Below are 72,089 nucleotides of genomic sequence, written 5' to 3'. Positions count from 1 at the left end.
GAATCTGCCCATTTTGCTTAGTGCCACTAATCTCATCCCAGGTCAGGCTCTTTCTGTTATCAGTTCCCTAACTCCTCTCTCTTGCTTGACCCCATCTCTCTGCTGCAGCTGAAGGGAACTTATTTTAGTTTCTCCATAGCTGCCAACCTCTCTTTCACCTCTGGGCTTTCATACATGTTATTTCCTCTATGATTCTTTCCACAAGGCTCAGCATCATTACTAATAATCTTTCCATTCTCAATTTAAGCATTAGTTCCCTGGTACCCAAGGCTGCAGTGAATGCTTCTGCTGTGTATTGCTATAACATATAAGACTCCCACTATCAATGTTTCTGTTTTGTTCCACAAGGATACTTTTCATCTTTAGTAACCAGTCTCTTCCAATAGACTTTTCAATTCGATTATAATGCTAGGCTTTTAATTTTATTTGCACCAAGCCAACAACTATCTATATATGATTGGCACTCATCAAAGGTTGTGGATCAACTTCATGGAATATGAAAGATTTCCATTTATGTTTAAGAACCACTTACTGTAAAATGAAAAAGAAACAAAAATGCTGGAATACATAGTCGTTAAAATGACTTTGGTCTCATTAAAAATGGTTATATTCCACTTACTGGAATGGATATATCCAATGTTTAAAAGCAAAGAGTGATCCTCCATTATCACTGAAGTATATAAATTAGTTATTTCCTATCACAATACAAATTTCTAGAAAGAATAACTATACAGAATATGTATATTTCATTATATCTATAGACATTGTTCAAGTAGAAAAATGTATAAAATGTACTCAAGAGCCTTGACATGACATATAAATATAAAATCTAATTAAATCATATAGTTATTAATAATCATCAGAGAAACAGAGGCCAACAAGACTTAAAACAATGTAAAAATAAAACCCTTATGTAACAGTGTTACAAGTAAATTCAGAAAAAACAATGTGACATTATTGAAACATCCAGATTATTTCCAGGATTTACTGTAATTAGTTTTCTCTACTTAATATGCATGTGCTTCAGATTATTAAACTAAGAAGCACATTTGTATGATGAACCAAAGGCTGAAACTTTGATCAGCTGAAACTTTTCACACATTTTCAACAATCTAATTGCCAACAAAGTATAACTTAGTGTGCAAAATGCTACTAAAGTACAGATATATTTTAGGGTGCACTACCTTTTTTTTTATTTCAAGGAGTAAATATATTTTTTCCTGTTATACAAGCTATGTTGATAAAGCATAAGACCAAAAGGCTATATTGTCATATTTATTGCTAAAGCAAAACATATTCCAGTACAGTAATGTAACTTGCCAAAGGAAGAGGCTCTCTAAATACCAACACAGTCAACATCCAAAAAAAAAAAAGATAAAAAAGCAAAAAGTTCAAGGAAAAAAAATCAATTTTAGATTTTACCTGTGATCTTTTAAGTCAAATACGAGTTGGCTTAGGAATATGACTTGGGGCAAAATCCTTGGCAAAAAAAAAAAAAAAAGCCAGTCTCTTCCTTCAAGTTCCATATTCATCTGCTTTAGGATTCAGATCATTCCCTAAAAACATTATTACATAGTTTATTTGCAGATAAGACTCCATACTGTGTTTGCTTTTATCTATAGAATTCGATTTATGCTCCCTGAATGCAGGTTGCAAAGATGTCTCATTGCCCATTAAGCCCCACACAACATTATTATACATAATAACGGCCTGAAAACAAATTAATAAACCCCACATTACATATCGTGGAACACTACGTTTTGGAATCTGCATTGGTCACTGATTGAGGTGGCTGACCGCCTCAAAACACTTCTCTGGTAGCCTGCCTTTCTCTAGTTAAAGACTCCACTCCCTGACCACAGGACTGGGCACACAAACCAAGCTTAGCTAAGCGTCCTTCTGAACCTTAGAAACTGATTCAGAGAAAGAGGAGCTCTTTTCCTCTCTGACCTCAGAGCTATTTGGATATGAGCCTTAGTACCATAAGCAGCTGCTTCTCCAGCTTCAAGGACAAGCTGGTTTCTATAGTCCACACACAGAGAAAGCAGAGAGTGGAGGCAGGCCAGATGGGCCAGACACCCCTAAAGCCAGCTTCACCCCTGATCTTCCACAGTTAGGTTAGGAGAGCCAATAAATTCTACTTACTTAATTTCACAGGGTCATGTAAGGATTCCATCACTAGAAGCCAGAATTCTAACTACTACAGACCCAGAATTGTATTACGGTAAGAACTCTTGGAATTCATGGGGTCCAAATCCTCATGTTACGTATTAGGAACATGGATTAGTTAGAGAGGTTAAATATCTTGCCCCAAGTCCCACAGTGAACTGTAAGGAAGCAAGACACTGTGGCAGATTCTGTAGGCTGGCTTACTCTGCACTCATTCTAACTCTTCTGTTGCTGCCTTACTGTACTATAGAGGCTGGGAACTGAAAACATTTCCCCATCTTCCTGAAGCTAGAGTGCAGGCATGTGGCCTAAGCTTCTGACAAACAGAGGTGTCTGCCCAGGACTCGGATGAGAAATAAGCATCAAGATGGAATTTTTATCTTCTGGGGAGCATGGAGGTGGAGCCACGTGGTTCTGAGAAAACTGAGGTGGACTCTCTGGCATGCTGTGTCCTACCTGCCGAGGGCAGCAGTAGCTCCCTAGAACCCTCGGTATTTTCAGTTTTTGTTTTGACTGAATAGTATCCAAAATGGTTGATACGGCATTCCCACAATTCTGTGAGCCACCTAATAACTTCCAATAAACCCCTTTCGGGTTAAATTAGAATGCTGTTTGAGACCAAGAACTTTGACTTATATAGAATTTAGTGCCTGGAAATGGCGTGCAGCCACCTGAAATGTAGAACTGGATTACTGAAGGAGGTGGGGATTAGAGAAAAGATACAAATATTGGAAACCAGAAAGCTGTAACTCTTGTGATGCAGTAACATCAAAGTGTGTCAAACTGTCCCACCCTGCCCCTCGGAAAGCAGACAATGTGCTGCAAATGTTCTGTTAGAAGAAAGAGTAGGAAAATTTGGTACAGCATGAAAATGTTTAATAGGATTTGGAAAATAATTCTTTGTATGCAGAGTTCCCAAATTCCTTCCCCAAATCAGTATCATTTAGATTATTTTTAACTACGTCAAAAACTGAAAAACCAACCAACCAACCACATAAAACCCACAGTGACTTAAACAAAGTGGGGGTTTATTTTTCTCAGACCTGCAGAATAATCGACATTAAAGGGAGAATTAATCTATCCATTTCATGTGCTCAACAGAGCAATCCTAAATCATCAGTTAAAAAGTAAAACGATGGGTAATACGCTAAGAAGAGACAGGAGGAGGTCACATGCTGCAGAAATATTTCATTAAGATCACTTTGTATTTTGCTCATGTATATTGCTTTGCAGCTCAAAACATACTTTCACATTCTCTCCCCTGTCCCTTTCCATCCTTCTTCCTTTCTCTTGTCCCCTTCTCCCTGCTGTCTTTCTTTTACAACCCCACAAACCTACATGCATCTGAGCAAGCATGATTATTATTCTTCTCATTTCAGACACAAAGAAACTGAGACTTTAAAAAGTTTGGTAACTTCCTCAACATTAAAAATTATGTTAACTAGACTCAATATTAACCATAAATAGAATGGATCCAGGTTTTTGTGAGGCCTGAAGCTAATACCAGTTATGGAAGCTTTGTTAAAAACTGCAGATAAGATATCTTATTCTTAGAAAACTTACAAAAACATCTTGACTGTGTGGGCACAATGGTAAGGCCTTGGAAGGGGACCACACCAATGAGGGGCCTGGAGTTTAAATTTCACTAGCTTTACAGTTCATATGCCTCTGCTCTTTCTATAACCTGGTTCTTGTTTTAATTTTAAAATGTAATATTATTTTGTATTTTAACTATATTTTAGCCAACATTCGATTTCTCTCTCCATTTTTAATCATTGGGAGAGGAAGAGGGAAGTGGAAACAGAATAGAAATTTTCCCCATGGCACCAGTATTTCTAGGAAATTTTACTGCTCTTTATAGGAGTCAGAGTAGGGTTCCTGCCTTCTCCCATCCCCCACTTCACCTCTCTAAGCCTCAGCCTCTCCATATGTAAACATGGAAGCTTGAGGTATATTGAATGTTATGGTCCAGTGAAAAATTAGTTCATTGGATAAACTGAACTGAAGCCTTGAGAGGCCTGGTCCTTTAATGATCAGATCCAAATTAAGTCCATTTCAGTTGCAGTGTGGGGAAAGCAAGGGCACTGTGGTAAAAGGCCCAATGTGCCTAGGGCTGCACAGCCCAGGACACATGAGACCTCTTTAGAGGGCACTAGGAAGGAAAAGAGGCTTGTGGGGACGTGGGATCCTAATGTAGAGGAAACTGGAACATAGGATGGGGATGGAGGTGGGGCAGAGGAAACCAAAGTGAACTTTACCAGGCTTTTTTTCTGTCTGGGATCATCACCCTAAATTCACAACTCAGCTTACACACAATCTACAAATACATACTGCCATAATTAATGTCAGGACTGTTTTAATGCTGATAAACTTGAAATAATATTACAAAAATGGGTATATTCTTGACAAATGCTTAAAGGTATTAACATGCTCACAGGCAGCAGGTTATAAGTATTGCATAACCCATGTATTTAGCACACATTGCCAAGTTCAGAAGGGCTAACTAATGAGTATCATAACTGATGATGGTGAGAAAAAGTAGAGATTCTTAGAATTGTAACTGTAAAAATATGTGTAGTTACCCATTCCAGTCCCTGCTAGTGCAGTTTCTCTAGAAAATATTTCCACTGCCATCTTCTGTTTATGATGGACTGAAAGACAAAAGGCACCTTCTAAAGGACCGTAATAACAAAGAATAGAAATTAATAAGAGCATACCTCAAAATAAGGCACAAATTTGTATTTGCATACCATGAAAGAGCATTTTTTTCTGGGTCATCTGGTTTGTATGATTACTACGAGAAAGTTATAAATTTTTGTAATCATGCCACACATGTACACACAAGATAAACAACTTATTGAAAACCGAGGATAACCCTTTTGGTCCCTCATAAATTAATAGTAATTAGTTTTATCTTAGGAATACAACTTGACACACAATAATGAAAGCTAGAAAAAAATCATATAAATTATATTTGTAAAATGCCTTTGTTTTTTACTCTTTTATTTAACTGATACCCATTGCTTTGTTTCATATGACTGCTGATTTTAAATGATATGTATGTAACGGAGACAGCTCAATTTCCTCTATAGAGTATCTGTAACAAAGATGGTCTGTAGTAAATAGTATCTTATTATAGAATAAATCAATTCTCCTAGTTTGAAACAGACTTATGCTATAAATATGTACATTAAAGTATCTAATTTGAAAATTTTAAGAACTTGTCAATCACCTTTGAAATGTGTAGTCATTTGGAAAGTCTCTGGAAAGGAGTGGAAGTCTAAGGTCTAGTTCTGCTTCTTATTCTAAATACCTGCTTGTCCTTAATTCAGTTCATTTCTTCATAACTTAATTTGCCCTTTCGGCAAAACACAGATCATATCAGCTTCCTAAGTGCTTCTTAGAGCTATTATGATGAAAAAAAAAGTTCCATCAGATGTGAAACGATTCTTCAAGTACAAATATGATATAATTATTTTAATCAGACCAATAATCAAAGTAAATTTCTACCTTTCCCATCATGTTTATTGTCACTCACTCTCTCTCAAAATCCAACTTAAAGAATCCATTTGACAATTTAATTATGTGACTAAATTGGAGTTTATAGTCAGACCATGAAAAATAGACATAGGTATTGTTTTCAAGCATGTTTAATAAAGAGAAACTTCTAAACAAGATACTGTAAGTTGCTTTCATAATAAATAACCTTTCATTTTAAGTTCAATATTTACTAAATTTAATTTAGTGAATTAAAATATGGCAATTACACTGCCAGGCAACTAATAGAGCACATATTCCTGTGTATAGAGAAATATCTGCACTATGACACCTGGTTTCTGTTTCTGGATTTTATCAAGTATCTAAAGTTTCCCATATAATTCTAAATAGTCCCTAAGTTTATGTCTTGACCTTACCACACACTAGTCTACAAAATAAAACACAAGAAGTTCTTGTCATTTTTAGAGCTTGATAAAATAAAATTAATAACAGATTGCAAAAATTATGAAAACAAGAAGCCTTTCTCCAAAAAGTGTTTTGAAGTAAAATATTTAGCCAATACTTTGTTGAGTTTATTTTTATATAGAAGAGTAAATTTTCTAAATAGAAAAAAGTCTCAATAAAGATACTTGAGTTATTTTTACTTTAATGTATGTAGGACTCTAAAATACATTATTTTAATTTTATTCTCTTCTAAAATTTAATAAATGATCTTTTCATGTTATTCAAGCTTTCATAATTCAGCTACGACAATTTTATATATTTTTAATTGATTCTTTACACTAAATGAATCTTGCAATAAATGGAACTAGACTGTAGGGGATTCAATATTTGGCCCTGTCCCTCGTTAGCTGCAACATCTTAAGTATGACTTATGTATAACCTCATGTATATATGTAGGACTCAATCTCTCTACGCCTGTTTTCTCATCTTTAAAAGGAACTACGAACGGAACCTACATAAAAGAAACTTGTCAGGAGCACTAAATGACTTAACACAAGTAAAGCACTTAACAATAGTGCCTGCCACATACTAATCCCTCAATTAGTGTTAATTCGTTTTTAATAATAATATTTGTTATTATGCTATAAGAGCATAATTATTATTATTTTTTTTACAGAAATCACTTCTGGATTTTGATACCTGAAACTAGTACAAAGTGATCTTCCCTCTTTCTAACCCTTTCCCTTTTAACATTCACCCATTTTTGTCTAGTGTAAATCATATACTAATGTAAACTGCTTCACAAAAGCCATAAAAATTACTTTAGTAAAATGTTATTCAAATTAACTTTTGTTTAGAACTTACTTAAATTATATGCATTGATACCAGTTTAGTTTTGAGAAATACCAGTCAGATATTTGTAGAATGTCCCCTACCTACATTTTAAAAATATGAACTTCCATAGGATAAACAATAGAAGATCATTTGTACAATTGGCAGTTTCTGGTGTTTAATAAACAAGGCTTTATGCTTCAATCCAGTGATTTAGGAGATATGATGTTGAAGGCTTAGAGAAAATAATAAAAATTAATAACATTCTATATCCATCACATCAGGAACACGAAAGTCTCTTTTCATTCCATTAAAACAGAGAACACAATCAACCAGGTAAAGGGTAATTAACTGCACTGCAAGTATTTCTGTTTATGCAATTTAAGGAAAAGTCATCACATACTGTACCTCAAATCAAGAAAACAATGGCTTTAGTTAACACCTGTTTCTAGGAATTGAGCTAATGGTTTATTTTAAAAGCAAATTTCTCCCTCTGTTACTTTCAGCAATTTAAGCTGGTATTCAATACATATAAATTTTAAGTGTTGTTATTGTTACTGTTGTCATTGTTGTTTACAAACATTTTCCTATCTTTGATTAACATTTATTAAATGAAAATAATCACTATAGACCAAAATGTCTATAAATAATCCCAGAATTAGTAAGAGGACCAAACCTTCATGAATATGATTACTGGCATTAAAAGTTCTAAAAAATCATTCAAACAGATAAAAGATGTGAATAGAAAGCTTATAAATAATACAAGACACGTGTAATAATGCTGCTAGGAATAAATATATGGATAGAGGAAAGAAAATACCTAGACAAGGTCAAATTTATTATCCATAATTTAATAAGATATTGATTATACTTTGTTTAATTCTCTTATTTATATTTTTAAAGTAATCTCAAAAAGCCTCAAATTAAATTAGATTAATGAAATTAATTTTTAATGGGTAGTCACAATAGATTAAGACATGCTTTATATTTTAAAATTTTTTTTAAGGTAAGCAAAAAAAATCTAATTCTGAATATTTGATCCCTTTTCTAGTGAAAAGCTAGAAAACTTTCAGCAAGAATAGAATAAATATTACTTCTGTTTTTACTGATAAAGAACAGCATATATTAAGAAGTAGAAGTTGAAAATTTAAAGATTCACAGTTCCTTAAGAATTTTTTAAGAAAATCACATACGTGACACCCCAGTGCTTGAACATAGCACAAATATAAAGGTGGAGCAAGAAAGGAAGAGAATAGAATGAAAGGAGACTTTCTTGTTCCTGATGTGATGGATATAGAATGGTATTAATTTTTATTATTTTCTCTAAGCCTTCAACATCATATCTCCTAAATCACTGAATTGAAGCATAAACCCTTGTTTATTAAACACCAGAAACTGCCAATTGTACAAATGATCTTCTATTGTTCATCCTATGGAAGTTCATATTTTTAAAATGTAGGTAGGGGACACTCTACAAAATATGGTTTGCCATAGACAAATATAAAATTCAAACTTGTCATAGAAATATAGATCTTTTAAAACATACACACTGTATATATATATATATATATATAATAAACTTGTCATAGAAATATAGACCTTTTAAAAAATACACACTGTGAAACAGAAGTAGTCCAAAATGTATAACCCATTAAACCTTAACTGGGTTGGCCTGTACAATAAGTATTTTTATACATATGTGATTAACAATATGCCAACACATTCATTTACACTGGAATAAGAAATCTGTTCTGCTTACTCCATTTAAATTTATTGTAGCTTATGCCACATATGTTTTTTCAGATCCTAAAATCTGAATGTGAACCTCACTATAACCTAACCAGCTTCTTGAAACATAACACTAGTTCTGCACCAAAGTGTATGTAATAAAATATATCCATGAATGTGCGGTAGATCAATTCTAATATTCCCTTAGTTTGGGTTCCTGATAGAGTTTACCCATTTTGGATCTCAATAACAATTACAGTTAAAGCAACAGGGCAATCTAAATTATTTAAAGCTTATAAGTTATATTCTAGTATAGTTTTAGCTTCAAACCACATTTGATATGTCATAGACTCAATATCCTTATTTTGTCATTAGTCTAAAATTGAACATTTCCCCTTTGATCCAATAGTTACATATGCCAGCGCTTTTTATATCTATAAAGGATTAGAATTTATGTTTGTTGTTGCTTAAGGTTTAATTATTAATTTGTTGTACTACACATGGCCAAAAAAGTGGTCTATAAAATACCTGCTTTCTGAAAAGAATTAAGGTAGTTTTGAGGATACTTGGAAACAAGGTGTATGCTTGGTTTGATGGGGGAATGTTCTATCTGCAGCTATGGATTCAATACTATTATATTATATTATTCTAATATTTTGTGTCCTGTTAAAAATCAACTTGATAAAATATTAAGATCTGTTAAAAATCTTCCACAGTAATTGTATTTCTCTTCGTTTCTCTTTAGGTATCTAATAGATCTGACTTAAGTGCCTCTGTGCTATGTTATTTGGCACATGAAAATGCATGACCACGTTACCTTCATTGTGAATATTTTATGCCACTTGAATCCAGCTTAACTATTGTTAACGCAAAATATCTGAGACAAGTCTCAGCCAGTTTAGGAAGTTTATGTTGCCAAAATTAAGGATATGCCTGTGACACAGCCCGATTGTCCTAAGCAGTTCCCAGCTTGACTTTTCCCTTTAGCTTAGTGATTTTGGGTTCCCAAAATTTATTTTCCCTTCACACTATTAATACCATCTCCATCTCCCCTATTTTTCCCCCTCTCATTCTCCTCCTCCTCTTCTTGCCCCTCTGCCTTTTTCTTCTTGTTCCGTGCCCATTCTGGTTTTTTTTTCAACTTTCCTGCACTTTTTTGTTTCAATGTGCTTCCCAGCACTTAGTTGGGCTCTGATTTTAATCAACTGCAAGATACTGTCTTGCAGTATTATAGTATTCGTTTATTTCCACTATTCTAATTTTGATTTAACTTGAGAAATCTTGTTTTATGCTTTCTCTTTTAACACTTACTTTGTTTTCTCATGTTTTGGAAGAGGCATTTATTGATTCAACAATATTTACTCAAAATAAATGTCATATATTGTGACATATAACTATGTTTTCATTGCTTTTATGTTATTTTAAGTGCCTAAGAAGGTAACTCATACTCATCTTTCAGGTTTCTCTGTTTGTAAAAAAAATCACTTAGGTAAAGCCTTACTTAGCTGCCAAATTAAATTATGTTCCCCTATTATTCTTTTTCACAGTATCCTTTAATTTTTACTCAAAGTATTTTGCAATTCTTTGTTTGTGAGGTTATTAGCATAATTTCTATCCACTCACTACTTCCCAAGAGGTTAGGTACCTTGTGCATCCTGCTCACAACTATATACCAAGGGCCTAGAAGGGATTGCCATGTAGCAAGGGACTCAATAATGTTAGTTAAAAGAATAAATGACTGAATGTATGAATTAACGATATAGATAGTCTTAAAAATTCAACCGTGATTATCTTGAATTTAAAAACACTTTGATTCTCTACTGAGTGATGAGATCAAAGACTGTTTTCATTTATTTTCCTGTTTACATTTTTTTGTATTATTAAATGTTTTATGATGTTCATTTTTGAAAAAATATGACATGATTTGATATGAGTCTCTTTTCATATAAAGAAAAAATAGAATTTTTAAAATATCTCTCACCAACACTTATTTTTATTAATATGACTTGCCTTTTTAAACCTAGCTTTTCTTGATTAACTATATAACATACTTTAAATACATGATATAATTCAATTTGATTACAGAAATAATACAAAATTTCTTTATCTGGATATTTTTAAGAAAAAGAGAAGTGTCTAAAACAAATGAAATGCTCTCCAGACACCAAACAGTTGGATGTAACATGTAAGTGAGAAATAGGTCTGTTAGTTCTGATTCTACCACCTGTGTACATTATGTTACCTTTCTGAACATAATCTCTAAGTCAAGACAAAAAATGTACAGGTTTTTCTGGTAAAACTTGGCATCTATAAAACTTTCCTAATACTTAACTTTTTTCTAGGTCTGTGCGTTACTAAACTGTAAAGTTGTTAGTACAGGGCTCATTTGTATTGCCAATAGTACCTGTTGCTTAATATATAATGTGCTGAGTGAATACATAAATAATCTGGGAGAAAACATTGACTGTAATAATGACTTTTGTCAAATAATTTGATCACTATGGCACTTTAAATTTAGTTAGTCCCAGCTACTCAGAAGGCTTAGATGGGAGGATCATTTGAGCCCAGGAGTTTCAGTGCAACCTGGGCAACACAGCAAGACCCTGTCCATAAAAAAAACAATTAACTAGACTGGACATTCAGTCTTTTTGCTTCACATACAAACCTTTAAAAAATACTTTCAGCTGTTCTCATTTCCTTCTCAGTTGCTTTGGGGCTCTCCTATCATGCAGACTGCAGTTGCTCTGAAACCATCACGGTAACAAGCATTCACCTGAACCATTTTTGAGTCAAAACTAACTTTAATAAACAATTTAAAATTGTCAAAGCTTACAAATATAAAGAAGGAGATTACATAGGAATAACATGCCCTAGAATGGATCATACTACTGTACATGAGAAGCTTTTTTAAATAAACAAAAACTATTCTAAATATATAAATCAATAATTATGTTTTCTTAAATAATGAAATAATAATGATATTTATAGAGATAAAATAGAGGTTTGAAAAAATTGTGGGGAGATTATAATAGAAACAATTTCATTGTAGAAAATTAGAAAAATACAAAAAATTAAAAACTGTTTTAATCTTATGTGGCTTTATTTTTTAATAAAGGCATATATAGAGAATAGGTCTACAGCAAAATTTCAAGTAACTCATGGCTCTAAAAGTGTAACTGCAAACTTTAGCATAAATGTTATCGATACTGGTTAAAATTATATGCAGAAAATTTGAAAGGCTGGCACAATGCAAACTGACAAAAGCCCAAAACAAACAAAAGACCAAAAGTAAATTGAGACTTAAAGTTCATCATAAGAAATGCGTTCTTTAAAAACTATTTTTGAGTCCCACTGAATTTAATAAAAAATGAAAAATATTCACTAGTGGCCGGGTGCAGTGGCTCATGCTTGTAATCTCAGCACTTTGGGAGGCCGAGGCAGGCGGATCATGAAGTCAGGAGATCAAAACCATCCTGGCTAACACGGTGAAACCCCGTCTCTACTTAAAATACAAAACATTAGCTGGGCATGGTGGCAGGCGCCTGTAGTCCCAGTTACTTGGGAGGCTGAGGCGGGAGAACCAGGAAGGCAGAGGTTGCCGTGAGCCGAGATCATGCCACTGTACTCCAGTCTGGCAACAGAGTGAGGCTCTGTCCCAAGGAAAAAAAAAAAAATTCACTAGCTAAATACTAAATAACTAATTACAGCTGCCTTTGAGTGTTATTTCTGAATTCAGACAAATATTTTGTGGCTTTAAATTTCATTGCTGTTTAAGTTTCCAATCACGCTTTTTGTTCTGCTCGGGCAGAGAATTTGGAAACAGCATATTGGAAGCAATCTAAATGTCTAACAAGAGTAGGATGGTTACATACACTTTGATATATGTGAATAATGAAATGCTATGAAGCGCTTTTGAAATAATGTTAAAGAGTATGTAATCATGAAGAAATACTCCTAATGTTAAAATTTTTAAAAAGATGCAAAAATGGTATACAATATGATCCAAATATTATGTGTATTTATGTTCACGTGACTACCACCCTTTTTTGTTTATGCTAGTTTAAGCTTCTGTCACTTGAAATAAAAAAGTCCAAATTAGCATATTTTTAGATTATTAATAGAAAATTAATAAAATTTTATTTTAACTTTCTATTAACAGTCAGCTTTTTTTAGCTGACACTTTACTATTTGAAACAATATTGCTTTGTAGCTTTCAAAAGCCTGTGTTAAAGTAAAAGGACAAAAGAAAAAATTTCATTACAGTGTTAAAAAATGCTTAAATTTGATGTTTTCTGCCATTTGCATATCATGTCTAAAAAATACATCATCTTGAGTATCATGCAGATATGTTCCTGTATTAACATTTCAAATCCAAACTAAACTTCCCCTCTATGATGCTTTATAATTGTAGTGCCAAAGTATACACCTGGAATTTAACATAAACAATGAAAACCTCAAATTTAAGAAATTGCCATCTTGGAAGAGTAAGTAACTATATACATATATATGTATACCAATTAATCTTAATCAATGTCATGAAACCAAAGATAGTCTGTGGACTTATCCCCCAACTAAGGCTTCTCCCTACTTTCTATGGTAAATATTTTACCCCTAAGTCTCCCCATGTATTGTACATAGGGAAATTAGTGTGCTCCTCCCTCAACTCTTAACAGGTAACAAAATAAAACAGGAGAGAAGATCTTATTAACAAAAGACTGAGCTAGGTACAATAGTGCATGCCTGTAGTACCAACTACCTGGGCAGCTAAGGCCAGAGCCTAGGAGTTCAAGTCCAACCTGCACAACAAAGAGAGATCACATCTCTAGGAAACAAAACATAAGGAAGAAAGAATACACCTCTTTGCTCTTTCAGCCTACACTTCTCTACCTTCCAAAGCTAAACATTGGAGAGAAAAACAGCATCACCTTATTTTAACATAAAATCTGTTCCTACTTTTAATGAAAAAATTATTTTTAAAAATAAATGAAAAAATGCAAAAATTAAAGAACGAAGGATATTAGAAAGTCCCTTAAAAGGAATAATAACTTATTTTAACTTCTTATACATTTAAATTACATCACTGACAGGATCACAGTGGTCTTTTTTTTTTATTATAAGTTTCAGGGTACATGTGCACAACGTGCAGGTTTGTTACATATGTATACATGTGCCATGTTGGTTTGCTGCACCCATTACTCTTCATTTAACATTAGGTATATCTCCTAATGCTATTCCTCCCCCCTCCCCACTCCCCCCACCCCACAACAGGCCCCGGTGTGTGATGTTCCCCTTCCTGTGTCCATGTGTTCTCATTGTTCAATTCCTACCTATGAGTGAGAACATGCGGTGTTTGGTTTTCTGTCCTTGCGATAGTTTGCTGAGAATGATGGTTTTCAGCTTCATCCATGTCCCTACAAAGGACATGAACTCATCCTTTTTTATGGCTGCATAGCATTCCATGGTGTATATGTGCCACATTTTCTTAATCTAGTCTATCATTGTTGGACATTTGGGTTGGTTCCAAGTCTTTGCTATTGTAAATAATGCCTCAATAAACATACGTGTGCATGTGTCTTTATAGCAGCATGATTTATAATCCTTTGGGTATATACCCAGTAATGGGATGGATGGGCAAATGGTATTTCTAGTTCTAGATCCCTGAGGAATCGCCACACTGCCTTCCACAATGGTTGAAGTAGTTTACAGTCCTACCAACAGTGTAAAAGTGTTCCTATTTCTCCACATCCTCTCCAGCACCTATTGTTTCCTGATTTTTTTAATGATCGCCATTCTAACTGGTGTGAGATGGTATCTCACTGTGGTTTTGATTTGCATTTGTCTGATGGCCAGTGCTGATGAGCATTTTTTCATGTGTCTGTTGGCTGCATAAATGTCTTCTTTTGAGAAGTGTCTGTTCATATCCTTTACCCACTTGTTGATGGGGTTGTTTTTTTCTTGTAAATTTGTTTGAATTCATTGTAGATTCTGGATATTAGCCCTTTGTCAGATGAGTAGATTGCAAAAATTTTCTCCTATTCTGTAGGTTGCCTGTTCACTCTGATGGTAGTTTCTTTTGCTGTGCAGAAGTTCTTTAGTTTAATTAGATCCCATTTGTCAATTTTGGCTTTTGTTGCCATTGCTTTTGGTGTTTTAGACATGAAGTCCTTGCCCATGCCTATGTCCTGAATGGTATTGCCTAGGTTTTCTTCTAGGGTTTTTATGGTTTCAGGTCTAACATTTAAGTTTTTAATCCATCTTGAATTAATTTTTGTATAAGGTGTAAGGAAGGGATCCAGTTTCTGCTTTCTACATATGGCTAGCCAGTTTTCCCAGCACTATTTATTAAATAGGGAATCCTTTCCCCATTTCTTGTTTTTGTCAGGTTTGTCAAAGATCAGATAGTTGTAGATATGTGGCATTATTTCTGAGGGCTCTGTTCTGTTCCCTTGGTCTATATCTCTGTTTTGGTACCAGTACCATGCTGTTTTGGTTACTGTAGCCTTGTAGTATAGTTTGAAGTCAGGTAGCGTGACGCCTCCAGCTATGTTCTTTTGGCTTAGGATTGACTTGGCAACGTGGGCTCTTTTTTGGTTCCATATGAACTTTAAAGTAGTTTTTTCCAATTCTGTGAAGAAAGTCATTGGTAGCTTGATGGGGATGACACTGAATCTATAAATTACCTTCTGAGCACATCCTTGTACAATGGAAAGATATTTATCTGCCTGACCAATGATACTACCATTACTAAGTCAAATGTCAAAAAAGCTGGGCTAATGATAGCTTAACACAGTTCACATTCTGATCTTATAAATGCAGTTATGTGCCATTTCACACATCTATGTCCATTAAATATAATCTCTCTCAACTAAATAACATCTAAAACACTGCTTAGAATGAATAAATTATGATCTGAGAATAAAGTGGGTGTTAAAAAGTATTGATTCTAAGGAAAGAGATGCATATCAGAAGATAAATAGTATATACGACTACATTTTTTGGTAAATTTAATAGATGTATAGTTTTTTTTATCAAGAGAAGCAGAAATCTTAGCTACTATCTTCAAACCACTGAGAGCTTTCTGAAATAATTTATTCAATCTAAGTTATTTAAAGATATTGTGGAATAAAGAAACTCTTTAAATTCTCAAAATGAAGATTATAAAAGTCTTACAGTTTTATCACACTTTGATCTTTAGCAGTTATTTGATCAAACAAAATATTTTGTTTCTGGGAGCATGAAATTGTTCAAGGAGCAAGGGTTTGAGGGTCTGAGAGAACTAAAGTTGAATACTAGTTAGCTGTGTTTTCTTGGGCAAGTTACTCAAACTTTGTCTCTCTTCTCTGTAAAATGAGCATGATTTTGTCTTCTGTAAAATGAACTACATTGGAAGAAAGTTGTCAGGATTAAGTAACTCTAAGGAGCCTATCTCACACCATAGCAATAATAGTAGACTAGTCAGTGCTCAGTTAATTCTCTTCTTTTCCCAAGTGACCTTTCAGAAACCACATACATCTTGACCTGAATTTCTAGCTGAAAACTATTCAAAGTCAAAGACGTTATAGCTGATTCATATTCTAAAATCTGAAATGAACTTTTAAAACCCCCTAATATTTAAATGATTAGAAACAATATTATTTCAATTGATTCAATAAAGTTCTCTTAGAATTAATTTGTTGTATTTTATGACCCAATTAGTTTTGTCTTTCTTTTTTTTTTTTTTTTTTTTTTTTTGAGATAGAATCTCACTCTGTCACCCAGGCTGGAGTGCAGTGGTGCGATCTTGGCTCGCTGCAACCTCTGCCCCCTGGGTTCAAGCAGTTCTCCTGCCTCAGCCTCCCCAGTAGCTGTGACAACAGGTGCCTGCCACCACACCTGGCTAATTTTTGTATTTTTAGTAGAGACAGGGTTTCACCATCTTGGCCAGGCTGGTCTTGAACTCCTCACCTCATGATCCACCCGCCTCGGCCACCGAAAGTTAATTTTGTCTTTAAATATATACACAAGAGCTGGTTTAAAATCAAGGTGTCAGTCAAACACAAATATAACTGAAACTCTCTGTTCAGGCATATAATGTAACCAAACAGCCTGCAGTGCAACAAAGCCAGCAAAGTAAACACTGCCAAGAGATAACCGGCCTTGTTGCCTCTGTTGAGCATGTCAAAGTCCTGCTTCTGAAAATATTTGAAAAATCTGCCTATTTTCCATCTGCTATATTTCTCAGAGGATAACTGGAAGTTCATGTGTAAGTTCACTGCAAGTTCAAATGTGTCGTATCAGGTCATTTATAGGGTAAAAGTTCACTGGGAGTTTATTATTCGTTTTTAAAGACTGCAGTGGAGAAAGAATAAATATACTAATTGAAGCTATTTTATATTATGACCACCACATTTTTAAGCATCATAAATAAAAATTACAAGTTTTAAAAGGCCATGTGCTATGCATAATTACAATTAAAAGGACCCTACAGAAGATGATAAAGATACTATTCCTTGGGACTATCCTTAGAGAAAAAATTATAGATAAATCTTGGTTGTTCTAGATATTATTTAAAGTAAAACAGTTGTCATATTTTACATTTTGTATTGCATATTTTATTTAAACCACACATTTAAATGCAGAAATACAGAGACACAGAAAAAAGAGGAAACATCAGAAATAATAAGTGGATATCATCTTACTATTTAGCTGAATAGAGATGATTTTTAATTCGCAGTTGCTAAGAATGCTATTTAAGGTACAATATTTGTGAGATGTTTATAGTAGAAGTAGGCAGCCAGGAGAAATATGTCTTATTTGGAATAAATCACTGAACCATTAAGAAAAAACCTAAACCACACAGCATTCGTCAATATGATTTGAATCACTGAGGCAAAAATTAAGATTTTTCTTTTGGATAAAACCATAATATTTTTTAAGATGTAGAAGAATACTTTTCAAGGAAAATAATAGTGAACACATATATACATTTACGGGATAATTTCTGGCTTCAAAGATTAAAAATATTTTCTTTCTATAAAGTACTGGTACATCACAGGGGGTATTTGAAAGCTGAGGCTAAGTCCTGCCAGCTTGAGTTCATAACAATCTTCCTTTTACTGCAAGCAGTAAGAGGAGAGTGGGGATCAATCTGACCACCAATGCAGTAAGCCCTGGAATCAGTCTGAAGTCACCACGGACCAGAGGAATTTTGTCACTGATAGAGGGTCGTGACTGCAAGTTGTCCAGATTCTTGGCGTTTTGAACAAAGAATTGAACAAAACTCCCAGCCAAGCAAAGAAAGAATGAAGCAACAAAAGAAGGAACACAGGGATTTATTGAAAAACGAAAGTACACTCCACAGCGTGGGAGCTGACCTGAGCAGCAGCTCAAGGGCCCGGATACAGAATCTTCTTGGGTTCAAATACCCCCTAGAAATTTCCCATTGGCCACTTCATGCTCACTTCATGTAAATGAAGCGGTAGCCGGCAGTCAGTCTGATTGGTTGCAGAAAGCAGCCAATCAGAGGCTGAAGTGAAGTTACAAAGGTCACACTCCTGTGCAAGCATCTGATTGGTTGCACAAAGCAACCAATCAGACGCTAGGGTGAAGTTACAAAGTTATACTTCTATGCAAATGAAGACTCGGCAGGCAACCAGTCTGATTGGTTGTGGACAGCAACCATTCAGAGGCTGGAGTGAAGTTACAAAGTTGCAAATGAAGACTCCACCAGCAATCAGTCGGCTTTGCTGTGGACAGCCAATTTCCCATCTGCCAGTGCAGAAAAGGTGGGGGGTTTACAAAGTGAGTAGCCTCTGGTCCTTTTGTTACTTAGGCTTGGAAAGTTAGGGTTTTCCTTTCAATTAGTTATGGGAAGTCGGTGTGAAACATCCTTAGGTTCCCAGCCTCCAGACTGTATTCTCCTGCTTCAATTTGACTGGGCAGGAACCAATCATGCATAGCGCTTGCCAGGCATCACAGCTCATGCAGTCCTATTTCTCTGACTTCTTTCCCTTGAATCCCTGCTCCATCCAGCTAGGATTCTCATCGCAAGGAGCCAGACGCCGTTTCCGCACCTTTAGAAAAACATTAACTGAATTTCTATACGAAATACATCCATTCCTCTCCGTATGCTTTCTTTCTCTTTGGCTCCCAGGCATCATCTGAATTTAGTCCTTATCACACACTGATAAGTCATCATGTGATTTTAAGAGGTGTAATATTAAATATAGAAATTGAATATGTAAAATACACAGTTTGGATAATTGTTATTCATCAAATGTATCATTTGGTATAATGTAGCCACTTTTCCTCGGGTTTTCCTCCTGGCTGCTCTGAACCATAGTTTTCCCCGTTTTTCACCTATGCACAATATATGATTTCCCATACTGGAAAGCTTTCCCATGGACAGTTCCTCATACCCAAGCCCCCCGCTTGGGGGGGATTTTCTCCTTTGGTACAGTGGCTGAACAGCTATCGTATGAAGTTGGTGATCCTCAGCAGATGTAACTTGTGACTCTTCCCAAGTGTCTCCTACTGAAATTCCAGGTCAGTGAATAATACGGTTTTGTTCTTAAATGCTACATCTACACACACACACACACACACACATGCACGCACACACTCCAGTCTTTATCATACAAAACTGCAATTGTTTCCAACTTCATACCATCCTTTCTAAGCAAAGTGTGGAAGTAAGTTGACAATTCTGTGATATGATCCATGGCACATATTTCTAAAATGTATTGAAGAAAAATAAAACAAGATCTATAAAAATGGAAAAAAAAACCATTTTCTTAGATGGAAAGACATTATAATAAAATGTCAGTTCTACCAAGTTAATTATACACTCAAAACAAATCCAGTTAGAATTTCCTCCTTTGGACAAGATAATCTTAAGGCTCATGTGAAAGAACAAATGCCAAACAATAGCAAAAAATATATATATTTTTTGAGACGGAGTTTTGCTCTTGTTGCCCAGGCTGGAGTGCAATGGCGCGATCTCAGCTCACCGCAACCTCCGTCTCCCAGGTTCAAGTGATTCTCCTGCCTCCACCTCCCAAGCAGCTGGGATTACAGGCATGCACCACTATGTCTGGCTAATTTTTTTTGTATTTTTAATAGAGACGCGGTTTCTCCATGTTGGTCAGGCTGGTCTTGAACTCCCGATCTCAGGTGATCCACCCACCTTGGCCTCCCAAAGTGCTGGGATTACAGGCACAAGCCACCGTGCCCGGCCGCAAAAAAATATTTTTTAAGAAAAGGGGATGAGGAAGGGCTTGGCTTATCAGATATGAGAACATTTTACTTTTATTTTTATTTTTTTGTTGTTGTATTTTTAGTAGAGATGGGGTTTCACCATGTTAGCCAGGATGGTCTCCATCTCCTGACCTCGTGATCCGCCCACCTCTGCCTCCCAAAGTGCTGGGATTATAGGTGTGAGCCACCGCGCCCGGCCGAGAATATTTTATTATACACCAATATGTTAATATGTGTATATGCATTCACATCCGTATATGATTATCTGAGGGTAAATACAAAGTACAAAAGAATACGTGTTTGGTCTATAGCATGATTACATAGGCAGAAGCGATGCTAATAAGCAGGAGAGAGGAGCAGTGGGAAAAGAAGAGGCAAACAAAAAATAATAAGAGAACTGCATTAAAGAAAGCAGATGGAATATGACCAGATTTATTCATTTATGATAAATCTTTTAGATGGGTATACAGATAAAGAAATTAATTCTTTAAATGTTAAGAAGGAAAGGAGACAAAGTCAGAGAAAGGTGGAAAGATGAGAACATGGTTGAGAAATGACTGGAGATACAGGCTGGGCAGGCACTATAGCACAGCCTACCAGCTCTCTTCCTTAACTCTCTTATCACAGCTGCCCCTCTTAGAACTTATGTGCTTCCTCCCACTACCTCTGAATAAGATGGACAAGAACTTACTAAAACCCAACCCTCGACTTCCCAATACACTCAACTTTCCCCTTGTCCTTCCCTTCCCTTGATTCCTTGATTCTCCCCTTGTGGTCCTCTACATTCCCAAGCCACCTCATCCACTTCCGTGGCTTCAACTATCAATGCTCACCCAATCTCAAGTAAATCTTGATGTCTTTTCCTCACATTCCCCCAAGCTACTCTCAATTTCTTATATGTCCCACAGTTATAAGAAACTAAATGAAATACCGCTGCCCGCTCCATTACTACTATTATTGCTACCGTTAAAACCACCACCATCACTGCTACCACTGCTTTACTACCAATAGTACTGCCATTATTTCTATTTCTACTGGGTGCCATTTATTTAGTGTTTACTATATGTCAGGCACTGGACTCAGTCCTTACCAATGGCAGCTCATTTATTTTCCTCTTTAAACAACCCTGTGAGTAGGTATTATCCTAATTTTATGCTTGAGGAACTCAAAAACCTCAAGACTACATCACCACAATTAAGATAGGCAACATATGTTCAGATGCAGTCAAAGCACATGTCTGTTCTTGTGTTAATATAATATCAGTTTGATTCATTTACAAATATTTGATGAACATCTAAGTGCAAAACAGTAAAATAGAGGTGAACATTTTACTGAAAACTTACTACATATCTTTGGCACTGTCCTAAGTGCTTTACATTTATTATTTGATTCACACCACCTTCCGATTCTACAACCTAACTAGCATAGATTATTCTTATTCTACAGATAGATGAATTGAGGCAAACAGAAGTTAAGTAGCTTGACCCATCTCACAGAGCTAATAAGTGGTAAAACTAGGATTCCAGGTAATGTCTGTAGAATTTATGGTTTTTAATTGCTATTTTGGGTGAGACAATGCTATTATGATAAATTCCTACATATGCAAAGATTCATCTCTTCAAAGAGTTTACAATCTGGTTGAATAGATAAGACTATCAACTACTTCAGAGTTGGAAAGCTCTGGCACTAGAAACAAGAGACAGGGAAACCAATTAAAAGGCTATTATAATAGCCTGCAGAATCTAGATGAGGAAACTGGCAAGTGTGAGTGAATATGAAAGAAACAAAGTGAGAAATATTATGGATTGAAACACTGACCTCATTTGGTGATTGATGAGATAAAGAAGACCATGGAAGAGAACAAAGATTGCCTGAGTCTGAATTAGTGGCCGACTGACCATGTCACTGTCAGAAATGGACATGTCTTCAACAGGGGTGGATGATTTTAAGGTAAGAATAAAATTATAAATAAAGTCAAATCTATTCAGATCTTTCTAGTGGAGTTGTGATTCAGAAGCTCCCGTGAGAGGCCAGGGCAGTAGCTATAACGTGTGGGAGCCACCTGCTCTCCACACTGAGACCGCAGATGCTCCCCCTGAGGGAGACAACGCAGAGCCCTAACAGCAAAGGGCCTCAGCCACATTCCCATCAGTGCTCTGACACTCGTGTTTTCACTGCTTCCTGCCAATCTGGCACCACATGACAGCCAAGGAGGAGGAAAAAGAAATGATAGAGAGAAGAGTGAGCAGTGCCTGTCTGGCTATAGACAAGGCTCACAGAGTAAAAGTGGAGACAAGACTGGAAAGATCTACTGTCTAGACTGACAGCGCTTTGGAATGTCATCTAAAGGCTCCTGTTGTCCACTAAAGCAGAGGCCTGAGTATTGTAAGCTTCATATTGGTAAGTGAAGCCGACTTTGCTGGTGCATATTGCAGGAGCTTCTGAGAGCAAGGAGCTTCTAGGACCAAGGGCCTTCTGCTACTTCTAACAATGGAGCCTTGGATGGAATAGGGTGAGAGAAAAAGTAAGTCATGAGCATGTCCTGGCATTTAAGTCTCAGTATATTCAGTGTATTCAGTCCTTAAAGGGAGAGGTTCTATTTCTATTTCAGGTACTATATTACTTTCCTAGGGCAGCCATAACAAAGTACCAAAAACTGGGTGACTTAAAACAACAGGAATTTATAGGCTCCCAGTTCTGGAGGCTAGAAATTCAAAATCAAGGTATCAGCAGGCAGGGCCATGCTCTCTCTGACAGTTCTAGGTGAGAATCCTTCCTTGCCCCTTCCCAGCTTCTGGTGTTTGCCACCAATCTCTGGTGTTCCGTGGTTTTAAATGCATCACTCCCATCTTCTGTCTGTCCAAATATCCCTTCTAACAAGGACACCATTCATATTGGTTGATCGCTCTCCCTAATGACTTCATTTTAACTTGATTACCTCTTTGAAGACCCTATCTCCAAATAAGGTCATATTCTTAGGCACTGGGGGTTAGGACTTCAACATACTGTATCTTTTTGGGGGGATACAATTCAACCCATAACAGATATAATAATGGTTTAATAACAACAAACATTGATAATAAGTTGGACATCATAATATTATAATAAGAGTACAAAAATATTGCATATTATTTTGAGGAAGTATGATCTTTAAGATGCCTTAAAGAATTCTCCTACGGCCAGGGGCAGTGGCTCATGCCTATAATCCCAGTACTTTGAGAGTCCAAGGCAGGCAGATCACGAGGTCAGAAGATCAAGATCATCCTGGCCAACATGGCAAAACCCCATCTCTACTAAAAATATAAACATTAGCTAGGTGTGGTGGTACGTGCCTGTAATCCCAGCTACTCGGGAGGCTGAGGCAGGAGAATCGCTTGAACCAGAGAGTCGGAGGTTGCCGTGAGCCAAGATCACACCACTGCACTCCAGCCTGGGCGACAGAGCGAGACTCCGTCTCGAAGAAAAAAAAAAACAGAACTCTCCTACAACTTAGTTCTGGATCCTAATAAGATAATAATGACTAGGATATAACATTTGCTGTGTTTCACAATACAAAGATATTTTTAAATGGGCACTACTTAAATACAGTTTAATAAACGAACAATAAAATTTATAAAATGTAGATACTATATGCCATGCTATAACCTATTCATTGCTTCCTGTCAGTCTGGCACCAAATGATAATCGGTGAATATTCCACCAGTACTCTGAGTACCACATTCAGTGAGATTGCCTGCAAGACTGCAAAGCAAATAAAAAACTAGCATTACTATAGCGAGAAAAATGTTTTAATACATGTTCAAATATAAAAAGAATATATTACAAATAAAACTTTATTTTTAAAGGTATTATGATAAAAGCGGGGAAAATGATTTGATTTTATATCAGTGTCATTTTGGTTTTGCTTATTTGTCTTAATAAAATAAGTTAATGACAGAAAAAGGCTAGCTTGGAATCAGAAAAAACACTCATCTAAGAATCATGGGAACCTAGACCAGGTGGTAAAGTTTGAGCAAAATGAGGTTAATGTCATACCCATGTGGCTATGAGAATTAATAGATAAAACCATGTGGAAGCACCATGGAAGCTGCAAACTGTTTCAAAATGTGAGTTATAACCAGACCTGAGGTGTGACATCAAATTATCATTACATTACAGGAGAGAAAATTTATAAAATCTTATTCTCCTACTTGGTATGTTAATAAGCTAAAACTAACCAAAAAATTCATTACCAAACACATTCTTAAAAATCTTAATAATTGCAAGTTCTTTATAGAGTTGAGAATTTTGACCAGCACGGCATAATAAAATACTTTGGGTTTTAGTTATCTGACCTGTTTAAATCCAGGCTCTACCATTTAACTTACTCTGTAACTTTGGCAAATTATATAACCCTATTAGATATCAGTTTCCTCATTTCTAAAATGAGGATAATGATATCTACCTAATAAATACATTATGAGAATAAAAAATAATTTTATGAAGTACCTGCCACAAAGTACACACTCAGTAAGTGATAGTTACTTTGTTTCAGAAAATTTCTTTATTATTATTATTATTATTATTATTATTATTATACTTTAAGTTTTAGGGTACATGTGCACAATGTGCAGGTTAGTTAAATATGTATACATGTGCCATGCTGGTGCACTGCACCCACTAACTCGTCATCTAGCATTAGGTATATCTCCCAATGCTATCCCTCCCCCCTCCCCCCACCCCTTAAGTCTTTGCATAAGGCTTATTTATTCAGCTTTAATAATCTGCAGCATTAAAAACTATAAATATATTCAGTTTAAAATGTATTTGGCATGACCTCCAGACATATGTATTTTAATTTCAAAAAAAAACTTACTGTAATATAGTTAAAAGTGTAAAATTACTGCTACTATTATTATTAGACTTACCTTACAGCTGCTAATAAATCAAAATAATTACTTTTCCAACCAAACTATGAAAAAACACAAAAGTTAATTATTTTATTTACAATACACCTTTTGTATGTAGAATATTTCTTTACATAAATATGTATTTGACATAAAGTAATTCATTCCTTTCTTAATCTAAAGTACAATTTAGACTACTGCCTAAATTCAAATAGAAAATTATATGGCAAAACTAACAAAAACCTTTTCATAAACACTTGAAGTAGAAATTTCACTCCAGAAAAGATGGAGTAACATGGACCAAATTTATATTCCTGATTGAAATAACCAAGAAAACAGACAAAATATATAAAACAACAGTTTTCAAGATACTGGATATCAAGCAACAAAGAACAGTGATCCCTAAGAGATATAAAACAAATGAAATGTGTGTATGATTGAGTTTCCAGGTCATGCACCAGGAGGAGGAACTCAGATGGGGAATGGCAGATTCCCCGAGTTGAGGAACTAAGAGTCCAAGAAGAACATAAACCGATTACCAGGAAGTCCAGGGAGTTCACAGGACAGATTGCAGGAGAGAGACAGACATCTGCTATACAGATAGACAACTCTGGACATCTACAGAGGGTCCCTCTGAAGTATTCCGCAGAGAACTAGCAGTGCATGGGTATGAAGAAGTTACCTAAGTCTGACAGTAGTGCCTATTCTCACTAGCTAGACTGGAAAACCTCACAATTCACAGGAAAATAGGTAGAATGTTCAGAAGGCTTTGCCTCAAAAGTGGAGAATTTAGTCCTAGACTAAATGCTGCTCTGGTCCCACCTAACATATCTTAAAAGCATGACCAAAATGGACCAGTTTCAAAGTAATTTAATCACAATCCAGAACAAAGCTCAAGATATGAACATAACTTGCAACTAACAAGGTAAAATTCACAATGTCTGTCTTCCTAACCAAAATTAGCAGGTATGCAAAAAAGCAGGAAAATAGGCTCACATTGAGGGAAAAGAAATCCGTCAATTAAAACAGACTCATATCTGACACAGATGTTAGAATTAGTAGACAAGGTCATTAAAAGCATTACTATAACTATATTCCCTAAGTTGAAAACATGCCTATAAAACAGATCCAAAACAAAATCTCATTTCAAAAATCCACATGTGAACTGCTAAAGATGAAACCTACAGTTCTGAGAGGAAAAAAACATGGAATGTGATAATAGCAGATTAGACATAGACAATAGCAGAAGAAAAGATCAGTTAACTTGAACACATAGCAATAGAGACTATTCAAAAGGAAACATTGGGAGAAAAAAGTATTTTTAAAATGAAAAGAGAATCAGTGAGCTGTCAAACAACTTTAAGTGACATAAATATGTGTAATTAGAGTCCCAGGAAAGGACGAGGAAAAGAAAACATATTTGAAGGAATAAAAGCTAATTTTTTTCAAATTTGATGAAAACCATAAATTCAGATTCAAAGAGATTCACAAACACCAACAAGAATAAACATGAAGAAAAGGCACATACAATAAAATGTTCAATACCAGTGATAAAGACAAAATCTCAAAAGCAGCCCAAACAAAAGAAGATATGTACAAAGATGGGGTACAAAGATAAGAATGACAGTAGATTTATCATCAGAAGCAATGCAAGTGAAAAGGCAGCAGAGCAAAAATTTTAAAGTACTGAAAGAAAAAAGAAACCTATCAACCTAGAATTCTATACCCAGTGAAAGTATCTTTCACAAACAATGATGGAATAAAAACTTTTCCAGGGATACAAAGCTGAAAGAATTAATAACCAGCAGATATATATTACATAAATACTATGTATAATACTTCCTTTATATTATATGTTAAAGGAAGTTCTTTAGGCAGAAGGAAAATGATAGCAAATGGAAATATTCATCCACAGGAAACCCTGAAGAACACTATAAATGTTCATTACAAGGGTAAATATACAAGATTTTTTCTTAGTATTTAAGTCATTTAAAAAGATAATTTATTATAATAATACTAGTAAACTATAACAATACTAAATAAAAACAACCTATTGTTGGGTTTATAACATATTTAGAGGCAAAATGTATGAAAACAAAGGCACAAAAGATGAGAAGGGAGAAACAGAATTATACAATTATAAAGTTCTTATACTCTATGTGAAGTATTGTAGTATCACTTGAAAGTAGACTATTACATTGAAGAGATAGACAACAAATGCTAAAGTCACAACTAAAAGAACATAAAGAGTTACAGTTCATAAGCCAACAATGGAGATAAAATGAAATCATCTTTAAAAAACCCAAACAAGGCAGAAAAAGGGGAACAAAGAATAGATAGGGTAAATAGAAAACAAACAAGAAGATGACATTTAAACCTAACAATATCAGTAGTCACATTAAAGCAAATGGTCTAAATATCCCAGTTGAAAGGTTATCAGATTAGATAAAAAACTAAGCTCATAAGAAAGTTAACATGGCTACATTAGTATCAAACAGGGTCGATTTCAGAGAAAAGACAATTACCAGGAATACAGAAGGTAATTTCATATTGATAAAGAAGTCATTTAATCAGAAAACACAAAATAATTGTAAATATAACTGTGCAAATCTAAAACTATAATCAGAGATTTTAATAGCCCTCTCTCTCTCTCAATAAATGATACCAGTAGACAGAAAATAAGTAAGAATGTAGATTTGAGCAACACAATTCAGCCAACTTGACATGTGTAGAATATTCCACCCAACAACAATAGAATACACTTTCAAGTGTACTTGATGTTTTACCAAGACAAACTATATTCTGGGTCATAAAACAAGTCCCAATAAGTTTAAAAGGATTCAAGTCATACAAAATATGTGCTCTGACCACAATGGAATTGGATAAGAAATCACTAACAGAAAGATATCTGGAAAATCTACAGAATCCCTCAAACTACCCACTACTAAATAATCAATGGGTCCAGATGAAATCAAATAGGAAATTTAAAAGTGTATAGGAAATTTAAAAGTGTTTTGAACTGACTGAAGACAAAAACACAACATACCAAAACTTGGGGGATGCCACATGTATGCGTTTCCTATTGCTGCTCTAAGACATTATCACAAATGTAGTGGCTTAAAACTACATGAGTTTATTATCATACATTTCTAGAAATTAGGAGTCTCGCTGGGTTAAAATCAAAGTGTGAAGTGGGCTGTGTCCCTTCCAGGGGCACTAGGTGAGAATCATTTCCTTGTCTTTTCCAGCTTCTACAGGCTGCCCACATGTCTCGTCTTGGGGCTCTCTTCCATCTTGAAAACCAGCAGTTGCATCACTCCAACCTCTGCTTCCCTCATCACATCTCCTCTGACTCTGACCCTTCTGCCTCCCAATGAGAAGAACTTTTGTGATTAAATTGGCATCACCTAGAGAATCCAGAATACTCTCCTCATTTCAAAATCCTCAACTTAATCATTTCTGCAAAATCCCTTTTGCCATGTAAGGTAATATATTCACAGCTTCTGGGAATTATAATATGGACACCTCTGGGTAGGGGCATTATTCTGCCTCCACACCACTAAGGTAAAATTTAGAGGTAAACAGCATGTAAAGGCCTCTATTATAAAAGAAGGAAAATCTCAAGTCAGTGACCTCCAGTTTTCATTCTAAGACACTAGAAAAAGAAAAGTAAATGAAACCCAAAGTAAGCAGAAAAAAGGAAATATAAAAACCACAGCAGAGATCAATGAAGTTGAAAAAAGCAAAATATAAGAGAAAATTAGTGAAACCCAAAGCTGATTTCCTAAGAAGATCAATAAAATTGATAAACCTCTAGCCAAACTGAGTAGGAAAAAAGAGAGCAAACACAAATTACCAATATTGGGGGTGACAGAAATAACATAACTAAGATTCCACAGATGGTGAAAAATAAGGAAATATATATGATCTCATGCAATAAATTTGACAACCTAGAGATGCAATATACACATTTCCTTAAAAGACAGAAGTAACCAAAGTTTACTAAAAAGGAAATAGATAATCTGAATAGCCATGACTTTATTTTAAAAATTAAATTTGTAGCTAGAAACCTTCCCACAAAGAAATCTCCAGGCTAAGGTGGCTTCACTGTAAATACTACCAAACACTTATGGAAGAAATAATACCAATTCTACAAAACTCTCCCAGAAAATCAAAGAGGAGGGAATACTTCACAAGTCTTTGATATAAGCATTACCATGAGACCAAAATCTTGACAAAGATATTTCAATAAAAATGTAGACCAGTATCCCTCATGAACATAGATACAAAAATTATAATACAAATTTCTGAAAAGTAAATCAAACAACATATATAAAGGATACTATATCATGGCCAAGTGAGATTTATCCTAGGCATGAAGATTAGTTTAATATTAAAAAATCAATGACAGTCCAGGCATGGTGGCTCATGCCTGTAATCCCAACACTTTGGGTGACCGAGGTGGGAGGATCTCTTGAGGCCAACCTGCACAATATAGGGAGATGTTGTCTCTACAAAAAAGAAAAAAATTCAATGACTACACAAATAAATGGTAAAGATGTGAGTAATGCGTATGTTAATTATCTTGATTTATCCATTTCACAAAGCATATATATTTTGAAACATCATTTGTATACCACAAATTTATACAATTTTAATTTGTCAATTAAAATAATTTAAAATTTTAAAATAAGATAAAAGATGAAAAATCAATTAATATTAATCATTATATTAACAGATTGAAAAAGAAAAAAATACATACTCATCTTAACAGACATTTTAAAAGATTTCACAAAATCCAAACATCCATTCAAGATAAAAATTCTTAGCAAACTAGGAATAGAAAGGAGCTTTCTCGACCTGATAAAAACTCTACAGCTAGCATTATACTTAATAATGAAACATGAGAATGCTTTTGCTTAAGATCATAAACAAGAAAAGCATACTTGTTAGCATAACTGCTTTAACTATTTGTATTAAACATTGTACTGGAGGTTCTAACCAGGTCACAAGTCAAGGCAGAAAATAAAAGGCATTCAGATAGGAAAGAAAGAAATAACACTTTTTTGCAGACAACATGATCATCTATGCAGAAAATCCCACGAAATCTTCAAAAATACTACTAAACTAACCAGTGAGTTGAGCAATGATTCAGGCCTGATACAAGGTCAATATTCAGAAAGCAACTGTATTGCTATATAGTAGCAATAAATAATCAGATATTGAAATCATAAAGCAACATAATTAACAATAGCATAAAAATATGAAATGGTGAAAAATCTGTTAAAAGATGTGCAAGCCCTGTACACTGAAAACTACAAAACATTTCTGAGGGAAATTAAAGATCTAAATAAATGGAGAGGTACACACTGTTCAAGGGCCCAAACAATCAATATTGTTAAGATGTCAATTCTTTAAAAATTCATCTGCAGATTCCAGGCAATCTCAAACAAAATATCAACATTTTTCGTAGAAATTAACAAGTCAATTTTAAAATTCATATTGAAATGCAAAGACCAAAAACAATGTCAAAAAAGGGCAAAGATGACTTATGTGATTTCAGGACTTATTATAAAGCTGCATTAATCAAGACAGTGTAATATTTGCATTGCAATGATGAATAAATCAATGGAACACAAAAAAGAATCCATGGTCAACTGATTTTGCCCAAAGATGTAAAGGCAATTTAGTAGAGAAAGGATTTTTTTTTTCTAAAAATACTGCTAGAACAATTGAATATCCACATGAAAAAAAAAGAACTTTTATCCATACCTTGCACTTTATGCAAAAATTAATAAAAATGGACCATAGACCCAAATGTAAAAGCTAAAACTATTACATTTCCAGAAGAAAACACAGGATAAAGTCTTTGTGATTTTGAGTTAGGCAATGATTTTTTAACTACAACACTAAAAGCATGATCTACGAAAGAAAGAACTAATAAATTGAACCTCTTATCAAAATTTAAAACTTTATTTTTAAAAGTCACTAGAGGAAATAAATAGTGTATACATCTGTCCAAACTTTTCAAACTGTACACTTTAAATATGTATAGTTTACTGCATGTCAGTTATACCTCAGTAATGCTGGGGAGTTTTTTGTTTGTTTGTTTTTTGAGACAAGGTCTCTCTCAGTCACTGAGGCTGAAGTGCAGTGGCACAATCAGAGCTCACTGCAGCCTCGACCTCCCAGGTCCAAACAGTTCTCCTGACTCAGCCTCCCAAGTAGCTGGGACCAATGGTGTGAGCCCCCACGCTAAGATAATGTTTTACTTCTATTTTTGTAGAGACAGAGTCTCCCTATGTTGTCCAGGCTAGTCTTGAACTCCTGGCCTCAAGAAATCCTCCTGCCTCAGCCTCCCAAAGTGTTGGGATTGCAGGTGTAAGCCACCACACCCAGCCAATAATACTGTTTTTAAAAAAGACAATCATGAAAAAATATTACATGCACTAACCTAAAATCATCCCTCCAATAATATAACCATTCAGTGGAATTCATTAACTTAAAGCACAATGAATATTTTCTTGGCATATTTTTTTCTTATAATGAAGGAAATGTAAAGTACAGAATAATGAATTAACAAATTTATATCTAAAGACATTTAAAATTAATCCTTGACGATGGACTAATAAAACATCTAGATTAAAACCACTTTAGAAATATTTATTTCTTTTAAGCAAAGGAAGAATTTATAATCCAATTCTATTTCAAGAATTTATGTCTATGTATACCATCAATTATTTTATTTTAAAAATATTTTTAATTTTTTTAACTAGTTTTTTAATATTAGTTTATAAAATATCATAACTGTTTAAAGTAATCACTTAAAATGATTTTCAAAAGATATATCTAAAAAAGATCGCGTTTAGCCTTTTTTTTCATCCAGGCACACCGGAGAGGACACTTCCTGTCAACAGGCGCTCCCCTAAACCAGTGATTGCCCAGGAGGGAAGGAAATGCCAACAGGGGCATTATCAGAATGTTCACGGGTGGGAAGAAGCTAGTATAGAGTACACTTCCCGAATCTTCCCTGTCCCCACAATTTTAATGGGGCATAAGAGAGCCAGAATGGACTACCGAGGATCCTTAATTTAAGGAAATATTAAAGCAGGTGTGGTGGTAAGCACTTGAAGTCCAAGCCACTCAAGAAGCTAAGGCCAGAGGAGTGCTTTCAGGCCAGCCTGGGCAACATACCCAGACCCCAGTCTCTTTTTTGAAAAAAAAAATTAATTTAATTTTAGGTTCCGAGATACAAGTGCAGGACATGCAGGTTTGTTACATAGGTAAACATGGGCCATGGTGGTTTGCTACACCTATCAACCTAACACTTAGGTATTTAAGCCCAGCATGCATTAGCTATTTTTCCCGATGCTCTGCCCCACCCCAAAACAGGTCCCAGTGTGTGTTGTTCCCCTCCCTGTGTCCATGTATTCTCACTGTTCACCTCCCACTTATAAGTGAGAACATCCAGTGTTTGATTTCCTGTTTCTGCATTAGTTTGCTGAAGATAATGGCTTCCAGCTCCATCCATGTCCCTGCAAAGGGCATGATCTCATTCCTTTTTATGGATGCATAGTATTCCATGGTGTATATGTACCACATTTTCTTTATCAAGCCTATCATTGATGGGCATTTGAGTTGATTCCATGTCTTTGCTATTGTGAATAGTGCTGCAATGAACATAGGCATGCATGTATCTTTATAATAGAATGATTTATATTCCTTTGGGTATATACCCAGTAATGGGATTCCTGGGTCAAATGGTATTTCTGGTCCTAGGTCTTTGAGGAATCACCACACTGTCTTCCACAATGGTTGAACTAATTTACATTCCCACCAACAGTGTAAAAGCATTTCTATTTCTCCACAGCCTTGCCAGCATCTATTGTTTCTTGACTTTTTAATAATTGCCATTCTGACTGGCATGAGATGGTATCTCATTGTGGTTTTGATTTGCATTTCTCTAATGATCAGTGATGTTGCGCTTTTTTTCACATTTGTTGGCCACATAAATGTCTTCTTTTGAAAAGTGTCTGTTCATGTCCTTTGCCCACTTTTTAATGGTTTTTTTTTCTTGTAAATTTGTTTAAGTATTTTGTAGACTCTTAATATTAGACCTTTGTCAGACGGATAGATTGCAAAAAATTTCTCCCATTCTATAGGTTGTTTGTTCACTCAGATGATAGTTTCTTTTGCTGTGCAGAAGTTCTTCAGTTTTAATTAGACCCCACTTGTCAATTTTTGCTTTTGTTGCAATTGTTTTTGACGTTTTTTTCATGAAATCTTTGCCTGTGCCTATGTCCTAAATGGTATTGCCTAGATTTTCTTCTAGGGTTTTTATAGTTTTGGGTTTTACATTTAAGCCTTTAATCTATTTTGAGTTAATTTTTGTATAAGGTGTAAGGAAGGGGTCCAGTTTCAATTTTCTGCATTTGGCTAGCCAGTTCTCCCAGAACCATTTATTACTAGGGAATCCTTTCCCTATTGCTTGTTTTCATAAGGTTTGTCAAAGATCAGATGGTCATAGATGTGTGGTCTTATTTCTGAGGTCTCTATTCTGTTCCATTGGTCTATGTGTCTTTTCTTGTACCAGTACCATGCTGTTTTAGTTACTGTAGCCTTGTAGTATAGTTTGAAGGCAGGTACCATGAAGTGTCCAGCTTTGTTCTTTTTGCTTAGGATTGTCTTGGCTATACAGGTTCTTTTTTGGTTCCATATAAATTTGAAAGTAGATTTTTCTAATTCTGTGAAGAATGTCAATGGTAGTTTAATGGAAATAGCATTTAATCTATAAATTACTTTAGGCAGTATGGCCATTTTCATGATATTGATTCTTTCCAACCATGAGCATGGAATGTTTATATCTTCTCTGATTTCCTCAAGCAGTGGTTTGTAGTTCCCCTTGAGAAGGTCCTTCATGTTCCTTGTTAACTGTATTCATAGGTATTTTATTCTCTTTGTAGCAATTGTGAATGGGAGTTCATTCATGATTTGGCTCTCTGCTTGTCTATTGTTGGCATATAGGAATGCCTGTAATTTTTGCAAATTCATTTTGTATCCTGAGACTTTGTTGAAGTTGCTTATCAGCTTAAGAAGCTTTTGGGCTGAGATGATGGGGTTTTCTAAATATAGGATCATGTCATCTGCAAACAGAGACAGTTTAACTTCCCCTCTTCCTATTTGAATATTCTTTATTTCTTTCTCTTACCTGATTGCCCTGGCCAGAACTTATACCTATGTTGAATAGAAGTGGCAAGAAAGGGCATCCTTGCCTTGTGCCAGTTTTCAAGGGGAATGCTTCAAGCTTTTGTTCATTCAGTATGATATTGGCTGTGGGTTTGTCACAGATGACTCTTATTATCTTGAGTCATGTTCCATCAATACCTAAGGTATGTTCCATCAATACCTAGTTTATTTAGAGTTTTTAACATGAATGGATGTTGAATTTTTTCAAAGGCCTTTTCTGCATCTATTGAGATATGGTTTTTGTCTTTAGTTCTGTTTATGTGATGAATCATGCTTCCTGATTTGCATATGTTGAACCAGCCTTGCATCCCAGGGATGAAACTGACTTGATCGTGGTGGATAAGCTTTTTGATATGCTGCTGGATTCAGTTTGCCACTATTTTATTGGGGATTTTTGCATTGATGTTCATCAGGAATATTGTCCTGAAGTTTTCTTTTTTTGTTGATCTCTGCCAGGTTTTGGTATCTGGATGATGCTGGTTTCATAAAATGAGTTATGGAGGAGTCCCTCCTTTTCAATTTCTTGGAATAGTTTCAGAGGAAATGGTACCAGCTCCTCTTTGTACCTCTGGTAGAATTCAGCTGTAAATCCATCTGGTCCTGGGCTTTTTTTTGGTTGGTAGACTATTTATTACTGCCTCAATTTCAGAACTTGTTATAGGTCTATTCAGGGACTCAACTTCTTCCTGGTTCAATCTTGGGAGGGTGCGTGTATCCAAGAATTTATCCATTTCTTCTGGATTTTCTAGTTTATCTGCACAGAGATGTTTATAGTATTCTCTGATGGTTGTCTAGTTTTCAGGGGTCAGCGGTGATATCCTATTTATCAATTTTTATTGTGTCTAGTTGATTCTTTTCCCTTTTCTTCTTTATTAGTGCAGCTAGTGGTTTATTTTATTTATTTATTTATTTTTCAAAAAACCAGCTGATTTTTTTTGAAAGGTTTTTCATGTCTCTGTCTCCTTCAGTTCAGCTCTGATCTTGGTTATTTCTTGTCTCCTGCTGTCTTTGGGGTCTGTTTGCTCTTGGTTCTCTAGTTTTTTTAGTTATGATGTTAGAATATCGATTTAAGATCTTTCTAGTTTTTTGATGTGGGCACTTAGTGCTATAAATTTCCCTCTTAACACTGCGTTAGCTGCCTCCCAGAGATTCTGGTATGTTGTCTCTTTGTTCTCATTGGTTTCAAAGAACTTTTGATTTCTGCCTTAATTTCATTATTTACCCAGGAGTCATTCAGGAGCAGATTGTTGAATTTCCATGTAGTTGTGTGGTTCTGAGTGAGTTTCTTAATCTTGAGTTCCAATTTGTGCTGTGGTCTGAGAGACCGTTATGACTTCAGGTCTTTTGCATTTGCTAAGGAGTGTTTTACTTCCAATTATGTGATTGATTTTAGGGTAAGTGCCATGTGACAATGAGAAGAATGTATATTCTGTTGTTTTGGGGTGGAGAGTTCTGTAGATGTCTATCAGGTCCACTTGATCCAGTTAATTTTCTGTCTCGTTGATCCATCTAATATTGACAATGGAGTGTTAAAGTCTCCCACTATTATTGTGTGAGAGTCTGAGTCTCTTTGTAGATCTCTAAGAACTAGCTTTATGAATCTGGGTGCTCCTGTATTGGGTGCATATATATTTAGAATAGTTAGTACTTCTTGTTGAATTGAATCTTTACTATCACATAATGCCCTTGTCTTTTTTATCTCTGTTGGTTTAAAGTCTGTTTTGTCAGAAACTAGGATTGCAACTCCTGCTTTTTTCTCTTTTCTATTTGCTTGGTAAATTTTCCTCCATCCCTTATTTTGAGCCTATGTGTGTCTTTGCACTAAGATTGGTCCTTTGAATACAGCGCACGGATGAGTCTTGACTCTTTATCTAGATTGCTATTCTGTGTCTTTTAATTGGGGCATTTAGCCCATTTACATTTAAGGTTAATATTTTTATGTGTTAATTTGATCCTGTCATCATGATGCTAGCTGGTTACTTTGCAGACTTGTTAATGTAGTTGTTTCATAGCGTCATTGGCCTTTGTACTTCGGTGTGTTTTTGTAGTGGCTGGTAGTGGTTTTTCCTTTCCAAATTTATTGCTTCCTTCAGGAGCTCTTGCCAGGCAGGCCTGGTGGTGATAAATTCCCTCAGCATTTGTTTGTCTGAAAAGGATTCTATTTCTGCTTTGCTTATAAAGCTTAGTTTGGCCAGATATGAAATTCTGGATTGGAAATTCTTTCCTTTAAGAATATTGAATATTGGCCCCCAACCTCTTCTGGCTTGTAGGGTTTCTGCTGAGAGTTCTGCTGTTAGTCTGATGGGTTCCCCTTTGTAGGTGACCTGGCCTTTCTCTCTGGCTGCCCTTAACATTTTTTCCTTCATTTCAACCTTAGAGAATCTGATGATTATGTGTCTTGGGGTTAATGTTCTCATGGAGTATCTTACTGGGGTTCTCTGGATTTCCTGAATTTGCATATTGGCTTGTCTTGTTAGGTTGGGGAAGTTCTCCAAGATGATATCCTGAAGTATGTTTTCCAACTTGATTTCATTCTCCCTGCCAACTTGGTTTCATTCTCCCCATCTCCTTCACATACCCCAATCAGTCAAAGTTTGGTCTTTTTACATAATTCCATAGTTCTCAGAGATTTTGTTTGTTCCTTTTCATTCTTTTTACTCTAGTCTTGTCTGACTGTCTTATTTCAGCAAGATAGCCTTCAAGCTTTGAAATTCCTTCCTCTGCTTGGTCTATTCAGCTAGTGATACTTGTGGTTGCATTGTGAAGTCCTTGAGTTGTATTTTTCAGATCCACTTATGTTCCTCTCCAAACTGGTTATTCTGGTTAACAGTTCCTGTAATGTTTTATCATCATTCTTAGCTTCTTTGCATTGGGTTAGAACATGCTCCTTTAGCTCAGCAAACTTCATTATTACCCACCTCCTGAAGCCTACTTCTGCCAATTCAACCATCTCAGCCTCCTCCCAGTTCTGTGCCCTTGCTGAGAGGTGTCGTGATCATTCAGAGAAGAAGAGGTACTCTGGCTTTTTGAGTTTTCAGAGTCTTTTCATTGATTCTTTCTCCTCTTCATGAGTTTATCTAGCTTTGATCTTTGAGGCTGCTGACCTTTGGATGGGGTTTTTGTGGGGACTATTTTTGACCCTGTTGCTTTTGTTGCTTTCTGTTTGTTTTTCTTTTAACAGTCAAGTCCCTCTTCCATAGGGCTACTGCAGTTTGCTGGGGGTCCACTCCAGACCCTATTCACCTGGGTCCTTCTCACACATGGAGGTGTCATCCAAGAAGGCTGGAGAATAGCAAAGATGGTTGCTGCTCCTTCCTCTGGGAGCTGTGTCCCAGAAGGGCAACAACCTGATGCCAGCAGGAACGCTCCTGTATAAAGTGTCCGGTGACCCTGTTGGAGGGTCTCACCCAGTCAGGAGTCATGGGATTAGGGACCAACTTAATGAAGCACTCTGGCTGCCCCTTGGCAGAGGGAGTGCACTATACTGGGGGGAATCCCACTTGTCCATATTGCCTGGATTCCTCAGAGCAAGCAGGAAGAAAGACTAAGTCTGCTGATCTGCAGAGATCACAGCCACCCCTCCCCATAGGCACTCCATCCCAGAAAGATCAGAGTTCTGTCAGGAAACCCCTGGCTAGAGTTGCTGAAATTCCCACAAGGAGGCCCTACCCATTGAGCAGGGATGGGTTAGGGTCTAGCCTAAAGAGGCAATCTGGCCACAATCTGCCACAACCACTGTGTTATGGGGAATTCCTCCTGGGTCCAAACTGCCCAGTCTCCCCAATTTTCTTAGGCATCAGTGATGATGGTTTCCCCTCCCCCTGAGAACTGGGTAGCCCTAAACCGTCTCTAGCTGAGCAGCCATAGGGAATCTGCACAGCTCTGTGCTTGGGACCCAAGGCCCTGGTGGCATGGGCTCATGAGGGGATCTCCTGACCTGTGGTTTGCACAGATCATTGGAATAAGTATGGTTTCCAAGGTGGGGTAGCAGAATCACTCACCGCCTCCCTTGGCTGGGGGTGGGAGCTTCCCTTGCCCCATGTGGCTACCAGGTGGACCATTGCTCTACCCTCCTTTTTCTCACTCTCTGTGGGTCATGCCAACCACCTAGTCAGTCCCAGTGAGAGAACCTGGATACCTCAGTTGCCAGTGCAGGATTCACTCACCTTTTTCTTTCTTCTTGGTGGGAGTCTCCAACTGCAACTGCTTCTGGTCAGCCATCTTGGTCCCTCCCTCTCCCTCATCTTTTAAAAAAACAAACATATGAACCTGAAATTTCAGTTAGACACTAGGTCAGAAAGTAAACCTAACTCTGTAAATTAGTTATTTCATCCTCATATGTACATAAATTTGCACATATACATACACACTATGTTCAGTAATGTGAGTTCAGTTTTCAAAAAAGCAAATCACTTGTCAGGTTCTGTAGTTATAAAAACATATGTAATACTTGAGTATTATAAAAATCCTGCCTTGTGGTTATATTTTTATGTAATCTAATTTTTTAAATGTCAAATGAAACCTACTTTTCCAGTTATAACTCACTAAAAATAGATCAGAGAAGAAACTGCTCATTAACATGTCACAAATAAATAGAAATGTACTAGTGCCACCCTGAAAAACTTCACACCTAATAAAATTTTACACAAATAAAAAAGCTATTGTGTTTTTTTTAATGCAGACAGTTAAAACCAATATTGGTTTAACCAAAAATTTGATTTTTTAATTTGTAAATATTTTTCTGGATCCCTTATTATATTGGGACTTCCCTGCAAGAAAATTGGATGTCTTTTATGTTTAGGAGTCCCAAAAATTGTGCATTTCACGTACTTCATAAATGTTTAGTGAATGTGCTTATGATGCATTAATACTTAAATGTAAAGCTATCTTACGAAATCATCAAGAATAGATACAAAAGTATAGCTGGATGTTTATTCACTGTAACTTATTTAAAATACCCAAAAAAAAATGGAACCAACATATGTATCCAATAACAAGTCAGTTAGATCATTTGTACAATACACTGGTATAATATACTGTCATTAAATATGGTATTGTGAAAATTATTTAATGATATTTTTGAAAATACATTATTACATAAAAATCAGATTATTACAAAATATGTACAGTATAATCTCATTCTTGTTTGAGATATATATGTTAAACTCCATTTTTATAATCTGTATTGTTGTGGTCTCCACAAGAAGACATGATACACTCCCTTCACCCCTAAACACCTGAATTGGAGTCACATATAGAGACTGATGATAATGCTACATACACACCAAGAGGATATGCAAACATTTACTACTTGCATAATCAGGCTTTCTGGGGAGAGCGAGAAAGGCTCCCAAGCAGATTCACAAATGATTTGAGAGAGTAGAAAAGAAGATCAGCTTAGATTTTATTGCAATGAAGAGATAAAGCTGGGGTGAAGGCTCCCACATGTTGGCCAAGGTTTGTGTGTTGTGTCCTTCTCATTGGAGCCAGAGGAAGAAGCAACAGGTCTTTTTTACTTGCTTGCCCAAATGTAGGGGAGCAGGGGAAGGGGGCGTGGTGGGGCTTGAAAGCTGCCAGCAGTCAAACATCAAAAATGGAGTCTGACTTTTTATTATACATATATAATAATGGATTATACATAAAATATATGTAAATAAGTCTAAATATAGATGGCTGAAACAATATATACCAAAATATTGACTGTAGCTATGTGTAGTTGGATCATTATTGCATTTATTTTTTTCTTATTAACCATATTTTTAAATGAACTTTTTGTTTTATAAAATAAAACAAACCATGAAAATTAGATTAAAACTCAGAAATTGAGAAAACAGGTCTTATCTGTTTTTATCAAAAACATTTAAAATCTTAAGAAAATAAAGATACATAGTGCTGGTAAAGGAATGGTTAAACAAACAAAATAATACTTCTAGCGAGTAAGTATAAATTGGTACAAGCCTTCTGCAAAGTAATTTGGTAATACATTATAAGGACCTCAGAAATGTAAAATGTCCATAACCTTTAACACACTAATTTGATTTCTAGAACCAACCTAAGAAAATCATTGTATACACTGATAAACAAATATATTCACTTGTTCAACAAAGTTTCTTAAGAGCTTACCATGTGCTCAGGCCGTGAAGATACAGCAGTGAACAATAGACAGCTCCTGTCTGCATGCAGCTTTTGGTACAGAAGGGCCATAGAGATACAGCATTGAGTGTGCACTGGTTACATGCATGGGTCTAAACCCTGGCAGACCTGGGTTCCCAGACTCCTCTATCTCTTAGGGCTTCCACACATGCTCGTATAAATGGTGTGGTTCACAAACAACATTTGCAGCAGCCCTCCATGGATTCACTTGAGGATTATATGAGGTGCTTAATGGTGTTCAACACAGAAACCATTCCAAACGTTCTAAAGTCAGTTAATTCTGACCACTTAGCAGAAGTCATTTTCCTATGTCTTATAATTGTTATAAACATAATAATTAATGATAACATAGACCAGTTTGCTTAACTTTTTCCTTATTGTTAGACATTTTAACATAAGCAAGAAATGAATAATGAAACCCTTTCCTTAAAAAAAGGAAATGTATGCAGGCTTGTCTCATTTTAAACATGCTGCAAATAAAAATTCAGATGTATACAAATAACAAAGGGCAAATGACAAATGAATTTTCTTTAAAGTAGCTGCTCTTTTCCATACTATTTTATTGTAAAAATAGTTTCTTGTTATAAAAGTGGTACTTGGTCATCAAAGAAAATGTGAAAATTTAAAAAAGGAGAGAAGGCCAGGCGCGGTGGCTCACACTTGTAATCCCTGCACCTTGGGTGGCTGAGGCAGGTGGATCATCTGAGTCAGGAGTTTGAGACCAGCCTGGCCAACATGGTGAAACCCTTTCTCTCCTAAAAGTACACAAAATTAGCTGGGTGTGGCGGCACATGCCTGTAATCCCAGCTGCTTGGGAGGCAGGGGCAGGAGAATCTCTTGAACCCAGGAGGTGGAAGTTGCAGTGAGCCAAGATCATGCCACTGCACTCCAGCCTGGGTGACAGAATGAGACTCTGTCTCAAAAATAAAATTAAATAAATAAATAAAGGAGAGAAGAAGAAATTACTCATAGCAGCTGGTATAAATTACTCATACCACCTTTTGTAAATTCTTTCCTGATTCTTCCCTATGCATAGGATTTTGACATCTTTATGTTTTCGGCATATATTAAATCAGACTACTGGTATACTTTTATCATCATGCACTCATTATTTACCTGAAATTAAATAATATGCCTTTTGTATGTCTTATAACTGTTATAAACACAATAATTAATGATGACATGTTACTCAGTAGAGCAAAGAGTTTGCTTAGTCATTTCCTAACTTAGAGATTTTAAAGTGTGTATGGGTTTATGTCTCTTTAATATTACTTTATTAAATGTAATGAGACTGGCATTGTGTATAAGACTGAGACCTACTTTTCTCTAACTTTTTATATTCCCTCTATTATGAAATCTTGCCAGTTCTACCTCCTAAAAATTTCTTCAATCAATACACTACTCACAGTTCTTCCTCATGCCCAAGCCACTAGTTCTCAATTGCCTTTCATCAGTAAACTCCTTATTTCCATCTCTTGCCTCTAAACCACTTTGTAGCCAGAACGATATCTTCAGAGCTCACATCTGATCATATAACTTATCTGCTTTTACTTTTCTTTAGTTGTTTTTTATTCGTGTTCAAAGTAAAGTACAAAATCAGAACCATGACCTTCAGAGTCCTCTCCCCTCTGGCTCCCGCCTATCTCTCCAGGCACATCACCCTCCTTTCTCTGCATGTCACCATTCTGGACTTCTCAGTTCCTGCATCCCTCCAGCATATCCCTCCAGGGCTTAAAGTGTGCAGTGTAGTCTTTTCTACTTGAAACCTTTTATTTTTTCCAGAGAAAATTATATTCACCCTAAAGGTCTCAATTTCAACATCACTTCTGCTGAAAGACCATCCTCATCCCCTTCAGAACATGTTAGGACCCCCAGTTATAAATTTTCTAAGCTCCCTGAACATTTTCATGCAGGGACATTTCATGTCCCTTTTCATGCAGGACAGGGAAGCCCCAACACTGGGACTTAGCCCAGGAGGGTTCTTAGCTTCACCCAGGAAAGAATTCAAGGGCAAGCCAATGGTGTTAGCAATCTTTTATTGAACAGTTGTAGAGCAGGGCTAACACATAGGCAGTGTGCCCAGAGTCAGCAATGTATGGGCTCTTGTCGGCTGTATTTATATTCATGTAAATCCAATGTCAATTACATGCAAATTAAGGAGTGGGTCAATATAAATTGAGGAATGGGTAAATTAGAACTTTCTAGAAAGGGGCAGTAACTTCTGAGTCATTGCCACAGAAATGAGTGGTCACTTTCTAGTCACTGTCATGGCACTGGTGGGAGTATCTTATGCCAATAAGCAATGAGGGCAGCTAGGGATGGCTTTTGTTGCCATCTGCTGGCTCCTGCTAGTTTTTCACTTTATCCTGTCTGGATCAGATCCTGTTTTGGTCAGCAGGATTGTGACCAGAAAACAAGTCCTGCCAGTCTCCTACCTCACTTTCATAACATTCATCAATTCTCTAGTAACAATAAGCATGTTGTTAGGGCCTTAGAAACATAATGAAAAGTGAAGCCTGGTGGTTTAAAGTGTAGGCTCTGGACCCTAGGCAACCCACTTGACTTTTCTATCCCCAAGTTTCTTCATCTTTCTTTTCTTTTTTTTTTTAGCTCTCTACAAAAGGATGGAAATTGCTTCATCTTTAAAGTAGGACACTGACAGTTATCTGTTTCATAGGGTTGTTATAAACACATAGAATAATCTCTTCTTGTTCTTGCAAAGCGATTTACCATATTTGGAAGGTACCAGTAGTCTATGCCTAGTAAAGAATGATGCTCCCTATCAAGCCAAAGTTAAGAATAAACTATCAATATATTTCCTGAAAAGACATGAGGTTTGTAATCTCTCTTATAATCATGAGGCATGTGTCCAGGGATTCCTGAAGCAGGCATGTTTTCCCAGGCTAAGTGCCAAAGCACTAGAGAGGGCCTTTTTATAAAGGGTGATCTCTGTATCACCTCAAAAAGGAGGGTGCTTGGCTAGAGTTATGGAAAACAGATAAAAGCCTGTGAAAATTTCTAAGCCACCATAGCATCAGCTGATGCTGCTTGGGTACAGCCATTCATAAAAACTGCATATCACCTCATCAAGCCATTATAGCTGCCGAGGACATTTTCTGCTACTCCACATTGACTGACTGCTGTGGATTGCCTGTCCATAGCAATCAAAGTCAAAAAGCAAGTTCCCTACCAAAAATTAAAGCTGAAACTTCTCCATCCTTAAATCACCAATGTGGAATTTTAAAGAGTGTTATTATTTTGACAAGTATATTTTATGTTATCTTCAGTTACTATCACAACAGGAAATAGAATTTCAGCTATTAAATTCTACATTCCCAGGCAGGTTCCTACTTCTCCTCTCTGTTCAAGGTGTTTCTGTTTCCACATTTGCTTTTTATGAGCAAATTAAAATCTCTGAGGGGTATTTTCCTTTCCATAAGGCAAAAACGGGTCCATGTTGTAATTCCACTGGATAAGATTTAGCATTTTTGTCGTCACATTGTGATCATGAAAGCAGAAGTCTGCCACATGCTAACAAACATCATATTTAAAATAAACCAACAAGCAGTTATGGCAGTGAAATCACTCATCCAGTTACTATGTCGGTAGTATAAAAACAAGAACCTCTTTTTAGAAGAAGGATAAAGATAAACTCAAAATACACTATCGACACAGCAATAGAACAACTCTACAACATTATCTCCAGAACAATTTTCACAAATCTAAACCTTCTGCATAGACAGCACATTTAGCAGGCCCCTGTGAGGGAGGACAATGGCTTTAAAAAGATAAATTATTAGCAGAATTCTTGTGTCTACATGCAAACAAATTAGCGTTTTGTGCACCTGACAGCTCATACCAATATTGCAAATATCCATGACCAGCAAGAACCGTGTTTGGATTTCACAGGTGGGATTTTCCACCTCTTGCATTTCACTGGGAGCTAAAGACGGTGCTAAAGAAACAGCTCCAAGGAAAAGTATGACACTTGCCTTCAACATTTAGCTTTTCAAACTGAAGTGTTAATAAAAGTATTTATTAACTTCATTTCCCTTTCTGTTGTGACACGTAGAATGTATCACTTGCAGCAAAATCCATCAGTTGGAACCAAATGATGGTAAGATGAGAAAGGTGGATAACAGATTGTGCTAAATAACTTTACGATTTATAAGAAGCACAATTTCAGCTTAACCTTCTGTGTGAATTAGAAATGTCCAGAGTTATTTTAAACATTGCTTTCAGTGAAACAATACATCTTGAATACCATCCACATAGGTGGTTTATAGACATAAATCGTTAACCAGTAAAGGCAGCTGACATACCAGATTTTATAGAATAAAGTAACAAGAGACCTGAAAGGGATTTCTAGAGCTCAATCCTAAGAGTTATCTATCAATTACTCCAAATTAAATTATCATAATTGTATATTACATGGCAAGATGGCTTCTTGCTTAGAAGCATATAATATAAATGTCAATAACATCTCCCATGACATTATCTACAGTGACAACTGTTGTATTCAAATCCACACCGGCCTTCCTGGTCATCTTATGAAGGGCAGCAGCATACTTGGGGGCTCAGTACCCCTGTACTGCTAAGAGCTTACATGCCTGCCAGAAGAGAACCACCAAAGCAATCACTCTGATGGGAGCTCAGTCACCAGTTTACATTCAATAAACTGCTTTTTCTTCCCAATGTTATTTCCTTTTGGAGGGAAAACATTAAAGGCAATGACATCCACATGTGTTTAAGTGGCTACAGCCACTTCTGGTGTTTATGATCATTAGGTGCATGGCTAGTAAATGACATAAATAGTGATATAAAGGTTGTGTCCTAATGAAAATATCTGTGGACTACTAAAGAAATGATTAACTTTAATTTTAAAAATTGCCTGGATTTTCTAAATAATCCCCTGGGGATGACTGAGACAGCCAATTACATTTCAGAAAATCTAATCCTTAGAGTGGTCTCTGAGAGTGATTTGGGAGACAGGCCATATGGAATACAATAGAGAAATGAAAGTTAGAGATTAAAAATTCCTGATACTCTATACTAAGCAGGACTCTAATGATCACCTAATCCAGTGGTCCTTAACTTTTTAGGATGCATTATCACTTTGGGGGATCTGATCAAAGCTATAGACCTTCTCCCTAGAGGGAAACCCCCCCTTTTTTTTTAAGCTTATAATTTCAGACATCTCAGATTCTCTGAAGCTCATCCTTGGACATCAATTTAAGAAACTTCATTTATAGATGAAGCAATTAAGGAGAAGAGAGACGAAGTGACTCAACCAGGGTCATGCGGCTTGTTAGTGACAGAGGCAAGATGGAAACCCTGCTTTTCCTGCTCCTTGTCTGCTGTCATCTGCTGCATCAAGCTCTATGCGGACTTAAATGTTCTACTAAACCACTCCTATCAACTGACCAAAGAATGGTTACTAAGGTCTATAATTAGAATTTATACCCACTAGTCCTCTTTCTAACCAAATACAAAACCTTTTTCTCTGTGTGCATTGTCCTGAACCTATTCAGGTTCATGTGAACTCACTCTATCCTCCTAGCCTCCTCCCCCAGCACCACTACTTTCTTAAAACTCCCTCCTTCCAGGGTTCCTGTGATCATCCAGATTCTTCCCACTTCTTCCAGGGTTCACCTCCCTCCCCTCATGTGTGTGTGTGTTTTTAAGAGACAAAGTCTTGCTCTGTCACCTAGGCTGGAGTGCAGTGATGCAATTCCAGCTCACTGAAGCCTCAAACTCCTGGACTCAAGCGATCCTCCCGCCTCAGCCTCTCTAGCAGCTGGGACTATAGGCATGCACCATGGTTCCAGCTAAGTTTTGCATTTTTTGCAGAGAAAGTGTCTTGCTATGTTGCCCAGGCTGGTCTTGAACTCCTAAGCTCAAGCAATCATCCTGCCTCCACCCCGCAAAGTGCTAGGATTACAGGCACGAGGCACCACACCTGGTATCCTCTCCCATTTGTTATCTCCTTAGCTGCTACCATTTCTCCTCTCTTCAGGGGTTCCCTAAAGCTCAATCCTACTCTCCTTTATATCCATTCTCAACCTTCTTACTGTTACTTCTATTGAATAGAACTCCTGTGAAAATTGTCAGTACCCAAAATGGAGTCACTTATGTCAAACCCTAACAAAATGCAGTGCGAGGCCATGAAGGAAGGGCCCTCACACATGTGTGCCTGCACCAGGAACTGCCAGAAACGACTTCCTCAACTGGAAATTTCCAGTTAAGCCACTCCTCTGAAAACTCCTACCAACAGCCAGTACCACTAATGAGCAAATGCCACTGCATGTAACAAGACCCTGTAGCCAGTGGTCTTTATTTCAAAACAGGTACATGGATATCTTTTTGCCTTTAAAAGCTTCCTTTTTTTCCCACCTCCCTCGGATGCTCTTATGGTTCTCCATAGCAGGCATGTATTACGTATTATGTTGATTGCAGTTCCTTGCTCTTCCCTAATAAGCCTGAGAATTAATCCCTATTGCTCAATTTAGGTTGACACCATTCTCACCCTGTTTACAGAAATACTTCCCAATAATAGTTTCAACAGGTACCTCTATTGAATATAATTTCCTCCCCCTAACCTGTTCCTATTTCCATCCTCTCATCTATGAGGTACTGGTGACTTGAACACTGCTTGTGCCCGGTGATGTCCAGCTCTATATTTGGCACATACATAGATAGCAAGAGCAGTATAAATGTGGATTAACTGACATGAGGGTTTCCTCACATCTCAGTGAAGATAGTATACAAATAGAAAAAAAAAAGTGAAAGATAGTATACAAATAGAAAATTTAGCAACAATTCTGGTGATTTTATAAGAAGTTTTGCAAATTTGACAGAATTTACTTTTTCAAATGAAGCTTTGCTTTCTTTTTTTGCAAGGTAGTATAACTAGTTTTATTCTTTTTTCTGGGCAACTGATTTCTTAAAAGAAGATATAGCTCCCCCTCATGGATGATAATGATATTTTAAAGACAGCCCTTCCAACTCTATGGTGCATTCTGAAATGTGTCATTAATAAAACTAAGTCGTACATAGCAACAACATCCAGACTGTTAATTATTCAGAGCTCCTCATGTAGATCTAAAACAACAGCACGTTCTAAGGAATTGATCCTTCTTAAGCAGAAGTACACTTTCAGTACTTCAAAAGGAGATATTCAGTAACACCATTTGATATTCAGTACTCAATTACGAAAGACTTTCTTCATTAGCTCAATAAATCAAACCACTGTGATAATGAGGCCAGACTCCTGGATTTGGTTCTAGTTTGGGAAGCTGCTTTGACTGGTTTAATAGCCTCAAGTTTCACACTAACTCCCGGGAGTCATCATAAAATGATTTGTCCTGAGTCACAGGATATCCAGAGTGTCAGAGGGCAAACAGTTCAGTTCTAACTTTCTCCGACTGGGAATCACCGCCCCCCAAAATGCTGGGGCATTAAAAGTGGCTTTGTATTTCTAAAAATTCTTTCACATAATGGCAACTGCCTTCTTTCCTCAGAACCACAAGGCGGCTAACAAAGCCGTTTTTTTTGGAGATGGAGTTTCGCTCTGTCGCCCTGGCTGGATGCGGTGGCGCGATCTCGGCTCACTGCAAGCTCCGCCTCCCGGGTTCACGCCATTCTCCTGCCTCAGCCTCCCGAGTGGCTGGGACTACAGGCACCCGCTACCACGCCCAGCTAACTTTTTTTTTTTTTTTTTTTTGTATTTTTAGTAGAGACTGGATTTCATCGTGGTAGCCAGGATGGTCTCGATCTCCTGACCTCGTGATTCTCTCGCCTCGGCAACCCAAAATGCTGGGATTACAGGCGTGAGCCACTGCGCCCGGCCAATAAAGCCCTTTTTAAAAAAATTTTACTTTAAGCTCCAGGATACATGTGCAGAACATGCAGGTTTGTCACATAGGTATACCTGTGCCATGGTGGTCTGCTGCACCTATTGACATGACCTCTAAGTTCCCTACCCTTGTCCCCTACCCCACAACAGGCCCTGGTGTGTGTATTCCCCTCCCTGTGTCCATGTGTTCTCATTGTTCAACTCCCACTTATGAGTGAGAACATGCAGTGTTTGGTTTTCTGTTCCTGTGTTAGTTTGCTAAGGATGATGGTTTCAAGCTTCATCCATGTCCCCACAAAGGACATGAACTCATTCCTTTTTATGGCTGCATAGTATTCCATGGTATACATGTACCACATTTTCTTTATCCAGTCTATTATTGATGGGCATTTGGGTTGGTTCCATGACTTTGCCATTGTAAACAGTGCTGCAATAAACATATGTGTGCATGTGTCTATTAAAGGCCTTTTAAAGGTTCAAATTTACTTTTTGTGACTATATAAATCAAACAGTTTTAGTAAGTGTGTGTGTGTGTGTGTGTGCTTCCATCTTAAAATTTGACATTCTACTGAATACAAAAAATTAAGATAATCTACATGAAAAATAGTTTTCAAATTACCTTTTTATTTGGTCTTTTATATCTGGAGCCATGGCAGTCTGTATAAAATCAGGAGCATAGCCCAGGTCCTAAAATATAAAAAGAAATGTATTATTCACTATAAAATATATTTGGCTATTAAAGGCAATAATGCAGACTAGTCAACCTTTTAATGTTTCCAAGGCCATAATGAACATTAATAATGAACAAAATTTGTAATATTTATGTTGTTTGATATGAACTAATCCTATGTGAATTTGAAATATAATCAATTGATGGAAAGATCTGGGATCTGGTATTATGTTCAAGATACACTAAACTTTCATTACCACCAAAGTGAAAAAATTGGGCTTTAAAAGAACTAAACAAAGTAACCACTTCTCTTTCGTGATCTATTAGCAGCTTTTTTGTTCACTTGTTTCTGAGGCAGGGTCCCGCTGTGTCACCCAGGAGGGAGTGCAGTGGCACAAGCACAGCTCATTGCAGCCCCAACCTCCCAGGCTCAAGCGATCCTCCCATCTCATTTTTAAAAAAATTGTTTTGTAGAGACAGGGTCTCACTATGTTGCCCCGGCTGCTCTTGAACTCCTGGGCTCAAGTGATCCTCCCACCTCAGCTTCCAAAAGTGCTGAGATTACAGGCATGAGCTACCGCACCCAACTAGCTGCAGTTTTAACTCCGAAGTTTCACTAAAACCTAAAGTTACCAACATTTTACATGCCCTGAACATTCATTACTAAAAGTCTACACTATTTCTTAGAGAAACCAGTAATTTCACATTTAGTTGATAGATTATAGAAACAGATACAGAAAACCAAAAGGGTAGATTGGAGTAAGAGTTACCATAGGTGATGTAGCTATTCAAAAGTACCTCCTTTGTGATCAAACTGCCCTTTAAAGCACAAACTAGATAATTAATCTAGGTATGTTATGACAGGGACTTTTTAAATTAATTTCACCAAATCAAAGCAGCTTCTTACATAAACTAAAAATCACAAAGTTGATGCTATAGCTATAATAATACTTACATATTCTCTAACAAGCTAAATAATTTGAATGGTTCTCTTGTCTAAATGGAATTTCTGCCGAGATATTCCATGCCTCAGGCCAATTTCTAGGCCTTAAATATTAAAATAAGAAAATTTAATCCATTTATAGCAACTGAAATATTTCAGAATTAAGACTAAGACATTTATCAGGTACAATATGTGACAGCATAAGCAGTTCTCCACGGTAATAAGGTTTTCCATAAATAAAATTTTAATGGCTATGTAAGATTTTATTGCCTGACTCTCTCCTCATTTATTTAACCGTTTCCTTATTGTTAAGCATTTAGGTCTTTCCTTTTGTGTGTGTGTGTTATAAATAAGGCTACCATATCCATCTCCGTGAACAAAAGTTCTATAATTAGCTATATTTCCTTAAGATATTCTGACATAAAGATGGTAAATAACCAAACTACTTACCTTTTTTCTAACAACAATAGCACCTAACATTTTTAAAGTTTTACAATAAATCACTTACATAAACACCTCCTTGTATAATTAGCCTTTAAGGTATTGTCTTTAAGGTCTAGCCTTAGAGATAAGGCTAGGGGGCTATTAAGGTGACTACAATAGTTAACTTATAGGTGATTTTACTTTTGTAGCAGTTAGCAGGAACATAGTTTATCTCTGAGAGATAATAAAAAATCAAATAGGCTGGCCAAGGCAGGCAGATTGCTTGAGCCCAGGAGTTAGAAACCAGCCTGGGGAAATATAGAAAGAATCTACAAAAAAAATATATATATATATAATATATATATATATTAGCCAGGTGTGGTGGTGCACCTGTAGTCCCAGCTACTCAGGAGGCTGAGGTGGGAGGATCGCCTGGGAGGTAGAGGCTGCAGTGAGCTGAGATAGCACCAGTTCACTCCAGCTTGAGTGACAGAGCAAGATTCTGTCTCAAAAAAAGAAAAGAATCTAGCTTCTTTCCATACAGTAGCTGTCTTAGCCGTTTTCACACTGCTGTAAAGATGCTATGTGAGATTGGGTAATTTATAACCAAAGGAGGTTTAACTGACTCACAGTTCCACATGGCTGGAGAGGCCTCAAGAAACTTACAATCGTGGTGGAAGGCAAAGAGGAAGCAAGACATGTCTTACATGGTGGGAGGAGAAAGACAGAAGGAGAGAAGGGGGAAACACCAGATACTTATCAAACAACCAGATCTCGTGAGAACTCCCTCACTATCAAGAGAACGGTATGGGAGAAATCACCCAGGTGATCCAATCACCTCCCACCAGGTCCCTTCTGGACACAAGTGGGGATTATAATTCAAGATGCCATTTGGTTGGGGACACAAAGCCAAACCATAGCAGAAGCTGAGGAACTGGAAGAAAAACACAAAGTGTATTTTACGTTTTAAAATTTAAATTTAACAATGAATTAATCAAAGTTGAAAAAATGTATGAGTAAAATATTATTTTACAGTACATTATCCAAATATAGAAGTTGTAGATATATTTTTATTCATTTGGGGTATTTCCTGCCAACCCTCTCTATCTCAATGAGTTGTCACTGTACTTTAAATTTCAACCACTGGCATATTAGAGTGGTAATCCATATACTTAATTATGCTGACTAAAAGTAAATTATTATATGGTAACAGACAAGTAAGGAAAATATAGCAGTGGTAGCAGATTTCCCTATTCCCAGTGATCTCCAGGAATTATTTCCTTCCAATGGCAAAGGTCTCATTTTAAAACAAATTACATATTTCCTTTATCCAATGTACAACTGTCTTTGCTATTCCAAACTCATAATTAATTAAGGCAAAAATTGATCCTGCTTATTGACATATGATGTAAATATGAGGGGTCAGTAGCATCCTCAAAGGAAAGATTTGCTGTTACCAAGCCCCTAGTTTTCCATAATCCTAAAATAACTGGTTTTCTTCAAGTTACTTCCTTATGTAAAAATGTTATGCAAAGGCAGTTCCAAGAGTACCAAAAAAGAGCTATAAAAGCCTAAAGAAAAAGTACCATCACAAGACAGTGTTTTCTTCTAAAACAGTATTTTAAAGGTAGGAGCTTTGTCTTGATGTGTGTGTCCCTAGTCTCTTTGACTGTACCTGATGAGCACTTAGCAAATGTTGGCTGAATGATGGTTGAATGAATAGGAAAGCACATTTTAAAACAGCTCTCCACCTTAAAGTTTCTTCATTTCATATCTCTCACTTTTCATAAGCTCTCATGGCATACTCCAGGATTCCTTGTCTCTAATTTCTTATTAACTACCATAGAAGCTTTTATTTTGAAATGTTGGAATTCCTAAAACCTACCATAAAGATTTTAGGTAAAGATTTACCAAAGATGGAAATATTTTCCACTAGGTCAGAGGCGTTGGCATAGCAGTCTTATGTAAATACATAAAAGCAGCATTAAAAGTATTTTTTAATTATTGAAATATACATTTACACATTTTTTTCTGTATAATGCAACTGCAATACCCTATAAGCTGGATGGTTTTTACAATCATAAAAGAGTAAACTCAGACATTATGTAATATGCGTATGGAAAACCATTAAGATATAAGAAGGGAAATACTGAAAGATAAATGGTCCCATAATTAATTATACATTATTTATCATGGATAATAATGATAACTTAAACACAGCTCGCCTGTTTTTAGAGCACTTGAGCTCAGAAAAATCAACAGCAACTATTTCAAAATGAGATGCAATACCATCCAGTGAAACTCTGACAATCTCCAATTAAGCAATTCTACAAACTGCACACAAAACAGTAACTTTTCATCAAAGGTTTCAGCGAAGGAAGAAAAATCTCACCTTGGGATTTGACATTGAGATTTTTAGTAAAAGAGATTCAAGTGCGAAATTCAAACAGGGCACAACAAACAGTTGTGTCAGTGTTCGTGGGAATATTGTGGAAAGGAAGAAAAGAAAGACAAGAACAAATGGATGCCACAAAAATCAGACAAAGCTGGCTTTGTGAATGATGGATAATTCAAATGACTGCTGTAGGTTCCAGAGACAATGTAAAATCCGAGACGAAGATGTAAACTGCACTGCAAATTAGTGTCATGTATTTTTAAATGTTTCCGTGTTCAGATTCTTAAATCATATCTGCCAGTGTCTCAATAGTCCAGAAGCAAATGGAGTGGTCCATGAAATTTGCTTTCTTCAGGAAAGGCATTTGAATAAGTTGAAGACACAGTGGAAAACTCAAAAAGCAGTCAAATGGGCTGTCAGTCTTCCTTCCTTCCCTTCAGTGTACAAGAATCGGCAAGCAGTCCAAAGCCAAGCTGTTAAGGTTCAAGGATACAGCAGCAGCAGAGGTCTAGCTAGACAACCCTCTCCCAAGGGCTGCACTGTGCCCTCCCTAAAGTAAGTCATTCTCTACAAGGGATGGAGCCCTGGGGAGCTCAGCTGGACTCTGTCTCACTCCAACTGTGGAGTTGAAAGTTACTAAAGAATTCAATGAATGAATGTGCTTATATGCTGTGTTCATCAGAGTTTTAAAAAAGTAAATAGAGATGAGAAGACAACAGAAGTAATCATCTTAAAGTACTTCTCTATGGTTTATATTTATACCAGCCATGGATTTTAAAAAGGTAAAAAATGTGTTAATTTTGGTATAAATCTGGAAATAAAAATACACCAAGACAGTATCCTGGGTTCAGGAAATAGGTCGTATTCTGGTTTGTACTCCCAAGATCTAGCACAGTGCTCAAGAAATATTTATTGCCAAGTAAATGGGAGGCCAAAACAATGTCTACGTATTTCACATTATGTAGTTGTATCAGAATTCCTGATGAATAAATGTGAGGCAATGAATATTCCTAGAGAATAAAACTATGTACAGTTGATCAATACTGTGCCAGGCAAGGATGAATAAATCCTGATCCCTGTTCTGAGAGTGCTTACAAGGCTATTTTACTTGATAGGGAAACGAAGGCATTTACTGGCCACAGCCAACTTCTTCATTGAAGAATTTCTTTTAACTTGAAATGCACTGTCTCACGGTCAAGCAAGCTGTTCTTCTGTCCAGATCTAGAACAACTCCACCCTGGTTGAGCCCTCATATGTGGAGATCATCTTCTGGTGACCTTGCAGCATTTTCTCCTTAACCTCCACATTTGGAAGAAGCACAACCTTATTTGGGGAGGTGGGGCTGCTGAGGAGGCAGCAGGTGAGAAGGGTTTGGGGGACAGGTGGACACAGATAGTTCAGCAATGTATCTGAGTTCTTTAAGTCCTGTTCTGAGCCCATGTGGTCATTGGGGAAGGGACTGCAAACCAGGGAAAGGGTACATCACAACCAAGACAAGATGACTTGGGTTCTGAAGCTGTCCGCATTTACCTAAGAGTCCTGTAGTCTGTGATTCTTAAACTTCAACAAACAAGAATACAGAACTGAACCTGGATTTCAGGGACCCTCAACTCACAACTCTTTGTGTCTTAAGGCTTCAAATCTAACTCATAGTCTAAAGAATATGGCCTATACCTTGAAGTTTTCGTGGAAAAACTCAAGATGAAAAGGGGAATCAGCATAGTACCTGTCTGCCTTCCTGCTGTCTTCAAACTGTGGCAGTTAAAAGCTCTTACAGACCTATATGCTAGCTGACCTCCTTCCTGTCCTCAAAGAGCCTGAATTGTATACCCCTTGTAAAGCTAGGCTAGACTATAGCAAGAGACTATGAGTACCCTGAAAATAAGGACATACTATATTTCCCTTTGAATCCTCAAAACTTAGCAATGTGTGCTGAATTAAAATAAACCAGTCAGTACTCATCTAGCAGGACCATGCTGAGGAAGTGGTGACTGGCAGCTTGTCACCAGCTAATTACTTGGGTTTCATGTGAATATGTTAAGTGGCTGAATTTGTGCACGTTTTTTTTGACAGATTGAGATAATAAGATAAGATACAATATGATAATGTACTGCCTTCTCAGGCACAACAGGACTACGGGTTACTGGGAAAATTATGCAGAAATAATAGGAAGTCAGACATTCAATTCCATTAGAATGTGTAAATATAGGTATAGATCCCAGCCATTATTCATTTGCTAATTTTCAGTATGCTACAAGCACTGAAACCACTCACCCTGAAATGCTTTGCACAGTACATTTCACACAACTGTCCCCAGTAATATTAGTTCTATATGTATAAATGTGGCTTTACAGCCTACAAAATAGATTCACACATATATTCTCAAAACTGCTCATTTTCTAGCCTCCTCATAGCTGAGTCCTTTATGAACATTTTTGTTACACCTTACACCTAAAATAAACCTTCAAGATACTGTATTATAGCCATCACACAAGTGTGGAAAATGGACCTTCTGAGAAGTTCACATTACCAGTGAGTGTGCAACCATGATTGGAAACCAGGTTTCACTAATTGTAAAGCCAAGGTTTTTTCCAGTATACAAACTGGCCTCACAATGTGATCTTCACTTTAGCGCTATGGTATAAATATTATGAATATAATTTATTCAATAAAGATACATTGGTAATCTTGCATACCAAGCTGTGTTCTAGGCACTGGAGACAATGCAGTGATCAAAATGGACACAACCTCTGCCCTCTTTGGAGTTCACTTTCTGGAGTACAGGTAGGAAAAGAAACAACAACAAAATATTTGTCAGCTGTCAAGTACTGTGGAGAAAACTAAAGCCAGGTAAGGGGTTAGGAAGTACCAAGAAGGCTGGGCACAGCGTCTCTTACACCTGTAATTCCAATACTTTCAGAGGCCAAGTGGGAGGATCACTTGAGCCCAGGAGGTTGAGACCAGCCTGAGCAACATAGCAAGACAAAATCTCTACCCAGAAAAAAAAGGAAAGAAAAGAAAAAAATCTTAAAATTAGCCAAGTGTGGTGGCACACACCTGTAGTCCCAGCTACTTGGGAGACTGAGGCAGGAGGATTGCTTTAGACAGGAGTTTGAGGCTGCCTTGAACTATGTTCATGCTATTGCACTCCAGCCTGGGTGACAAAGCAAGACCCTGTCTCAGTTAAAAGAATAATACCAAGAGGAATCCCATAGAATTGTAGCTATTGGATGTAGAGTGGTCAGGGGACAGCATCTTTGATATGATAATATTTGAATGAGTAGAGACCTGAAGGAAGTGAAGTGCTTGCCATGCACTGTCTGGGGAAAGAGTGTTCCACACCGAGGGGCAAGTATGTGCAAAGTTCCCAAGACAGGGATGTGCTTGGCATATTGGAGTCATAACTGGGAAACCAACGTGCCTGCGGTGTTGGTGAGCAAAAGGGAGAGTAGAAATAGATAAGACCAGAAAAGAAGATGAAACTAAATCAGTCTTGCAGATCTTTAAATGAGATAAACCACTGGGAAGTTTTCGTCCAATGAGGGATATGATTCTCCTGCATGGGTACTCTTGCAGCTGTGTGCAGAAAAAAAACTTTGGGAGTGCAAGAGAGCAACTGGGATGACTAGATCAGAGGCTATTGATATAGATCAACTAGAGAGATGGAGGTGTGGACTAGGATGATGGTGGACATCAAGTTTGACTGCAAAGATTTTGTCTCGAGCATGGAAAGATAGGGATTCCATTTAATGAGTTGAACAAGACTTGGGAAGAATCAGATTTGGGGTAAAGATCAGGAGTTCCATTTTGAACATGTTACTTTTGAGATGCCAATGAAGATGTCAAGAAGGCAGCTGGATACCTGAATATGGATTTTAGAGGAGGACAAGTCCATGTTGGAGGCATAAGTGTGGGATTCTTCCAAGATGGTGATGTTAAATGTCATAGATGGAGAGCACTTAGAGAGGACTGAGTCAGAGAAGAGGCCTAGTACACATCAAACTTTAGCTTTTAGAGCTGATGAGGAACCAGTCAAGGAGACTGAGAAGTAGTGGACAAGGAGGAAGGAGGAAGACCTCATGAGACTTCAAGAAGACAGTATTTCAAGGAGACAATGATCACTTTGGTTAAATGCCACTGGTAATCAAGGAAGAAGACAGCCAAGAATTGAAGGCTGAATTTAGCAGTCATATAACAATGGATGGAGGTTATTGGTCCCAGATTCCCTGAAATGAGAAAACCAACGTTCTGAGAAGTTAAATAAATTGAACAACCAAAATCACATAGCCACTTAGCCCCAGAAATGGGTCCAGAACTAAACACTGAACACAGGCCAGCTGAATCTTGTTTCCTGAATCTCAGACCAGGACTTTTCTTCAATAACATGAGGTCATCCTTCTCATGGTAACTGTTATTCGTTAGGGGGACTGGAAAAGAATATTAAGACTTTAAACAAAAGGAATAAACTTCAGTAGTAGAATGTCAATGACAGACAATGCTCAAAGGCCCTCAAATCAAATGAAACAGGCAGCCACAGCAACCAGGGAACACCCAAGTATCAAAACACACTTCAACATACAAAAAAATTTATGGCCCTCAATAGAAATGATCTATTCATTCTATTTTGCTAGATGATTTCTACACACATAAATACCCGAGGCCTGATTACCTTCACTTGGTTTCCTTACCAAGTTGCCAGAAATGGGGTAGGGGAGGATTTTAGTAAATCAAACTAATGTTTAGGCAGAACAAAGGCACAAGAAAGCCCTAAACCATTTAAGTATTCAAAACTAGTTTTAATCGTCCCTACTGCTGCCCTCAAATCCACAACCACCACCAACCTAAGAGGGCTATGACTGCAAGAGCCGACTCTGTTGCAAACCTCCGCTGGCCGGTTTTGCGGACTAGGAAGTGAAGATTTCCAGTGGGAGGAAGAGCGAAGAAGAGAAGGAGGTAGACAAGCTAGCAAAGGGAAGGCGCAGAATAGGAAAGTTACCAGGACAGGGCAGGGAGTTCCTCATGTCCACAGCGGGCCTTGCTCCCCTGGCCGGAGCCCAGGGGAGGGAGACGGAGGAAGGCAGCCACTTTTCCAGTGAGAAGTTGGGGAAGGAGTTGGCACCCGGCCCTCTCTACCTCTGGAGCGAAGGAAAAAGCTAAGCTGGTTCGCGTGGTAGAGAAGAGCCCACTTCCAGAGTCCAAGTGGCATATCTTGGAGTTCTGTGTCTGCCTCCAGGGCTGCAACTAACTCCTCGCGCCTCGCTTGCCGCCTTTCCTCCCTGGAAAGAGGAGGTGAAAAGGGTCCCAGGCCTCGGCTGGGCATGACTGCTGGGCGCAGGCCGCCAGGGGATTACCTGATACCTCCGCGTCTCCTCAGAAGGCGCGGCGCCGCCCTCCAGCCCCACCCGGTCACTCCGCGGTCCCCAGGCTCTGGTGTCTGTCCAATCTCCGGGACTCGACGCCCGAGGCGGGCGGCCGCCCGCGAGACCCGGAGCACGAGCCTCACGCTCAACGTTGGGCACTGCTCAAGGCCGCTCGAGGAGCAGAGACACCTACTGGCCGAGCGCTCCTGCGGCGGCTGGGCTGGGCTGGGGGCCGGAGCCCAGGAAACACGGCCCCGCACACCCCCTACCCGGCGGGCTCCATCTGAGCCCCAGCCGCGTCCCGGACCCGCGTCTTGGCAGGCTCACCTACCTCGAGGTTCCCAGCTCCTGTCATCCTGTGCGCAAGTGATTTCAGCAACCGTCACCGCAAAACCTAGTCGGAGGGTGGCTGGCTCACAGCCTCTCCACTTTTTTGGAGTTTGTGCTAAATAATTTAAAGACCCTCCCCACCCTTTTCCAAATTCTGGCGTTTGAGAAGGGAAAATCCAAAGAGATGAGGATATGGGAGCCCCTAAGTGCTCTCCCCAGAAGCCAGGGAATTGTATTTCTGTTTCTCCAGGGCCCTGAAGAACCTGGCTTTCTTGTAATTACAGATACCTTTCACTGAAAAGTGGCTTCTTTCCTCCTGCTCCCTGCCCTGTGACAGTCAGTCCCTCCCTGTTCTGTCCTGGTAACTTTCCTGCTCTGAGTCTTGTTCCTGTGCTAGCTTATCTATCTCTTTTTCTTCTCTTATCCCGCTCTTCCGCCTTTTGGAAATCTTCACTTCCTACTCTGCAAAACCATCGGAGCAAGGCCTGCTGCGGACATGAGGACCACTGCAAATATTTTTTTCCAGGTTCTGAAAGGAATGCAAAAGACGCAGGAGCTGACAGTCTAGTTAATTTTTAGCTGACAAAGAAAGTCTGTCTCTCTCTCCCTCTCTCTCTCTCTCTTTAACACCTACTATTTGAGTAGTTTTGTTTCCATCAGCACTCTTGTCTTTCCTTATAGTCCCTTCATCCTGACTTTCTTCCTGGATTGAACTTAGGGAGGCAAGAGTTTAAATTAGAAGCAGTAAAATTGTATAATAAAAGGAAGAAAACAAACCAGGCCTTCCTTTCTTCTTAACAGGATGACTAATACAGTTTATGGATTATCTGGATAGTTACATGACTAATATTAATCGTTAACGTTTATTGAGTCCTTACGGCCGACCGGAAACTGTTTTAAGAGCTTTTTTATAATAATAATAAAATCAGCTCTTACGTAATGTTTTAAATGTTTACATTTATTAACACATTAGACAAAACAACCCTATGAGATGGGTAATAATATTATCTCCTTTTTACAATTGAGGAACTTGAGACAAAGAAGCAGGAACATTTCCTAAGGTCACACAGCTAGAAGTAAGTTATAAAGCTGGAATTTAAGCCCCAACAGCCTGGTGGATCATTCAGGGTACTCTAGAGGGACAGGACTAATAGGATAGATGTATATATGATGTATATATGAAAGGGAGTTTATTAAGGAGAATTGACTCACATAATCACAAGGTGAAGTCCCACAATAGGCCATCTGCAAGCTGAGGAGCAAGGAAGTCAGTCTGAAAAACGGAAACAAGCACAGAGAGGTTAACTAATAGTCCAGGAACACAGAGCTACTAACTTGTACAGGCAAGATTAGAACAGTTAGTCTGATCCTTAACTAACCAAGGGAGGGAGATACCTTTTTCCTACATTCAACCATACACAGGGAGAAGGAATTGCCTAGAAAGTGTGTGATGCTTTCATAACCTTCAATTAGTGAGCCCAGTTGGGCATGGTGGCTCTTGCCTATAATCTCAGCATTTGGGGAGTCCAAGGATTGCTTGAGGCCAGGAATTTGAAACCAGTCTAGGCAACTACCAGGACAACATTGTGAGACCCTATCTCTACAAAACTAAGAAATTTAAAAAATTTAGCTGGGCGTGGTGATGCATGCCTGTAGTCCCAGCTACATGGGAGGCTGAGGTGGGAGGATTGCTTGAGAACAGGAGTTTAAAGCTGCAGTGAGCTTTAATTGTGCCACAGCACAGCAGCCTGGGCGGCAGAGGGAGAGCTCATCTCTTAAACAATAACAAAAACAAAAACAGCCCCTTGTGTGATGGTTAAACAAATCCAGCCCCTTGATTAGATTGAAGGATGCAAAGTATTGATCCTGGGTGTGTCTGTGAGGGTGTTGCCAAAGGAGATTAACATTTGAGTCAGTGGACTGGGCAAGGCAGACCCACCCGCAATGTAGGTGGGCACCATCCAATCAGCTGCCAGCGCAGCTAGGATAAAAGCAGGCAGAGGAATGTGGGAGGAATAGACTGGCTGAGTCTTCTGGCCTTCATATTTCTCCCATACTGGATGCTTCCTGCCCTAGAACATTGGACTCCAAGTTCTTCAGCTTTTGGACTCTTGCACTTACACCAGTGGTTTGCCGAGGCTCTCAGGCCTTCAGCCACAGACTGAAGGCTGCACTTTCGGCTTCCCTACTTTTGAGGTTTTGGGACTCAGACTGACTTCCTTGCTCCTCAGCTTGCAGATGACCTATTGTGGGACTTCACCTTGAGATTATGTGAGTCAGTTCTCCTTAATAAAGTCCCTTTCATATATACATCATATACACATCTATCTTATTAGTCCTGTCCCTCTAGAGAACCCTGAATGATCCACCTGGGCTTCAGGCTGAGTCCCTGAGAGTTGAGGCCTGACATTGGGCTGAACTGTCTGTTTAAGCAGCTCTTCCCTTCCTGCTCTCCACTAGCAATGCCAAGAGCATAAAGAGCCCTTCACCAAACTCAGGGCCAGACTAAGGTCCAGCTGTATTACCTACAGCTGGAACAACTGTTCCCTTAGGAGGCCAGGGCATAAAAAAAGCCTCCACACAGTGGGGCACATGGTGTGGCACATGGTGCGCTCTCATCCCTTCTGTGACCAGGTCTCCTGGACACTTTGGGAAAGGACAACTAGGGGCACCAGTATCACCAAGTAACCTTTGCCCTTTTGGAGGAAATAATGTTGCTTTCTGCAGGGGAACAACAGTAATTGAAGAAGAGGCACAGAGGGTAACTTAGGGCCATGACCGTATGAACAACCAGAGTTACCAGAGTTTATGACATTCATTTCTTTCTCCCTGCTGAGGTGAGGCCTTTCTCACCTGATAGAATGAGTTTTTCAAGGGATTTTGAGGCTGATCAAGGAAAAAAACATAATCACGAAGTGGGAGTAGCACACAATGAGCTCTATTTTGGAAGCACTTTAACAGGTTTGTGTGGTGAGGGGGAGTCCCACAGAGCGTGGACCCATCAAGAGCTCTGGCAGCATGGAGGCCACCACCCAGAAGGGGAGGAGGATAAAGGAAGCCCTGAAGAAGAGGAATCAGAGAGGGGACTTCTGTATTTAGGTAACGTCCCTCAACACACTGCAAAATCTCAGGATCAGATACCCTCAAAGGGCAGCTGCTGAGTGGGGTCTTTTTAGCTGTAAAGTTTATCTTATCTATGGCTAGCAGACCTTGGGTGCAGTTGCTCAGGGTATGCAAAGCAGGCAGTTTCTAAATAGCTGAAAATCTGTTTATTTAGGCTGTGTTTAAAACATTAAGATATATGAACATTTGACTTGTTGACAACCTGCCATTAAAACAAAACTCAATAACCTTACCAACCTTGGCAACACAGTGAGATCCCATCTTTACCTTTTTTTTTTTTAATAAGCTGGGCATGGTGGCATGTGCCTGTAGTCCAAGCTACTCAAAAGGCTGAGACTGAACAATCACTAGAGCCCAGGAGTTGGAGATTACAGTGAGCTATGATTGCACCACTGCACTCCAGGCTGGGTGACAGGGCAAAAGCCCCCACTCCCACCCATCCCTTAAAATAATAATAATAAATTGGAAAAAATACAAAATAAATCAACAGCTTAGCAGTCAATATACAGAGGCCATTTGGGGGTCATTTATTATACCCTAACTGCTAGGTTGGAAGTACCTCCAAACACACAGAGAATCCCAACTTCTGAATTTCAGATTTTGACCTGAGGACCCATTTCAAATGCAGTTGATTGACACTAAGAAAAATATCTACTTCTCCACCCCTTCAGCACAAAAACAGAGAAACCTAACATATGGATAAGAACTTACACACATACAAAAAGAATGGGTGGGGGATATTTAATCTACAAGAATCTGTGTGGCAATTTGAGTGCACAGGTGTATCCACAGAAGTGGCTGTTGCTGTCTAGTAATAACTTCACCAGCAGGTGGCTCTATTACACTAACCATTAGAGAGGACTGGGCTTCCAGCAAAGTGTGTTAAAGTTCATTTCTTTTCTTGTCTTTTTTTTTTTTGAGACAAAGTTGAGACAGGGTTTCACTCTATCACCCAGGCTCTGAAAAGCAATGCAGTGATTCAAACACAGCTCACTGCAGCCTGGACCTATTGGGCTCAAGGAATCCTCCTGTCTCAGCCTCCTGTGTAGCTGGGACCACAGGCACACACTGCCACACCCATCTAATTTTGTTACTTTTTGTAGTCTCATTTTGTTGCCCATACTGGTCTTGAACTCCTGGGTTTAAGCGATCCTCCCACCTCAGCCTCCCAAAGTACTGGGATTACAGGCGTGAGCCACAGCACCCAGCTAAAATAGAGTACTATGTTTCTAAGTTATTTGAATTTTGGTTTGAATTAGCCCTAATAAACCCTATGTGTTCTTCAAAATCTGTAATGACATATGCAACATAAAAATCCATTCACAATGAAATCCAACAGATTCCTCCAAGAATCTCAGGAAATTCAGCACAACTAGATTGTATCACAGAATGTACTAATTAACAAAATCTATTTACTAGACAGCCTACCCATTTCTGGCAGCACGGAACATGAAATGGGTAAAATGACTACCACTCATTTTGTATTATCTGACATATCTAACAGCAAAGGTTTCATATGTATGTATATGTATATATAATGTGTATACATATATCTGTGTATATATATATGAAATATTGTTTATAATTCTTTCATTTGAAAGCATTCCAAGAGACAGATAAACAGCTAAATCACATCCAAGCGGTGTCATTTGGAGATGTGAAAGTCTTTGGCTTTTGTGTAGGCACAGGGCCATGAGGTAGAGTCAGAGCCATTCTTCCCCTCTCTGCCTGTTCTGCCAGCTCTTAAATTCAGTCCAAATTCTGTCCTCAGGTTGTTTTCTCCTTGGAAACTCACTTCACCTTCCATCAACTCACCACTAGTTGTCATTCCCAAAGCTCTATCATCTCCAGCATTCTGACGCCATCTCCTCTTACAGGTCTCACTCCCATCCAAACTTAAAATGTTGGAAATTGGACTCATCATTTTCTCTCTTCAGCAAACCAGTTCCTCTTCTCATTTTCCTATTTATGTTAGTGTTCTCTCGTATTTACTGTTTCTTGAAGTTATTATCCATGAAACTTTTACCCCTCTCCTACATCTTCATTCAGTCTTTCCCTAAGTCCTTTCTATTCTATTTCTGTAAAGCGATTGAATTTCTTGAACACCTACTTCTGTAATGTGTTATGGCACTGGGGCTTGGGGCCAGTCTACTTTTTATTCTTTGGGCAGCATCGATGCCGTATTCATCAATAAAGCAATATGCATCAGTAAACTGGATTATCCACAATCTATTTTGTTTTTGTTTAGTTTTTTATTTTCATAGATTTAGGGGTTACCAGTGCAGTTTTGTTACACAGATATATTGTGTAGTGGTGAAGTCTGGGTGGGCTTTAAGTGTAACCATCACCTGAATGATGTACACGTACTCAATAGGTAATTTCTCATCCCTGACCCCTCTCCGACCCTCCCACGCTTTGGAGTCTCCAGTGTCTATTAATCCACTCTGTATGTGCATGTGTGCAGATTTTTAGCTCCCACTTATAACTGAGAACATGCTGTATTTGTCTCTTTGTTTCTGAATTACCAAAATCTAATTTTAAACTTCAGTAGAAAAAAACTGATACAGTTGGTTTTTAAATTCTTTTTGCAACAAGAAATGATTATGGCATACCTTCAGTATTAAATACTCTAACAAAGAGGAAGTATACAAGATTTGAGATTGTCTAATGGAAATAAGGCCTTCTTAGGTAAAGCAGATATGGTTACTCTCCTGTGTAGGGCAGTGGTTCTCCTATTTTACTGTGTATAATAATCATCTGGGGAAGTTTGTTAATAAAATGAAGATTCTTGGGGTCCACTCCCAGATACTCTTCTTCGGTAGATCTGGAAAGGGGCTGAGGAATCTAACATTTTTAACAAAGTGAAACAGAGTAATCTAAGGAGGATTTTAAGAAATAGTCGCTTAGAAGAAATTCTAAGTACTTAAAATAGAAATAAAACATTGTCTTTACATCATTAAATGGCTTTATACAACTGCTCTTAGTTACCTAATTTGTATTTGATCCCATAATTCTCTTCTAATAGCTGACTGTTTTGTAAAATTCTCTCTTTAGATTCTGATGTCTTCAGTTTCTGAGTTTTTCTCAAGTTTAAATTTCAGTCTTGGTAGAAATAATACCTTAGGTGAGATCAGTCTTTCCTACCTTACTTCATATGAGTTTACCAGATCCTGTCGTTGGGAGAGCAGGAAGTAGAGACAGATTCCTGAATGGAGAAAGAAGGGACCACAACAAACCTAAGTAGGGTTGGGTGCTGGGGCCAGGCTGGGATGCACTGGTGCATTTCATGACAGTAGCCAGAGGCTGTGGCAGCCTGAGGCCCAGTTGCAAATTCTAGTTGAGAAATGGAGTGCAGTGGGTGACACAAGGTGCTGCAATAGTGTCCCAAATGTAGGTCATGACCACTTGCTGACTTGGAGCACAGCTGAGTGAGCTGAGCTAAAGCATGGGACCAAGACAGACAAACCTAAGGAAAAGGCCAGGTGAAGGTTACTTGGCATTCTCTATGACACATTCTAGCCCTAGTTCTGCATATTCTAGAGAATATGCACAACACAATGCTAGAAACTCCCTCATTTCCCCATCTTCTAGGATTTGATTGACCTTTGTTAAAGTTGTACTGTTTGGTTAGGGCAGCCCACCTGTTCCAGTCAAGCAGGAGTGGTTCAGAGGCCTACGTGGAGCTTTCTCTCCTTAAATTTTATAGAGCAAATCAGGAGAAACAGTGACCAATGGCTCTAGGCAATTCTTCCTAGTGTTGTGATATTCTAGGACTTGCCCACTATATTTTATGTTTATCATTCAAACTTGGAGTTGTTTTAAAATGTGACACAATTTTGCTTTAGTTTTCCAAAAATTAAATACATATAAAGTTTCCTTCAGTCAACAAATCACGGTGAATGTCTCGCTCCTCTCCTGATCCACTCAAATGGAGTCAGGAGGATCACCGTGGTCCGTCCCCGGTACTCTCCATCAGCTCTATCACTGACCCACACTGTGAGATCTGATTGCCTTGCTACAGATTTTTGCTCTGAAACAGATGGTTTTGAAATGGGTGTATTTCCTTTTCTTGACTGACTTTGTTATCTGCTTAATGGTCATGTTCTCTGCCTCAAACTGCATTTTAGTATTTTATGTTAGTGTTTTAGTAATATTTAGTAATTAGTAATATTTTAGTAAAATATATTTTATTCACTCAACAAGTATTTATTGGGTGCATTGATCAAGCGCCACAGATAATAACAGATTAAAAATCCTTGCTTTCATGAGGCTTACATAAAATTTACTTCAATTATGGTATTATTATATGATTATGAAGCTATTTAATTAAGGTATTATTATATAATAATAATTGTATAATAATTAAAATACCCTTTATGTCAGCCTTATGAAGGCAAAATTTTGAAATTTTATGGGATGTGCTACCTCAGTCCAATTTATAAGATATACCTAACAAGTTATATTGGGCTTTTTTTTTTTTTTTTGGAGACGCTTAAATACAAGGCTGAGAAGTTTATATTTAACTGGATAGGAAATGGGAATTCCTCAGAGGATTTTGATGAGGAGAATGGCATAACTTGCAGGCTTAATAGTAACATGTAGATGGTCATTGTGGTATTTTCTGGCTGACTTGCTCAGTGTTCCTCTCTTAGTACACTTCTCATTCTATTACTTACCTACACTTGTCAAATCTCTGACAGCTCTAAATAAAAAATATGTGTCTGCTGGCTTTAAATCATTCATCCTCCAGATGTATTGGGGCCTGCAGGTGGCAATAGTGAGCCAGCCATGAGCTTGGTAACTTACCTCACCAGAGACCCAGCAAATGTCACCTTAACCTAGAGCGCTGCCCGACCACCATATCTAAAACAGCACCTCCTCTAGTCTCTCATTTCCTTAATCCTTCTTCATTTTTGTTCACAGCCCGTGTCACCAACTGACATTATATAGTATTTTGTTTATATCCTCTTTCTCTCCATTAGAATGTAAACTTATCAGCAGGGACTTTGTTTCATTGTGTAGAACAGGGCCTGGCAAATAGTATATGCCCAATATGTATTTACTAAGTGAATGACCACTTTGATCTGAGCATCCAGCAGAGGAACACCGTGGGACAGTGTGCAGTTTCCCAGCAGCCAAATTTTGTGGTGCATATTTGATTCAGCATTATTTTAGATATTATCCTAGATAAATTCTATAAAGCTTCTTGGTCAGAGCTAGAAATGGCTTAACATATCAGGTTAATATGAGGAGGGGTATGGGGCCTTCCATAGCCATAATTAGATGTTGTAGTATTAAATATCAATAAAGTACTAATGAGGAAATTAGCCTTATAAAGCATAGTGAGATCCACAGGAAGTATTGATATGTAAATATCAGGTAGTTTTCCGACCCAGAAGGATGCATAATTAAGCAATCGGTTTTCTGGATCTTGGTCAACAGAATTTCCTCTCTGCTGTTTATAAAAGGTAAAACGCAGTGTTCTAAATTTTGACCTAACCTTGTTTCTTTGTGAATGAGCTTGCTCTGGTCAGCCCTGAAGCCAGACCATTCTTCGGTAACTTGCAGCCATAGTGTTATCCATCAAGAGTGTGGTTTACACTCTAGGCTTTCTTGTACAACATTCAATAAATATTTGGGTCTTTGACTTAATCTGGTTTTGCAAATCGTATCTTTGTTTACTTAGCAGAGGTCACTGCTCCACTACTCAAGGTAAAGTATACACAGAAATCTACACTTGAAGAAGACAGAGATATGTCACCTTTCATGGGTGAAGCAAAGTCCTTCAAAATGTCAATAGAAAGTTAGCCCTTGTACACAGCAAATCTTATATGGATTTAACTTTGAAAGGACTATAGTGCAATTACACTAAGACAATAAACTAACCCAAGTAGTTAGAATTTAAAACAAAGATCTAAATCTCATAAATGTTTTGTTTGTCCTCATTCAAAATTGCAGGTTAAAGCAAATGTGTGCATTAAGCTAGATAAGATGACTGAATTGCTTTGATGATCTGATAGCATTTTCTATTCTTATTTTCTCTCCTTCTTTAGAAATATATATATATATATATTTTTTCCTCCAAAGATAGTTTATATGACAAAATAACTACAGTTTTTCTCAAACAGGGGCCTGTCCACTTTCAACATAGGCCAGCATTTCTACTCAAAGGCTTAAAAAGTTTCTTCTTTCCAGAGCACATTCTTGTGAATATAACTTGGCCCCTTGGTTGGTGGTGGTTTTTTTCCCCCCAAACTCATTTGCTCTTGTAAATCTCCTGCTAATCATATTTAGTCATGAAAATTCTTTCATGGAGTGAGAGATTTGAAATTGTAGATTACACAAAGATGGAAAAACACAAACAAACCAGTAGCAGATACCAATGTAGCACAGCAAAACACTTAAATCCAACTTCTCTGTTCCAATTTGTCTCAATCCAGGGCACCTCAGATCATTGCTTAGTCTCAAACTAGTATTAAAAATGGCTAATTTCCAGCCTCTTTGGCCTCTGTAATTACCAATGAGATAATCCTTCTTTCTCTAGGCAACCAGTTACTTTATTTCCTAAATTCCAATCACAGCAGAGATTTTTCACCATCCCTGCCACTAGGACAGATCCCCCAAATGACACATGTAATGAAACTTTATGAAGTTAAGAAGTGCAAAACTCAACCTGTGGCTGCTGTTCTGCTGCCAGTGAGGGAGTCCACTTTACTTGTGCCCAATGTTGTTTTTGTCTTTGATTTACATAGTGAAACTAAAAGCACATTGTTCACAGACTACCAAGAAACTTTTGTGTTTTCACTTTCTCTGGGCTATTTTTATACACAAAGCAAATATTCTAACAGACAACTCTGTTGCCCTTAATGGGATATTTCTACTATTAGGTTGGACTGGCTTTCAATATGCCAATAGGTCATTTTCTTTCTGCCAGTTTTTAGGAAATCCAGTTCTGAGGGTTCAGGCTGTAAATTTAGCTTAGATCTAGAAATGGTTTACTTGTTAGAAAAACAGATATATCATTGTCACCATTGATTTGAGCTTCCTTGACCACGCAGTGGCTGTCTCTCCCTTTAACCTACTGACGGAATTCAATTTATCAAGTCCTATTAAACTTGAACCACGCAGTTGGCATTGAAAAACTGCTTCCATCTAAAATTGGACTGAAGCCAGGTGCAGTGGCACGTGCCCATAGTCCAAGCTACTCAGGAGGCTGAGGCAAGAGGATTGCTTGAGCCCAGGAGTTCAGTTTGAGGCCAGACTGAGCAACAAAGCTAGGCTGCATCTCTAAAGAGAGAGAAAAAAAAGGACCGTAAACACAAGCTAATCATAAAACAACACAAATCTAGGTTTGAGAAATACTCAAAGACTGTAAAAGATCATTCACAAAATCTTGTCTCTAACCCAGAGAAGAAGATAGATAAGTTGATAGATAGATGTAAATGTGTGTTCAAATAATCATGCACACACTTATATAGATGCATACACACATCTTTAAAATCCATTCTATCAGTGAATAACTTTGAGTCTCATAACATCTTGTATCTGTGCATTATTTTAAATTAAGAAGGGCTTCATGGTTGTATTAAGACTCATGGTTAAGAGCACAGGCATTGGGCCCCATGGGTTTGAGTTCCTGTTCTGGCACACTGACCCTGCATATGTTACACAACATCTCTAGGCCTTCCTTTTTTCATTATAAGATACAGGTAATTATGTCTACTTCCTAGGCTTGTGGTGAGGATTAAATGAGAGAATATACATGACAACAAAAACTATACTACCACATAATATCTAGCATAAAGAAGATGCTCAAAATTGGTAGTTCTTTCTATTATTCCTTAGGGCCTTTATCATTTGTCACCAGGTCAAGAAGTCTTCTACATGATCAAATTTAAATTCAGCAAATAATTTTGGAGCAAAGATGAATGTAACAGACTTGGCTCACAGAGTAAATTATCAATATACACGAAGACTGTTAGCTATAGATTTGTGTTTCCAAATCAGAACACAAACAGTTGGACGATAGGGAATTTGGGACACTATTATTTCAATAAACAAGCCCACTGACCTCAGAGTTACAGTAAATGATTATTTTGGCTTAAATACTACCTATGCTATTATCTCAAAAAACATACCTGGAAGTAGAAGAACTGTGATTTAAGAAATATTCTTCATTCCTGGAATTCATCAATCATTTATCATTTTTCAAAGAAAAAATTGGCCCAAACATGAAAAAACTAGTTAAAATTTAATAAACCTAAGTGATACTAGACTGAATGCAGGGCCAAGGTAGACTGCTAAATCACTGTTGACCATTTTTTTTTTCTCAGAGAGCAAGCATCTTGTCTTATATGATTTGGATTTAGGACTTGAGATTGTAGTAAAAGGAAATTCTTTTCTTCAAAATTGTGATAACACATCTAGATTCCAATATAAGTCAGTTAAAAGCCTGTAATACAAGTATTCCACTTCTAAAATGGGATAAGATAGAATTTCTAATGTCCTCAATTAAAATGTTTATCAACTTTGTGAATATTGTATATCTTAACACAACCAGTGAAACTTTATGATGTTAAGGAGCTCAAAACCCAACCTGTGGCTGCATGAATTGTTACCCTAAATTCAACAAACTAATATTTTATGGTCTTCAGCAAAAAGAACCACAAAGACATGCTCTGTCTAAACACACTTTGCTTGAACATTCTTACAGATAGGAAGTATACCTTCTCACAAGGCATGCAATCCATTTCTATTATCATTTGATCTTTGACTGGTAAAATCAATTTGGATAGAATTTCCTAAACTAAAAGACCAGGTGCTTTCTCCTCTGGGGAATCTTACAGAAGGAGACTGCAGTTAGTTGCAACAGATTTTTTATTAAAGAGAACTTTCTGTAGCTGGAACAACAAAGCTTGTTCCCTGTGAACCAAATCTACCAATAATAGTTCTATTAAAAGAATTTCCTATTTACCTAGATTTTATACCAAATACATTTGGTAATTCCTAAACTTTACAAACATTTACTTAACACTTACCATGAATTGGGTAATGTGCTCAACACATTATCCCACTAAATCTTACTAATAGCCCTATTAAGCAAATACCATATCATAGTATTATCTCTCTTTTACTGACATGGATAATGGAACTCAAGGAGACTGAGTAACTTGTACTGAATCACACAGCCAGTAAATTGTAAAGATGGGATTCAAACCTAGGGAGATGGACTCCAGAGCCTTAACAACTATTTATTTATACATTCTCTAATTGAGCTATACACTCCTTGAAGGCAAAGGCAATGCCTGAGTCACCTTTCATATTCAAATAATATTAAAAAGTTAGCAAGATGTAATTATCAGTGTACTATGTAAATCTTTGTGAATGATCAATAATTACATATTTTGATTATATATTTTAGTAGATAATATTTATATACATTCAAAATTCTAAATATAGAAAGTTTACAGAGAAAAATAAAGCCTTTTTTTCCAATCCTGTCCTCCACCTCTGCATCCCATACTTCTTCACAGAGGCAACTGATTCAAGTCATTACATAGTTATTGAGTGTTAACTACAGCTATGTTAAGTACAGCTGTATATGTTAGATGCTGTAGCCACAGAAATCAGTTTACAATCTAATGCAGTGGATACAGCATGCATACATATAATATAAGGTTGCTACAAATGCTATCTGAGGTAGAGCTTTTTAAAAGAATACTAATACTTTAATGTTTAATTCAACTGACTTGATTGACAACTGATTAGCTGAGTGGAAAAGATGGATGAGAAAGATTGTGAGACTTAATTGGCTGGTGTATGGTGATATGATTGGCAATAACTGCTAAGTCAGAGAGGGACATATTAAGGAGGAGAAGAAAAGCAACAAATCTGGTTTTGATGTGTTCACTTTGTTATAATTATTGATTATTTACTGAATATGAACATTTATCTTTGTTTTTGAGTCACATAAATATACCTTTGTAAAGACAGAATTAAACATTAAAGTATTAGTATTTCTTTCAAACTGGAGGCATTTCTCCCACTAACATATTTCATCAAAACTTATAATAAGCTTGGTTCCAGAGGAAGAAATGAGGGATAACCAAAAATAGAGACATTAATAATAGTGTAATGCACAGTGATAATTCTTAATAGGCAGTGATGACAGACATGTTTTCCCAAACACAAGGACGCTGTAAGGGCCAAACAGAGATGTTGGCCCCTCCCCAGCATCTCATTTTGCCCCTCTTCCTTCAGCTGTGCCTCTACTCTCCTCAGATACAAGGGAAGTGGATTTTTCTCTCCTCTGAGATAGCTTGATGGAACCACAGGAACAATGAAGTGGGCTCCTGGCTCTTTTCTCTGTGGCAGATGGGGTGCCATGCCCATCTTCAGACAAAGGGAAGATTGAGCTCAAAAGCTCCCTGAGAACTGAGAGCCTATGAACATGGTCGACACAGAGGGACAGGAATGTATTTCCAGGGTCATTCGTTCCTTCGTTCCTGGGAATAGTCAACTGGGACATGGGGGAAGTCTGTCTCCTCCTGCCACAGCCACAGGTTAAAAATAATAATGTTAACTGATCCCTAGGCTCAAATAATAATGTTAACTGATCCCTAGGCTAAGAAAGTTTTTTTGGTAATTTGGGCGATGGCAACAGGCCCCATCTTAAGGATAGACTAGGTTTGCTCAGTTCGAGGTCATATCTGTTTGCTCTCAGCCATGTACTGGAAGAAGTTGCATCACACAGCCTCCAGGACGGCCCTCCTCCTCACAGCAATGGATAATGCTTCACTA

At 37.4% G+C, this 72,089-nt stretch overlaps 1 long non-coding RNA gene across 1 annotated transcript; it reads right to left on the bottom strand.

Annotated features, from left to right (window-relative positions):
* Positions 1 to 27,108: 27,108 nt before the first annotated feature.
* Positions 27,109 to 59,107, bottom strand: LOC112133166 (uncharacterized). The gene is made up of 4 exons (XR_008524822.1): positions 57,828 to 59,107; positions 48,665 to 48,732; positions 38,204 to 38,281; positions 27,109 to 29,302 (listed from the first exon to the last, which is right to left on the bottom strand). It is a non-coding gene; the product is annotated as an uncharacterized LOC112133166 (long non-coding RNA).
* Positions 59,108 to 72,089: the final 12,982 nt, after the last annotated feature.

This window comes from Pongo abelii, chromosome 3, assembly GCF_028885655.2.
Source record: "Pongo abelii isolate AG06213 chromosome 3, NHGRI_mPonAbe1-v2.0_pri, whole genome shotgun sequence".
Lineage (NCBI taxonomy): Eukaryota > Metazoa > Chordata > Mammalia > Primates > Hominidae > Pongo > Pongo abelii.
The sequence above is the reverse complement of the archived record's forward strand: the minus strand, read 5'-3'. Positions and strand labels throughout refer to the sequence as shown.